At 38.0% G+C, this 71,380-nt stretch overlaps 5 protein-coding genes, 3 long non-coding RNA genes, 1 other non-coding gene and 1 pseudogene across 12 annotated transcripts in view; 3 read left to right on the top strand and 7 right to left on the bottom strand.

The window, feature by feature from the left end:
* Positions 1–3,947, top strand: part of LOC133724701 (pentatricopeptide repeat-containing protein DOT4, chloroplastic-like) — a 5,446-nt gene extending 1,499 nt beyond the window's left edge. Inside the window, exons 2-4 of one of the 2 annotated variants that reach the window (XM_062151517.1) lie at positions 1–1,281; positions 1,406–1,459; positions 2,893–3,947. The exon at positions 1–1,281 is cut by the window's left edge and continues 1,278 nt beyond it. In XM_062151517.1, the coding sequence (XP_062007501.1) occupies positions 1–1,015 (1,015 nt within the window). In that variant the 3' untranslated portion in view covers positions 1,016–1,281; positions 1,406–1,459; positions 2,893–3,947. Of the gene's footprint in view, positions 1,293–1,405; positions 1,460–2,892 lie in introns of both variants that reach the window. The other variant, XM_062151516.1, reaches the window with a different exon arrangement.
* Positions 3,948–4,089: 142 nt separating this feature from the next.
* Positions 4,090–11,491, bottom strand: LOC133724700 (N-acetylglucosaminyl-phosphatidylinositol biosynthetic protein gpi1). 2 transcript variants are annotated; one of them, XM_062151513.1, is made up of 9 exons: positions 11,239–11,491; positions 10,828–11,130; positions 10,569–10,709; positions 10,370–10,473; positions 10,050–10,271; positions 8,957–9,451; positions 5,105–5,520; positions 4,491–4,584; positions 4,090–4,404 (listed from the first exon to the last, which is right to left on the bottom strand). In XM_062151513.1, exons 1-9 carry the CDS (start codon positions 11,419–11,421, stop codon positions 4,293–4,295), a joined length of 2,070 nt encoding a protein of 689 aa, XP_062007497.1. In that variant the 5' UTR covers positions 11,422–11,491; the 3' UTR covers positions 4,090–4,292. The 2 variants fall into 2 exon arrangements, with proteins under 2 accessions (XP_062007497.1, XP_062007498.1); XM_062151514.1 differs by lacking the exon at positions 11,239–11,491 and having other exon boundaries at positions 10,824–10,970.
* A 21,075-nt stretch (positions 11,492–32,566) lies between these two features.
* LOC133726414 (pentatricopeptide repeat-containing protein At1g63330-like) lies at positions 32,567–39,732 on the top strand. The gene is made up of 2 exons (XM_062153963.1): positions 32,567–32,846; positions 39,431–39,732. Exons 1-2 carry the CDS (start codon positions 32,567–32,569, stop codon positions 39,730–39,732), a joined length of 582 nt encoding a protein of 193 aa, XP_062009947.1.
* Positions 39,733–40,450: 718 nt separating this feature from the next.
* On the bottom strand, positions 40,451–43,740 carry LOC133735627 (disease resistance protein RPM1-like; annotated as a pseudogene).
* A 1,719-nt stretch (positions 43,741–45,459) lies between these two features.
* LOC133726404 (NAC domain-containing protein 2-like) lies at positions 45,460–46,768 on the bottom strand. The gene is made up of 2 exons (XM_062153951.1): positions 45,764–46,768; positions 45,460–45,615 (listed from the first exon to the last, which is right to left on the bottom strand). The coding sequence occupies exons 1-2, from the start codon at positions 46,766–46,768 to the stop codon at positions 45,460–45,462; spliced, it is 1,161 nt and encodes a 386-aa protein (XP_062009935.1).
* Positions 46,769–54,317: 7,549 nt separating this feature from the next.
* LOC133724698 (uncharacterized) lies at positions 54,318–55,584 on the bottom strand. The gene is made up of 2 exons (XR_009853918.1): positions 54,800–55,584; positions 54,318–54,698 (listed from the first exon to the last, which is right to left on the bottom strand). It is a non-coding gene; the product is annotated as an uncharacterized LOC133724698 (long non-coding RNA).
* A 1,830-nt stretch (positions 55,585–57,414) lies between these two features.
* On the top strand, positions 57,415–58,640 carry LOC133724694 (auxin-induced protein 15A-like). The gene has a single exon (XM_062151512.1). The coding sequence runs from the start codon at positions 57,984–57,986 to the stop codon at positions 58,281–58,283; it is 300 nt and encodes a 99-aa protein (XP_062007496.1). The 5' UTR covers positions 57,415–57,983; the 3' UTR covers positions 58,284–58,640.
* A 6,031-nt stretch (positions 58,641–64,671) lies between these two features.
* LOC133727619 (U6 spliceosomal RNA) lies at positions 64,672–64,774 on the bottom strand. Its single transcript, XR_009855298.1, has one exon. It is a non-coding gene; the product is annotated as a U6 spliceosomal RNA (small nuclear RNA).
* Positions 64,775–65,555: 781 nt separating this feature from the next.
* LOC133724695 (uncharacterized) lies at positions 65,556–68,257 on the bottom strand. Of its 2 annotated transcripts, none has more exons than XR_009853916.1 (5): positions 67,880–68,257; positions 67,659–67,708; positions 67,414–67,535; positions 66,883–66,947; positions 65,556–65,772 (listed from the first exon to the last, which is right to left on the bottom strand). It is a non-coding gene; the product is annotated as an uncharacterized LOC133724695 (long non-coding RNA). The 2 variants fall into 2 exon arrangements; XR_009853915.1 differs by having other exon boundaries at positions 65,556–65,779; positions 67,880–68,252.
* Positions 68,258–69,559: 1,302 nt separating this feature from the next.
* On the bottom strand, positions 69,560–71,332 carry LOC133724696 (uncharacterized). Its single transcript, XR_009853917.1, has 2 exons — positions 70,226–71,332; positions 69,560–69,780 (listed from the first exon to the last, which is right to left on the bottom strand). It is a non-coding gene; the product is annotated as an uncharacterized LOC133724696 (long non-coding RNA).
* Positions 71,333–71,380: the final 48 nt, after the last annotated feature.

Raw genomic sequence — 71,380 nt, 5'->3', positions numbered from 1 at the left:
TGGAAAATTGGAAAGCTCGGATAAATTGTTTAGAGAACTCCCTGATAGAAACTGCATTACTTGCGGTGCAATGATGTTAGGACTCATTCATAATGGGTATTTCAATGAAGCGGTTGGAGTATTTAGACAAATGCAAGCTGCAGGTCTTGATCCAGGGGCAGAGATACTAAGAAACCTTATTGATGCATTTGCAAATTTAGGTGCTCTGAAGTTGGGAAAAGCAGTTCATGGCTACATAGTAAGGAAATCATTTTGCGGAACTGAGGAAGCCCATACTCATCTTGAAACCTCCATCTTAAACATGTACATAAGATGTGGTAGCATATCTACATCTAGAGTGTGTTTTAATAGAATGGTTTTCAAAGATGTGGTGGCATGGACATCAATGATTGAGGGTTATGGGAGCCATGGGCTTGGTTTTGAAGCCTCGAAACTCTTTGATCTAATGACAAGAGAAGGAATAAAGCCAAATAGTGTCACCTTCTTAAGCTTGTTATCTGCTTATAGCCACTCTGGTCTTGTGACTGAAGGCTGTGAAGCTTTTTATTACATGAAATGGAGGTTTGGAATTGAACCCGATATAGATCATTACACTTGTGTTGTTGATCTCTTGGGCAGATCTGGAAAGCTCAAAGAGGCCTTGGCTGTCATTTTGAAAATGTTGGCTTTTCCAGATAGTAGGATTTGGGGTGCTCTTCTTTCAGGATCTAGAATTTACGGCAACAGAGCGCTTGGGCAATATGCAGCCCAGAGGCTCTTGGAATTAGAACCTGGTAATGTTGGCTATTTTACTCTGTTGAGTAATACAGAAGCCAGTGTTGGACATTGGGATGAAGTAGAAGAGATAAGGAAAGTTATGAAGGAGAATGACCTAAAGAAGAAGCCAGGGTGGAGCTGCATTGAGGCCAATGGAGTGATTCATGGGTTTGTTTCTGGAGGTAATTTGCACCATCACATTGAGGAGATTTATGAAGTACTGGGGTGGTTAAGTAGGATGATGCAAGGGTTTATATGAATTGGGATCAATTGATTTGTTATGTTACCGGAGGCATTGACGACTTGCTGGAACATTTGTTTCTTTTCTTTGGTTGGCTGTATTTTGCTACATGTTGCACAGTGAAGGTCATAAGTGCTACCAAGAGACTGAATATCTTTTAAAAATTATTCCATTAACATATGGAAATCTAATTAGGAATCTATCAAGTATATGGTTTCTACGAAGATATGGCATTTATGGTATATGCCCTTATTGGTTTTAAAAAGGACTTCAAGCAATAGCAAGTGAGTTATAGGTCTGTGATGCTATAAATTGAAACTTTACATTGTTAACAAGTCTTAGTAGTCTATTTTTATGTCTCTAATGTTTGCTTATTGCGTGTTCTGTTGTTAATTTCTTTTTGGGCAGATGGTGATTTCCTTATATGACATTATGACCATAGCCTTCTTAATTGAACGAAAGGTATGACATTAATCAGATTAATTTTTTAATTAGAGGTATCATGTTGAATCTTCGTTTTTCATTTTTTTTTGTATCCCTATTCCATGATGTACAAGTTTCAATCACTAGATAATATCCTTTTTCTGTATATGTATATATATATATATATATATATAGAGGCCGGTTCTGAAGCGGACGTCCGCACTTCGCTAAAGTGCGGACGTCGATGCAGCAGGCGGCTTCCAGGCGGCGGCGGCGCGGGGCTGGTCAGAGGCCGGAGGCGTCTCAGACCTCTTCTGGGCGGCGTTCGAGGTCGGAGGAGGTCGGGCTTGCCGGTTTCTGGGCAGCCACCTCACCTGCAGTTGCAGGTTCTGTGCAGCACAGCAAAACCGTCGCCGGCGACTCCACCGGACCGCAGACCCCTCCGCACGACCCCCAGCGTCCCTCCGGCAAGCCGCGCCGCGCCGTCGCCGCTCGATCGAGGCCGGAGGAGCGACGTCCGCACTTTTTCTGGGTTGCGGACGTCCTCTTCAGAACATTTTCGTATATATATATATCAATAAGATATTAATACTCCTTCAGTCATATTGGTTATGGGTACTTTGTCTATTTTGCTCCCACCTGATTATAGAAGTGATAAAGTTTATCCAATAATTGCCTTCACGAGACCTTTTATGCGTCTAGTGCAAATCTGAACAGTAGCTTATAACTATATGGGATTTGTAGATGATTCTAAGTTTTTGAATACACAACTGAAGAATTATAGACAGAAGAGTGGTGCACAAACTGATTCTCCAAAATTCTCTAGTAGACCTGAGAACTTTCGTTCAGAGTCTTAGCAGAGTAAGGGCTTGTTCATCTCTGTTTCATCCGCTAATCTTTTCCATATCCGTTCTCATCTTTTTTTAGCTCCCTACTTCCTGGCATTTGTTTTTTCTCCAAATAAGGCTAAATTTGGTGCACACAGCAGTATTTGATATGGTTATCTAAATAAGGCTTCATTACCATAATGAACCAGAATTTGATGGCTTTACAATAAAATCAGCTGTAGGTAAGACCTCCATGCTTGGTTAAGTCTTGTAGTCCATATGGGGGATCTGGAATGAATAAGCTACAATGCCTAGCTAGATTATCAGTAGACAAGTTTCAAATCTTTTCCATTTCAATCTTTTTTTGCTTCTTAAAAGTCATATCAGTGGTGAGGATATGAAGGTTCAGAAAGAAAAAAAAAATAGAAGATTGACTATCTGATTGTGGATTGTGCTAGACGGTGAATTCTGTAGTTTGCAATTTTTCATTTATTCTTAGTCTCAGATCCTGAAATAGAAATTTTATGGATAAATGAGCATAAAATTTCATTTATTGAAGAGTATGTTTTATTTCAGCATAAAACTAGTTTCTGATATATCCCTCAAAATTATGTTCACTATAGATAATTCGATATTACTTGGCAGGAATTATCTCAGAGACCGTCTACTAGCAAATTCATTGGGATGAGTGTTTGTAATGGATTGCTGTGGCCTTGAATGGATCATCTTCATGGTATTCAGTACCTTGCTCAGATATTAACAGTCATGGTTTGATCTGTGCTTGTGATTGGTTAAGATAGTCTTTATAGCATCAAGTTCTGTAGCAGGCAAGAATTGAATCATACAACTTTGTAGGGGATTATCATCCCTGGAAAGTTGTAGCAGTATGCTGGAAAAGTAGGCGTGTACTAACCATGAAAAAACGCAGCAAATGAACAGGGATCCAGAAGCAATGGAGTCACCGGATATAAATGATATATATTCCTTATACTCTTTCCCTTTTTTTTTCCTTTTTTTAAGACTTAAAAATAAAAAGATTTGTAATCCTTGTAAATTTTAATATTTCATCCCATATGTTAGTCTTGTTCCATGTCATTTGTGCTATTGCTTTGCAGACGTTGCTTTGTAAGGCTACAAGAACTCGCAACAGGGTTACAAAGCCAAGTGGCTAGTAAGCAAGTAAGCAGTGCCTTTAATTGTTCTACTCCACTCCTATTACCTGAAATCCCACTATCAGGACTTTCAGACCGTGAAACAAGTCTGCTCTTATCCTTTCTCAGTCTGCTACTACAAGGTTAGATTTCAACCAAGGTAAGAACCCGACATCCAGGTATAAGGTTGGCATGGACATGCCTTCTCTATAACAATAAAAAGGCAGCTAGCTTTCAGATAACAACAGAGTTATGGATAACGAGGAAAGAAAGAAGGTAAAAATATTGAATTGTATCTTGTCTAAGGCCAGCTGGTCAACTCTGTTTATTGCAGATCAACAAAGAGTTGTATACAGGACTCTGAACCCTGAACTCTGAAGCAAGCCGAGTGGCTAGTGGCTAGTCAGCAGATCACAAGATATATGTAAGTAGGTTAGTAAGTCAGTAGGCAGATAGCAACTAGCTGGTTTGTTTAGAAAAGAGTCGGAAAAATCCATCGGTTCTGGCCAACTGGAAGCACACCCAAATAATAATTTTCATGTAATCCGATAGTGAAGTTGATACACGAATCCCTCCGTCATTATAAATGGAACATGTCCTGATTCTAATTGTCATCTACGTTTATCCAAATAATCATTGAATTGCCCAAGCTTTGTTAAGCAGGCATTTTTGATATACGTACCAGATAAAATTAAATTTAACAAGCACAAAAAGAACTTCTATAACTCTTTGCATGAAACTCATCCTACAAGCCTCAAAAATGAATCAGGTGTATGGCGCCTTCAAAAAATTGAATCAGGTGTATAGCCTGAAAGGTCTTTTAGCATGGACAATGGGCAAGTTAAGTAGGAGAAAAATTGCAAGTTAGGTTAAAGAACTTGAAAAAGCCATTAGTCACGTTCTGTAGCATTCAAGAATTGAATCGTAGCAGAGGCGCCAAAACTCTTTGCAGGGAATTATCATCCATGGAAATGTTGGGAGATCAGTTCCAATTGTTGATGGAATCCTGAAAACATACGTGCAGTTTATGAGAATTAAATAAACCTGAAAGAACTGAGGAAAGAACAGATTAAGCAAACAATCTCAGCTCACCTTCTGCCAGTGAGAACTCCATATGCTGCCGTAGCGACCAAGGTTCGAGGTTTCCCAGAAAGAACCTTAGTGTAGTGAGGCAAAATTATTTGTCCTGAAACAAATATATCCCATCATTACATTTACGACAAAGAAAACCATGTATTATCAGTACTTGGAGACCTACAGTTCCTTTTCATATAATTCAACAGTGGCATACACGTAATGTATAAGCAGATGTTTAGATACATTTATACAACATATCTTAGAGCTGTTAACAGACACTTAGCATTAAATCTTGCACTAGGAGTTAGATGGAATGGAAACCATTCAATCAGAGGTTAATACAACGGGGTAAAAAGAGGCTTGCAACTCGACACTTATAATTATCAAAGTATCAGACAACCAAAGTTATAATAACTTTACACGGTCATGACTCCTAATAGAACTTTTTAAATATATCAAATGGTTTCTCATCATTATCTTTTTTTCTACAATTGTTCAGCTTCCTGTAAAGAAAAATGAAATACCTCATTTGTGGATTATTAATAAGGCCAGAGTAGTTGACATGTGAAGCTTTTAGACTTGTATGCAGACATATCTCTCTATTCTATAAATAAAGAAATGTAGCTCACCTACAGTCAAGAAGTTGCTATGAAGAAACGAAACCACAACAGAAGGTTTTTCTTCGGTTCTGTCGTTTTTACTCTGCATATTAGCTACTGGTGAATCCATATCCTCACAAGAATCAAGGCCCTGACTCCAAACAGATTTGATTTCAAACCATATCCCAGAAGGGAATCTTCTTGGCCTGACCAACCACAGGAAAACTTTGATATATGGAGTCGCATGAATAACTGATATAGTGACTTCAATCAGTATACAGATTAAGCTGATGGTTGTGTTCATAATGGTAAAGAAGATATAGAAAACAGAAGTCGTGGGCAATAGAAGCAAGAGTGGTGTGAACAGAAGAGATCCAACTATGTGCTGCTTGACAGTGTAGTCATAACTATCTAATCTCTGACGAAGAGGATTCCACTTTCGACCCCTGGAAAAATTCAGCAATTTCATAAGCAGTTAGTTGTTATGAAACAACCAAACCCAATCACTTATAAAGGACATATTATTGGTCACTTTCTCAATTTATAAAGGACATATTATTGGTCACTTTCTCAACTATATATAATCAGAAATTCTGAATTTACACTTTAGGTAACTGTATATACTATCACTATAAGAGGGTGATGAAATGTAGCCAGGATCACAAGAAAAGGAGCTGATTTTCGGAAAATAGCAATTCACATCAATCAAACCTTATTAACTTTTTTAATAACATAAAAGAGAGCATGTTTAGCACAAGAGTACATGTATCGCATATACATACATATAATAACACATATACAATAGATAGAAAAGCTGCAGCTATCTTTTATGACAGGAAGTCACACCCATAAATCCTCTACTTATATGGTAATGCAAAAGGAAAAGGTAATACAAGAAATTAGCATATCCACAAATTATACACTCTTACAAGGAGATCATTCTGCATTAGAAATCAAGAAATGATATAACTAAAAAGACTGCAATTTTTATTTTTTATTTTTTTCTTAAAGAACAAACTTTTACAAAAAATAAGAATAAAAAGTAATAAAAAAGGGACAAGAAGTCTCCTCTGTAAAAACTGGAAAATTCTACAGGTGTGAGCTGTCTGAAACAAATGAAAAGGAGATCAAAACACTACAGAAAACCTGTTATAACAGATTAGATAAAAGGAGTATTTCCTATACTCAGAAGATACCGATGCCCAAAGGGAGGCCCAAAAACAGACTTTATATTCGACAAAGGATCCACCTCTTCATCCTTTTCTCCCTTACAAATCCAGCTATCACTCTCCATCCACACCAACCAAAAGATTGCCAACACAGCGCACTGGACCCCTATTTCATCCATCAAAGAACTTAAACCTATAGCTGAATAACACAACACAGGACTCATAGAATTTCTCATCTCACTTCGGTCTCCCTAAACAATCTTCTCCACAAGGATGCAGCAACAGGACAATGGAGCAGCAGGTGATCTGAACCTTTCAGCATCTCATTAACACGTCTGAGAGACGCACCAATATGGGTCGCCCTCTGAACCATGTCACAATTCACATACCTTGGAAGATACTGCCTTCCAAATTGCACGAGAGGTGCAAAACAGAAAGAACAGTTGTCTATTATTATTATTTTTTTTCTAAGAAAGCCGATGTTCCAAATGAAAAGAGAACAAGCATCAGCACACATGCTTGCCATACGAATATCATGAAAACGAGATAATCTGTATAAACGAGAAAATTGATTACAAAAGCAGTTCCTCCCACCCAACTCTTCCCAAAAGCTTACTGTCTCCATTCCACTCAAACCAATAGTAAGAAGCAAAGAAGGAATTCCTCCAAAGATCTTTCCAAGGAAACCGACTTGAACATCTAGTCACAACATTGGAATACCACCCTCTTTTGTGCAACCCATATTTACTTCTAATGACAGCAAACCAAAGAGCCTCACTCTCCTGATGAAATCTCCCTAGCCCTTTTCCTGGTCAAGCTTCGTTTCTCCTACCAAAAATCCAACACATAATCCCCCTTTTTCCTTCAATTGTGACACCAATTTCCAACTAACTGAGTTATCTCTTTTTCTCCCACCATTGCCTCCAACAGAAAGTCTTCATCAAGCTTTCAATTCATTTTGCCACAGATGGTAGTACAAAAAAGTGAGATAGTAAATGCGCATGCTGCTTAGAACTGAAGTACATACATTTTCTTTTTCGGAAACCAAAAGAGCAGACCAGAATCTTACTCTCATCAATCCCTCTAACCTTTTCACCACACTAACTGGGATTCCGAATGGAGAACTGCTCCGAGAACAATATGTGGGTAGGCTACCAAGAACTGCTAAAATCAAATTCAATCTCCTCCCTCCCCGGCCCAATAAAATTGCCTTCTTCCAACCTTCTAGTCTCTTCTCAACTCTCTATTCTATAATACAAGATGAGGCAGGCCTTAATATTGGCACCCAATGGGATCCCCCAAGTGTTTTAAAGGCCAAACTTCCTACCCACAGCATATGCCGACCAAGGAGCACTTAGTTTCATTCATATATGAGCTCTGATAACAAACAAAAGCTTTCTAAACCATAATTAGATTAGCCCAGTTATGTTATCATCCTAAAAGTAGAACGAATAAAATATAGAAAGGGATAGAAACTATCAGTTACACAATGCTAGGGTTCTAGGAATCTCTCCTATAGAGAAATTAGAAAAATTCCAGGTTCACAATGTTCCTTTGGCATCACACCAAAGGGGACTTGGAATTGTGCATGCTTCGCACGCAAGCAGAAAATCTAAAGAACTTTTTCACTATAAACTTATCTTTCAAAGCTGAAAAATAGCCCACTGTATAGAGCCATGAATCAAAAGACAATTCATGTAGGATGCAAGAATCATTAAAATCCCTCAAACTAATGCACTTAGGATTTCTAAGAGACAGAAATGATGACGCTTAAAACATTCAACATTATGATAAAAACAAAATCGAAAAGACATAATAACCTAACTGTGATTTGCATTATTAAACAAAGACAAACTCTTAATATGATGCTTATAGTAATTGGATGAAGTTACTGAATATAATTTGAACTTGGCTCCCACATTAACCGTTTGGTACAATCAGCGATATTTAGGGGAGTAATTTTGACTTCTTCCCTCCCTACAGACCGACCTTCACTAGTTTTGCATTCCTTTACCCTCACCCTTTAGCAGACCTTTAGTAGTCTAGTGAGACAAAATTTCCCTCTGGTCAAATTTCCTCAGTTCACACTAATGGCTAAAGGGACATGAAATTATGGACAGCTAAAAGATGATATTAAGTGGTGAACAGTCAGTGTAATAAAAATAACATAGCCGAGGGGACTGACTGAAACTGCATTATGATCGTAAATGCTACACAAGTACATGACCTAAATATCTCACAATTGAAAGGGACACTGTATTTAGTTTCCATTATCTAAGACTTTTATCCCCCCCTTGTTTTGGGCCTTCTTATTCGGATGACCAGATAGGCAGATATATAGGCTGCCTCTGGTGAGAGCCCCGAAACTAGATAACTATAGAATCTCATAATAAAGCACAAAGTCCCAAGGACTAGCTGGAGAAAGCAAAAGTTACAGTCAAACACAAGAGGAAGGCTCCACTATGACAGCAATCAAGGACAGCCAGATACTGGCAAAACTGTGGAAGACCTCACAGTCCAACCAACAGGCGCTGAATAAGCACATGTTGTAAGGGATATCATAGTTCTGAATTTAGAGAAATCACACTATCACATCTACAAAAGTATAAATAAGTTGTACAAGTTAATTTTTGAGGACCAAAGTATGGTTTACTGCGCTTTGAGTTGCACTGAAATAATATGAAAACCCTGAAAGAATGCCATAAAGTATTACCTGAAAAGGCGCCACAAAGCTGCTAATGCCTGTATCTGAGTTGAATACAAAAGAGATATCAACCAATGAAGAGTAGACACATGTAATGTTACTAGTGCAATCAAGTCTATAATCAAAGCAGCAGGTATAGTCAACCCAAAAATGATCCCGGATATGGCAAGTCCTCTAATGACATAAAGAAAGTGAAAACCCAAAAAGATCCAAATGGTAGACCAAATCTGGATAGCAGTTAGAGAAATCATCCCAAGAACTCCTGCTAATTCCGTGTTTAACTTGAAACCTGCAGGGACTCCCATCAACCACACACAACCAGAGCGCAACAACTCATTGGTAACGTCACTGGAAAATTTGAGAACCAATATGCAAGCAGATTCTGCATGATACAACAGTGCCAAACCAATCAAGTTTCCCAAAAGAACATCGACAGCTAAACTTGACCACATGGAATGCTTAAGCAATGCGGCTTTCTCTGCATATTCTACACTTGATTGAGACCTTGCAAATATAGAATTGCAGTTTATTCAGGAAAGACATAAACCTAGTCCAAAAATAAAGATAAGAGCAAAAGATATAAAAGGAGCCTAGTCCAAAAATAAAGATATAGCTAAAGAAACAAGGAGAACATAAGCCAGACTTGAGAACACCCAAGCTGAGGTAGATTCATCAGTGACTATCTATTGGATGCAGAAGCTTAAATTTAAGGTAGAAAATGGAAGGGGTGAGGTGAATGTCAATCATGGTAAACAAGTAAACCAACTCTTAAGCCTGCAACAACATGGATCAGAAAACCTTCACAATATTGAAATGCAGAAATTTTTATGTGAAAATTAATGATACACCAAAATGGTATTGCATTTTAAAACATGCTTGGATCCTAAATTTTATGTTTAAAAACAAAAAACAAAAAAAATAGCATCCTAAATGACACGCAACTTAGTAATGATAAGTACTCTTTATTCAACATACATTTCCATCTAAATTTAATCAAACATTTGAATTCTGCATGGAACTTATCAAAAGGAATGCAATTTGAAATGGCATTTAAAACATCAATCGAAACCTTCCTAGAATTCAGAATCAATCTTCTTATTACCTCATGCTATTATCTTGAAGAAAGATTGGCCAATACAACATCTGAGAAAAACGGATTCTCATATTTATCCTTGCACTGCTGAATACCTTTACTAATATAATGTATGTCCAAGAGTCTGATGCATAATTCAGAAGCGTATACAGAAACTGAAGAATGACGTAGAATAAAGTGGATAATGAAGCTACAAGCAGAGAAAATAGCTTCCATATGAAGCCAAGAAACCTGAAAAGGCACCAATTAAGCCATTTTAAGTACTACAGAGCAGAGCAGGACATAAAACGCAAAGAATGTGGGAAGGCAAAATGTGTCAAGAGAATTACATGTAAACAATGGAAAAGCGAACAAAAGATTTCTTGGCACCCAAGCATCTTTTGAAAGAATTGTCAGCAGCAGAGGCGCTATTAATTGCCAGAATGACTGTATCCTGAATTTAAAGAAAGTAAAAAAAAAAAAAATGTTAATACAGTTACTCAACTAGATAGGTCCGAGTCACAAAAGATGCTTGACAGACTCCATTACCAAATCAAGAAGTGGCTGCTTTTGGTTGAGTTCATGAACCCACTTGGGTTTTCTCAAAGGAGCCTTGGCTTGGTCCAAAGAATTCCAAAGCCGTAATGAGAAATGGTGAGCTCCGTAGGTGGGAGTCTCATAGAATATCAGCTAAATTTGATCACACAAAAGACAGCGTATTATTCACCAACACAAGTCCTCTAATTCAAACAGCAAAAAACAAGATTAAGCCGAGGCAAACCACCAAAACATTCTATGACTTACATACGTGGACATGACATCGAGACACTATCTCCCCATTCCAATGAATGTGCTGCATTCTAGGAATCCAAGTAATGCCTTTCCCAAATTGTTGTCGATCCTCACGTAACATGTGGATCCAAAAACTGTTTCCCACAAAAGATTGCCTGCATTGTTCTAACGACCCACTGAGCTTGTGGCATCCACAAGAAGATGACTGATCATGATCATCTTGTTCAGTTCCAACTGAAGCAAACTGACCCAGAACACACAACTTTGACCTATCCTGAAGCAATACGGGCATCTTTCCATTTGTTTCATGAAGAATTCCCTGAAAACAGTGCTCAATTTTACTGTAACGATTTCCAAATCCACGAAAAAATGAAATGAATGCGAACCAAAACCAGTGCTTGAGTGAAGGCGGATCATGGTTTCTTACCTGGAGGCTTTTTGTGGGATCGGAAAACGCGAGTTGGGTGCAGGCGAAAGCTATGACGACGTCGAGAGAAGAAGATGAAGAAGAAGAGGAGGAGGAGGAAACAAACCAGCCGAGCAAGAAATTAGAGTCTGATTTGGGGAATGAGAGCTGCTTCGGCCACCAAATCCTACATCTCCTTCCCATTTTTTATGACTTTGATTTTGCCAATTTCTTAGACAATCGAGGCAAAGACGTGGGTGGGAACTGGAGATCAATACTGTGCGTTTCCACTTTTTTTTTTTAATTTTTTTTTATCTTCTTTTCATTATGTTTACCCAAAAAAAAAAAAAAAAAAATTCACACACTTGAAGTGATTTTCCTCCCCTTTTCAAGTATACTAGCAACCTCTCCCACGCGATGCTGCGGGTTTGGTTTTATTTCAAGAGCCAGTTGTGTGCATATTTATATATTTTAGAAATCGAAACTGTAAGTAAAATCTAGTGTACTAACCATGTTTGTCTATTTATATTTTTTCAAAAAATTGCTATTCTAACCAATGTCTTAATAAAAATGTATTACATTTCTATTCTGATTCAACAATTTTTACATTAGCTCCTTGGAGCTGTCCTTGGTCGTCCGCTGCTAAGATTGGCTAGAACTGGTTGTCACTGTAAATCATAGCACAATAGGATTAATAGTAAGTCATCACAAAAATTAAACTAATAGAGACATAAAAGAGTAAAAAATGGTTCCTAAATGTAAAGGCAGATTAGGATAGTTTTTTAGTTGAGAACAAAGGGGAAATGTGATTTATAGCTACAATCATTGAGATAAAGAGAAAGTGGAAAGATTTCATGATGGCTAATGGTCTTAATCACTACACCAAAAGGTGTTGCTAGGATCATCACTACACCAAAATGGCAGTTACTTAATGATTACCTAAACAAAATCATATTATTTAATGAATACCAACTACGCCAAGGGCTCAAATTTTTCTTCGACAATGATCTTCTCTTAATCCTTATCTAAAACTTTCGCCCAAATAACCATCCCATCTCAAGAAAGAAGCAAACCTAGCGAGATTTTCTCTCGAAACCTAGCGGCTCTCTCCCTAAACCCTAGCTATCTAGTCGGCGACTTTTGCCGCCTTCACTTCTTCGCTTCCTCAATGGCTTCAATCGACACCGTCACTGCCAGTTTTGCGGCCTCTCTGGCTCTTGCTGAAGGGGGTAACGCCCCGGATCTGGGGAATATTGGAGGAGAATCTGTTCGTCGATCTTCTCAATCTTTTCTTCTGGGGAAACCTCTCACCTGTATACCTATTGACTCTAATACTTTCAAATTGCATCTCTTCCAGACGTGGATGGTGGAGAAGGATTTCAGGATTCAAGAGAAGACTGGCAACCTATTCCTGTTCTCCTTGATTCGGTCCGGGATCAGAACAAGGTGCTTTGGGGCGGTGTGTGGTGCTTTGACAAAGCCCCAATATGTCTGGAGGAGTATGATGGTGTTCTTCCCATCACTGAAGTCCCTCTGAAGCATGTTAGGATGTGGGTTAGGGTTGTTGACATCCCTCCTCTCTACGAGGAACCTGACAATTTCCTCCTCATTGGAAACCTGCTGGGTGGTTATCTGGACAACGATAAGTGACATGACCCACCCCGAATTTCACCCTGAAATCCGAAGTGGCCCTACAGGGCCCACTTTAGAAGAAATTCTACTAAAATTTGGCGGAAATTCTCCTAAAAATGAACTACTCAAAACCTGTAGAAAGACATTTACACTTCTAAACCATCCATCCTTATTCTCCTAGAGCCACCATGCTCCCCAAATCTCAACATCTCCCATTTCACAAGTACAAATCTCAACCTAATAGCATTCATCCCACAGGTTATCAAAGCAATTCTAATATAAAAAGTAAACAAGGAAAACATGGATAAAATGGATACGCGGAAGCTGTGCTGTTGGCTATGCCTCAACTCCATGTACGCCCGACCTCAACTAATCTAGCCTGCAAACTGGGCATTTGAAACCGAACAGCCCAGGGGAAAGTAATTTAAAAACACGTTTGTGTGAGTGGACAAAAATAAATAATCAAGATCATTTAAATGAAGCAAACTTGAATACTCTCCCACTTATTTAAATTTATAAAACCTCGATGCATGCAACGTTTATAAAACATATTTCTTTAAACTCAAAATCCCGTGAAAACATATCTGCCCCGCTTGTTAAGAGAAATCGGACTAGCCCCGCTAGTCAAGTAATAATAGGATATGGTGAAGAAATATCACCAGACGGGTAAAGGAGCCCCTTAGGCTCTACCCTCGACTGCCACTCACACATAGATTGTGTGAGGAGGAGAACTAATAACCTCGACCACCACTCACGTGAGGAGGAGAATAAATCACCTCGACTGCCACTCACAAACACAAAGTATGTGAGGAGGAGACACTATAGAACGACCCCAATATGGTGAAGAAAATAATCGAAAACCAGTAAATCCATAAATCCATAAAGCTTCCCCAATATCTCATGAGAAAAATCAGTATATTCCAATGACGTGACTCCGCACTCCAAAATATTCTTAAATTCATAACAAATAGGCGAGAATAATCGATAACTATAATTCCTTTAAAAATCCCATCTCCGATAATATTTCAGAATCTCAAAATCAACGAATAAAAATATAATATTAAATTCCGGAAATCACTTCGGAAAATAATTCGTCGAAAATCATATAAATCATAATTTCAAATAATAATCATATATCAGAGATAAACATCGAAAGCTCAATATCCAAAAATAATATCACGAATCCATTTCCCAAATCATAATCGAGATAAATCATAATTAATCTCCGAAAAATCAATTCATATTCCCGAAAACAATTCATAAGTCCAAATCCGAGTATAAAAATTCATATCCGAAATTCATATGGAAAACAATACCAAAATTATATTCCAAAGCAAAGTATTATGCTCGATAAATAAAATGATAAACAAATAAATCAATCAATCATCATTTCGGAAAAATAATTGCATGCATCATTATTTAAAACAAAATTCCACTCACAGTAATATTTCTGCGACCAGCATACGGGTTTCTTTGTCGAGCGGTAGCTTGATACGTCGCCCTGTACAAAATTATTTGCAAATTAAATACGATTCTAAAATCAAACCCTCGTAAAATCACTGCTCCATTTCTTCTCGGATTCAAGCCAAACTCCACCACTAATATCAATCCGTCAATTAAAGTATTCCATAGTGGAAACAAGGGAAATCTGAAGGTCGGATTCCCCTAAATCGACCTCCAAAACTCCAAACTTCAGAAATTCACAATCAATGTCAAACTTCTCCAAAATTCACGAAAATCACATATTCAACCTCTACAACAATTATAGGATTTAACTAGCTAAAAATCGAAGCCAGAAACCTGCTTTATGCGTCCCTACGCGCCACCCACAGTGGCGACATGTGGGCCCCACGCGCCGCAGGCCACTGATACGCTCAAAGCAAGCGCATAATTTAACCCTGAAAAGATCGTTAGTAGTATAAGCAAATAGGGATCGTTCTATTCCGGGGATTGAGGGTACACCTGTCATTGTCAAACAATTAAACAATTAAAATTAAAACAAAGTATAATATTCACAAATGTATTCACAAAATATAAACATTTTACACGAAAAGGGGGGATTTTGTTTTTGGTTTTTTCGAAAATGAAACTAAGTTAACAAAAACAATTAAAATGCAAAAACATAAAAATACGAATGGAATGAAGGAACAAAGATCAAAACCGAAACTTATGATTAAAATTGATTCAAACCCTAATATTGTTCATCTAAGTCATGAGAAAGGAGTTGATCATGTGAAACATTCGAAAGCAAATGAATTCCCATTTTTTACTTTTCAATGCTAATTAACCTAAGCGAAAGCACCTAGATTAATCCTATCAAACATGCAATCAAACCCTAGAAAGCTAGTCAATCATGTCATGTTTAACGCATTACACATAGAGAAAGGCTATCAACTCAAGTGTACAACTTAGTATGGAAAAGTCCACCTAATTGCAATTCTCTTTAATTAAATTCGATCTTTGTACAAAACCTTTACTACTTTGATTCAAGTTTACACAAAACGAAAAGTCGATTTCATGTTCTTAAACCTAGCACCATTCATATCGAAACCCTAAGTGTTTGCAACCACATAAGATTAAAATACAAAAGTTATCTATAACGCAAATTTAATTAAACAAACCCACATAAGCAACTCTCGAATCACAATATATGAATCTGAAAATTCTCAATTAATCATAAAAATTCCAGAAATAATACTTTGTTCAAACATATATGTCAACTAGTTCATAACCAACGAAATTCAAAGCAAAGGTTACAAAGGAGAATCGAATTACACCGTGGATGAAGATGAGATGGATGATTCACGTTGTGGATTCTTGAAACTCGAAAGCAAGCTTCAAGGATGGCTATGGATGGAAGTGCTCACGGCTTCTCTTCTTCTTCTTTGGCCTTGCTTGAACTCGTGGAGATGACTAAACTTGAAACTAGAGGATGGAAAGGAAAATGGAAAGGAAATGGAGAGACAAAGAAAATGGAATGGATGAAGGAATGTCCTTTCTTCTTTGTTGTAGCCTCTATTTATAGGCTACCAAGCAAAACTATTTGGATTTAAACAAATGATGATATGTTAGGTTTGAGCATTTAAACATTAATGGAATTTATTAGGTTTGAATATTTAAACACTAATGGAATTTGTTAGGTTTGAATATTTAAACACTAATGGAATTTGTTAGGTTTGAGTCACTTTCTACTCATTTTTCCTTCAATTAATTCTCCACCAAGACTTTAGATTTTGCCCGTGACTTCTTCATATGAAATGATCCATCATGAGTGTAGATCATTCTGTAAAATTTTCAGAATTTATCTCCATGTGTTTGGGCCGGAATTTCTGCTGGACTCCTTACAGGTCCAGTTTTCCAGTTTTGCTTCTGCAGAAAATTGGGCTGACTGTTTGAAGGCCTTCCACTTCTTTTTGGCTCTTGCACTCTTCATAAGAAATGTTTCTTAGGATGTCTAGAATGGATCTGGAAGGTTTCAGCTCATTTGAAGTTCATTTGGTCAGGTGGTCGCTCCTTCTTCCTTGCTTGGCTTGGTTTCTCCTAGCCGGAGTAGGAAAATGTGTAAAGTTGACCTTTTTAGTGCATTTCCATTTTTCTCCATCATTTTATGGACCTAACACTTATTTCATCATCATCTACTCCAATGTACCTAAAAATAAAAATTGAATTAAAAATCGATTCGTTAAGGAATTAACTAAGCAAAATGTGAGGAATTAACTATTAAAATACCACATTAAAATGCTCCTATCAAATTCCCCCACACTTAGCTTTTGCTAGTCCCTTAGCAAAATCAAAAACTAACAAACCAAAAAGACTATGACACAAAACAAAGAAACCAACGAAAAAATTGACTAAGTATGGAAACAAAAACACAAAGACTCAAAGAAACCAAAAACGTAAAACACAAAGCAAAACACAAGGAAAAAAAAAAAAAAAAAAAAAAAAAAAAAACGTCACACATAAAAGAGTAAATTCAAAGACAAAGACCATGATGTTGACATCACAAAGACCTCTATTGCCCTTTAACATATTGTCTCAGAAATCTCATACTTTCAAGACACCAAGATTAGCACTTAACCAAGAATCACATCATCAAGATATTCAAGAGGTAATTACAAAATATAATCCACATATAAGCATGTAAGACTTGGGAGTAAACAATGGTGGTGAGTGGAGCTCAACATATTTCAAACAAGTCATGATTCAAACCTCACATGGATATATCACTCTTTCTTCTCTAAGATTCAAGGCTCATGCTTAAAAGCTTATAATCACTCAATTATATGTGAGAGAAAATATTTTGAGGCAATCAAATAGCTCACATATATAAGAAACAAAAAGCACTTTGTGAATATAATTTTTTTTTTTTTTTTTAAAAGATCTCATGAAAGATATCAACTACTTGCACGAATGGACCCAAGCCATATGTTCAACTCTTGTAACTCATCTCCACATCAAAGGCTGTCCCATCTTAAGGATCAAGAAGGTCTTCTCAAAGGTTGTAATGGGGCTAAGGCTCAAGGTTTTAAGAAATGAAAGGGTAAGGAATTTTAACAAAGTATCCTAAAAACCTAGCAGAGCTCATGTTGATGTAGAGAGACTTCTAGAAATCCACCAAGGCATAACGTCATACTCATGAGGCTTTATAAAAGGGCTTAATGTCTTCATCTTCATTCTAAACTCCCTTTGATTCTAGTGAATTGGACAAAGACCAAATTTTTCGATAGTGGGCCTTCAATTCAAAACAATCTCCAAACTCACCAAGTATGGGGGACTAAAATCCATAAACATTCTTTTTTTTTTTATATTTTTTTATTTTTATTTTTTTTTATTTTTTTATGGACAAGTCTACCCCCACACTTGAATTTTCACCTCTTCTTAATCCTTGTCACCATCATGTAGTAAGTCTCAAAAGATAGCTCCACTAAGTTTTTAGAACAAAGGGTAGGATTATAACTATACTAAGGTTCAGGGGTTAAGGATTTTTAGGGTGATGAAAGAAAAGGCTTAATGTAGGCTCAAAGGGGTTTATCTAAGGGGGTCCCACGACGGGCACAAATAGGGACACAGGCTTATTTGGCAATGGTGGTAGTTCCTAGGTGCCTCTATCCTTTCCAGAATCAGGGCCATGTATTGACAAAACGTCTTAACAAGCACAAGAGCGAATTCTAGCATTCTCTAGTCCATTAAACTTAATCTATGGCATGTAATCAATCAAGATGAAAGAATAATGAGATCAACAGAATCATCACCAAGAAAATAAGAGTATAATTCATTTTTTTTTTCCATTAATCACTCAACAAAGAAAGGGCACATGGCTCAAATTCTCACAAGGGTTATTATGAATCATAACTTATCATCCACATGTTCATATTCTGTACCAAAGTTACGCATGCACCATATCTACTACACATTCATATGCTTTTCATAAATCATAATTAACCAAAGAATATCATCAAATATTATCCCAATCTTGTGATCCTCTTTTAGCCTTAATTTCAGAGATATAAGCTCATCCTAGACAGTTAAAAGGGCATCCTATGACTCAAAAATAAAAACAAAGGACTAAGACTCAATAAATAAAATCAACGAAATTTTTTTAATTTTTGACATTTTTCGATTTTTTTGTATTTTCCAATATATCTGACTCAAAATAAAAGACTCAAATATAAATCCCTTATAATAAATCATAATTAACCAAAGAATATCATCAAATATTATCCCAATCTTGTGATCCTCTTTTAGCCTTAATTTCAGAGATATAAGCTCATCCTAGACAGTTAAAAGGGCATCCTATGACTCAAAAATAAAAACAAAGGACTAAGACTCAATAAATAAAATCAACGAAATTTTTTTAATTTTTGACATTTTTCGATTTTTTTGTATTTTCCAATATATCTGACTCAAAATAAAAGACTCAAATATAAATCTCTTCCCCCACACTTAAATATTGCATTGTCCTCAATGTAATCAATCATAAGCATGCAATGAAACAAATAAGCATAGATAGAAGACATTTATGAAAATAAATCCTAAAATAAAAACAAAAGAGAAAAAATTAAAAAATAAAAAGAGATAGGGAAAGAGAAAGCAAATCTGTGTAGGTAGACTCCTTCACAGCTACTTCTGAATTGGGTTGCCTCCCAAGCAGCGCTTGAGTTTAACGTCTTTCAGCCAGACAGAATAGAAATTAGAAAGTTAGTAACTATAATTAACTAAGAAATACAAAATATACAATTTGGGAGATATTTTTTTTTTTTTTTTTTATTTTATTATTATTTTTTTATTTATTTATTTTTGTTTTTTTTTTTTTGTAAAAAGCTGAATTTAATAAGACTGAATGAATGCATTTTATTTTATTATTTTTTTATTTTTTATTTTTTATTTTTTTTATTTTTTATTTTTTATTATTATTATTATTATTTTTTAAAATATAGGACTCAAAATGAAAGACAAAAATATTTATAGGATTCAAAATGAAAGACAAAAATATAAATCCCTTCCCCCACACTTAAATATTGCATTATCCTCAATGTAATCAATTAAAAGCATGCAATGAAATAAGTAAGCATATAGGGATGGAATTTACGAAAATAACTACTAAAACAAAAAGAAAATGGAGGAGTAAAAGGGGAAGAGAAAGCAAATCTGATTATATTCTGAATTGGGTTGCCTCCCAAGCAGCGCTTGTATTTTACGTCTTGCAGCCAGACGGTACCTACATTAAATAAAGTTAGTAACTTAATATTAACAAAGAAATACAAAAAAAAAAAAAATAATAATAAACAAGTAACTATGAATTACAAACTACAAGTATAATTAACAAGTATTTTGTACATAAGACACAAGTTAAGTACACAAGTGAGTATAAAACGTAAAAAGTATTTTTACAAGTATAAAGTGTGAAACAACAAAATAATTTACACGTAAAGAGTATGCACAAGTATTTCTTTTGTTATAAACATTATTGATATCAAATCTAATTCCAAGCGGTAAATCAAGTGGACATGCGGCCCAAGTATAGTCGCCTAGACACAAAGTCCCTCCTACATCCGTTGGGCAACCTTACTGAAATGGCCAGGTAGGGGAGGACGAACACGAGAGGAAAAATCCATTTTGGCATGAGCTAGGCCCATTTGTAAGCACTTCTGGATTCAAAAACCCGTCATGAACGTTGTCCCCTTCCTAGACACCATTCCACATAGGCTATACTTACTAAGATGAAAAAGTTCATAAGTGTGAAGACAGTTCAACAAGTGTTAATAAAGGCCGCCCTCAACCTTAATGGACCTGAACTAGGTACCAATAAGGGGTTTAGGCCAATATTAACAAAAGAGACTTCACCTATTCCGTTCAATTTACAACTTACAATTAAAACTCGTATTCAACAATATAAAAAAAAAACAACCTAGTTAATTTAAACTAAGTTTCAAACAGTTTATATACAATAATTATAAACAAAAACAAGTGATTTTTCAAGTCCCCGGCAACGGCGCCAAAAATTGATACGCTCAAAGCAAGCGCATAATTTAACCCTGAAAAGATCGTTAGTAGTATAAGCAAATAGGGATCGTTCTATTCCGGGGATTGAGGGTACACCTGTCATTGTCAAACAATTAAACAATTAAAATTAAAACAAAGTATAATATTCACAAATGTATTCACAAAATATAAACATTTTACACGAAAAGGGGGGATTTTGTTTTTGGTTTTTTCGAAAATGAAACTAAGTTAACAAAAACAATTAAAATGCAAAAACATAAAAATACGAATGGAATGAAGGAACAAAGATCAAAACCGAAACTTATGATTAAAATTGATTCAAACCCTAATATTGTTCATCTAAGTCATGAGAAAGGAGTTGATCATGTGAAACATTCGAAAGCAAATGAATTCCCATTTTTTACTTTTCAATGCTAATTAACCTAAGCGAAAGCACCTAGATTAATCCTATCAAACATGCAATCAAACCCTAGAAAGCTAGTCAATCATGTCATGTTTAACGCATTACACATAGAGAAAGGCTATCAACTCAAGTGTACAACTTAGTATGGAAAAGTCCACCTAATTGCAATTCTCTTTAATTAAATTCGATCTTTGTACAAAACCTTTACTACTTTGATTCAAGTTTACACAAAACGAAAAGTCGATTTCATGTTCTTAAACCTAGCACCATTCATATCGAAACCCTAAGTGTTTGCAACCACATAAGATTAAAATACAAAAGTTATCTATAACGCAAATTTAATTAAACAAACCCACATAAGCAACTCTCGAATCACAATATATGAATCTGAAAATTCTCAATTAATCATAAAAATTCCAGAAATAATACTTTGTTCAAACATATATGTCAACTAGTTCATAACCAACGAAATTCAAAGCAAAGGTTACAAAGGAGAATCGAATTACACCGTGGATGAAGATGAGATGGATGATTCACGTTGTGGATTCTTGAAACTCGAAAGCAAGCTTCAAGGATGGCTATGGATGGAAGTGCTCACGGCTTCTCTTCTTCTTCTTTGGCCTTGCTTGAACTCGTGGAGATGACTAAACTTGAAACTAGAGGATGGAAAGGAAAATGGAAAGGAAATGGAGAGACAAAGAAAATGGAATGGATGAAGGAATGTCCTTTCTTCTTTGTTGTAGCCTCTATTTATAGGCTACCAAGCAAAACTATTTGGATTTAAACAAATGATGATATGTTAGGTTTGAGCATTTAAACATTAATGGAATTTATTAGGTTTGAATATTTAAACACTAATGGAATTTGTTAGGTTTGAATATTTAAACACTAATGGAATTTGTTAGGTTTGAGTCACTTTCTACTCATTTTTCCTTCAATTAATTCTCCACCAAGACTTTAGATTTTGCCCGTGACTTCTTCATATGAAATGATCCATCATGAGTGTAGATCATTCTGTAAAATTTTCAGAATTTATCTCCATGTGTTTGGGCCGGAATTTCTGCTGGACTCCTTACAGGTCCAGTTTTCCAGTTTTGCTTCTGCAGAAAATTGGGCTGACTGTTTGAAGGCCTTCCACTTCTTTTTGGCTCTTGCACTCTTCATAAGAAATGTTTCTTAGGATGTCTAGAATGGATCTGGAAGGTTTCAGCTCATTTGAAGTTCATTTGGTCAGGTGGTCGCTCCTTCTTCCTTGCTTGGCTTGGTTTCTCCTAGCCGGAGTAGGAAAATGTGTAAAGTTGACCTTTTTAGTGCATTTCCATTTTTCTCCATCATTTTATGGACCTAACACTTATTTCATCATCATCTACTCCAATGTACCTAAAAATAAAAATTGAATTAAAAATCGATTCGTTAAGGAATTAACTAAGCAAAATGTGAGGAATTAACTATTAAAATACCACATTAAAATGCTCCTATCAGCCACCACCTCCGATGGCCACCAAATTTCAGCAGCAACACCTACTCAACAAGCCTAACAACTTTCTCAACTGTGACAAAGTCAAAAAAATACCTCTAAGTGACCGAACAATTAAGCAACCCGATTGTACAATGAAATTTTCCAATTATGCTTTCTTCCTCCACGCTTCAAATCGCTGCAAAAGGTTTGGAGAGCATGAAGAGTGGCTCAAGGTGCTTCTAATGGACCTGAGTTTGTGGCCGGAGGTGGCCGGATTTGAGAGAAATCTGCGTTGACCACATCTGCTACAGTAACCGCATGTTTCTGGATGTTGGTTCTTCATTTTCCGGCCATGATGCCCTGAAATACCACCGTAGGCGTTGAGAGGAGGAGGAGATGAAGCCAACGACGCCAGTTGCATGCCTTTAGGTGCTGTTTGGCTCCAATTTTGTTGCAGCTGGTCAACAGTCTCTTTTCTTGCGCGGGCGTGCCAGCACCGTTCGGGTGCGGTCGTCGGGGGTGTCCCTTGACCTGACTTCTATCAAGCGATTGTAGACGAGGAGAGCACCAACCTCGTCGCAGGATTCTTTGTGCCTCGTGGTGAGGACTTTGCTGTAGTTTCTTCTTGTTCACAAGTCGATACTCAATATTGCAGATTGAGCAGAGCGAAATCACCGGGAAGTATTGAGATCTTGCTAAAGCGTGACTTTAGTTTGGCTGGGTTGCTAGGGCGTTACCCTTGCTTGGCTGGTTCTGTAACCGTTGTGGTCGCGGCACTACCGTCGGCTCCCAAGGAGACTAGGACTGAAGTACGTTGACAGAGGGTTTGGTGGCACTAAAAGTCGGCTTCTGAGAAGACTAGGACTAGGAGTGTGATCACCGGTAAGAGAAAGAGAAGGAGAGGAGTTGCTCTTAGAGAGGTTTGCTCTAGAGAGAACTTAGATCATCTTAGAGATGTTGTTGTTGAATGTGAATGTGTGTTTTAGAATGAGAGGAGAAGGTGTTTATATAGGGAAGAAAAAGAAGAGTGAAATGATGAGTGGAAGAAAAATAATGAAAGTGGAGTATGAAAGTGATTTGTAAAATATGGAAAAGATAGAGAAATGATGAAATGAAAGGAAGGCATGAAAGTGCAAAAACATGGAAGTGATGATGATCTATTAAAGAGATTGTAGTAGAAAAATATATCCAAGGAAAAAAAGAAAAGCATCTAGCTTTCTTCATGTGGGTAGGAAACATGAACATGTGAATATTGAGCTGGTTTTAGGTCAGTTTCTGCCCCTTTATTCCTTCAATTATTTCTCCAACAAACCTTCAGAATGAGTCTTCGACTTCTTCATAAAAAATGTTCCCCTATGAGTGTAGATCATCCTGACAAATTTTCAGAGCTTTATTCCATGCGGTTGGACTGGAAATGCTGCTGGACCTCTTACAGGTCCAGTTTTCCAGTTTTGCTTCTGTAGAAAATTGGACCGATTCTTTGAAGGCCTTCCACTCAAATCTAGCTCTGGCACTCTTCATAAGAAATGATCCTTGGGCTTTCTAGAATTAATCTAGAAAGTTTTAGCTCATTTAGATTTCATTTAGTTAGTCTGCCGCCCCTCCTTCCTTGTTTAGCTCGGTTTCTCCTAGCCGAAGTAGGAAAATGTGCTAAAGTTAACTTTTCATGCTTCCATAGTAGGCTTTATTTAGCCTCTAAATATATATTTCGAGCTTGTCGACAATATATAGCTTGAGCCACTGACATTGGCTCAATTTCTCCAACACATGCCTTGTCAGGCCAAAATGTTCATTTTGGGTCCAAACAGGTGCCCTGGAGGCGGAGAAAGAGAGAGTTGCAGAAGAGGGAGGGAGAGAGGGAGGGGGAGAGAGAGAGAGAGGGGGGGGGGAGAGAGAGAGTTGCAAAAGAGAGAGAGAGAGCACGGGGGAGAGAGAGAGAGTGTTTTACCCGGCCACAGTAAAAATTCAAATATATCCTATCTACCATGAACAGTAGCTTTGGTATTTTACTTATAACTTTCGCATACGAACTCCGATTTTTAAGTACCACATATGCACGCGCTCGGTTTAACGTCCTCTACAACTTTCATGAAGAACACTTTCTCAAATTTTGACCCAAACAAAAAAGTCAACTTTTAGGGCCACTAAAAGTATCGAAACAGAGTAAAAAGTGAAAGTAATTGTCGTTTACCGTCCAAATGACTAGTTAACAGATAAATTAGGTTTGGGAAATAACAATAAGAGAGAGTTTCGAAAAGGTATCATTTGAATTTTGTTCTCTCATGACATCTCCAAACCGGATATTCTTGAGCGAAGGGTTTTTCTGGCCCCAGGCATAGAGCCTATTCTGCAGTTCCAAATTGAACATCTCAAAGGGAGATGTCCTCAATGTGGATTGATTACACATTCTGGGGCTAAATGTGTGGAGCGCAATGCGGCTGTTTCTGCTCCTAGGGTTTTGAAGTTTGGTGGTGGCCCCTCTACCTCTGGCGGCTCCTTCTCCTTCTCTGCTCAGACTATTCGAGACCTACCGATGCCTTCTTCTTCCTTGCTGAAAAAGAAGAAGCTAGTTATTCATTGACTAGAGGTAGCGTTCAACTTTTGGAATTGTTGCTCCTCAGGATACCGTGCACACCACGTCAGAGATGGAAGGTATGGATCCAGAGGTTGTGTTGCAGGAAAAGACCACTGGGCTGTCCTCGGTGGAACCTTCTGAAACGGGTTCACAAGATCTTACTACTACTCCTGCCATGCAAGCTAGGTAGAAGCAAGCCTTGACCTATAAGAAAAGAGGTCGACAAGAGGCAACTGTCCCTTCTCCTAAGAAATTCAAAACCATTATGGGTGGTAAGCTTCTCACACTCCATACGGAAGCTCTTGGTTTGGCTGAAGTTGGGGATGATGTTGCACTGGTGACAGTGAAGAAGAGGTTGGGTAGATCGCTTGGAAGCAAGAACGAGGGTTCCCGGTCTCAAAAGAAGGTGGGATTGACCCTTTGTGTCTCACCTATCCTTCTGCTACTACTCCTCAGGAGGTTGGCCCTAAAGCTAAGGGCAAGGGGAAACTCTAGGATTCCTGCTTCTATGCCTACCTTTTGATTTAGAGTCTGGTGCTATGTAAGTTAGCTCATCTAGTCGTACACCAATTTAGGTCTCCATGCGAGTAGAGTTGCTAAGGAAAGAACTTAGATAGTTTTGGGTTTTACTCATTTGGTTAGGCACTTTAGTAAGTGTGTATTTTACAATGAGGGTCACTTGTCATTTGTTTGGCGGTTTGTGCCATCTAGAACGGTTGGTCTGAAACAACATGTAATGTACATGCCTTCTGACCATGGATAAGTTTAATGAAGTTGTCTATTTCTATAAAAAAAAAAAATAATAAAAAAAAAAAAATTAAAAAATTAAAAAATTAAAAAATTAAAAAATTAAAAAATTAAAAAATTAAAAAATTAAAAAATTAAAAAATTAAAAAATTAAAAAATTAAAAAATTAAAAAAGTAAAAAATTAAAAAATTAAAAAATTAAAAAATTAAAAAATTAAAAAATTAAAAAATTAAAAAATTAAAAAATTTAAAAATTAAAAAAATTAAAAAATTAAAAAACCATCCCATCTCAAGTTCATTAAGTATTGAAAATATATTAAGCACATCTACTATTGTGAGTATTGGAAACAAAAGTCATAAGGAATGCAGAGAGTAAAAACAAATTTGATACACCCTTACACAAACAAAGTCCAAATCTTTCATCACTCAATCTATTAATCTGAACAAAATACTAAAAATAGTCCTACAGTCTATTTTTGTCTAACAACCAAAGTTCGAATCTTTTTACAACAAAACCTTCTAAACTCGACAAAATTGCTCATAAATTCATTCTACACAATACGGAAAGTTCAATAATGTAGAAGCAAACAAACATGAATTAGAATTCAGACATCCAACTTAATGATCAAAGGATAGTAACCTTTCCTTTATGAGTAGATTTTTATTCATCAATGTTCTTTGTTCATTGTAAGTTTGTAACGAATAATATTTCATGATCAGCAGAATTCTGGCATTGGAATTAAAAGAAGAAACTAAAAGTATTGATGATTACTTGTGATCCATCCTAAAGCTACCCTGGTAAACATTTCCAAATCCTCCTTCTCCAAGTTTTTGTAAAAATTAAAGTTGTTTGTTGCGGCATGCAGTTTCTTCAAAGAAAAGATTCTCCATCTTGGCTGCTTCTTTTCTCTTTGTTTCATGTACATTAGATTCCATTCAATCATAGCATGAGGTACATAAATGCTAGACATAGATTATCACGCCCAAATTTCAATCATAAAAATAATAAAATTAAATCAAATACAAATACAAATGTTCCAGGCGTGATGGTTCGAACATCAATACTAAATAGATGTGAAAATTTTCCTTTAACAAAGGCAACCAATGATGTCATGAACCCACAATATGAATACAGGCTCGTTCTTTAAATTCATATAGTACATTATATGAAGTTTACAAATTAAACTGAAACATCAATTCAATAAGTAAATGCACACACTACACTCATTACACATCGGAAGACTAACAAGTGCATAACACTGCTAGGTGATATACCTACCATTGCAACGGCAAGGACCATTGCAACGGCAAGGAAGTTCTACTGCTTCAACCACGCTCACCCTAACCTACAGGATAAACCCTTACACTATGGAATAATGCACCGGGTTGCAACAACAAATCCGGTAAGCTTTTGCAAGCTTGTTTGAGTAAACTCAACAACCAAAAACATAACACATGTTTAAGTCATCTCAACCTAACAGTAAATAATCATATATCACAGCATCAACTATCAATGTTGCATGTGTTATGTTTGGTTGGGTCTACTGCTCCGAGTCTTGCGAAGGTTTTGGCTCAGTCCATAACACCTAATCTCTTTACTTCCGTGGCTAAGTCGACCTCAGGTTCACTCCAGGGTTTCTCGGCTTCAGCTATAGCGGCCCAATTGGCCAAAATCCTATCTCCGGTTCAGGGGGCTAGTGCGCCCATGCAAGCTGCTGTAGTTGTCCCATCTCTCAGTGGGAAGAAGAGAACGGCCTCTACGACCCTCATGCAATATTCTAAACGTAAGAAGACAGTTAAGGAGGTACCTCAAGTGGAGGCCGTTGATCTTGGATTTGAACCTGAATTGGCCCTGAAGAGCAAGAACAAGGTTATCTTAGTTTCCCCGGCAAAGAAGGTTATATTGGGACGTCCTCCTGGATGCAAGAATAATCGGAAACCCGTGGGTCTGAAACCTAAGAAGCTGATTTCTGAGGATCCAAAACCTTGGAGGAAGAAGAGTTTTAAGGTAGTGGAATATCCTTCCTCTGGTGAAGGCAGCTCGAGTTTGGCTGCAGGAACATCAACCCTTACTGGTAGGGAGGTTCACATGTCTTCTGGCAAAGGTCCTGAGTCTGAGGAATGCACTCCCATGGGTGCCCTCGAATAGGGGACGTCGCAGGGAACATGAATAAATTGGGATGGTCTTTTGTCTTTGGTCGGGGACCATCCTAGTAGTGTCGAACTATGTTTCTACAGCACTTGAGCTTCATCTCATGGATTCATTATGTTTGATTAGTCTAGGTTTGTCTTAGATTTTTCATTCATGACTCTTTTTGTCGTTGCCCAGAGTCCGGGTGAGTCATCTCTTGTAATGTTTCCTACTTTACTTCAATGGACTGACACCCCCCCTCTCCCCCGCGTTCAAAAAAAAAAAACTATCAATTTCGCATCATTTGATAGCATGCATCAGCAAGTCCACTCGTAACAAAATCTATATTCTCAGACATCGCATCAGCATTCAATTTCACAATCATAGTTCAAAACAAAACCAGTTCAAATACTATTTGAATCATTTTCATTCCTGAAGGCGAATTACACAATCCACGAGAAATCCACTCAAATCAACTTGAGGAAGCAACTCACATAAATCGCGATAAATCCACCCAAATCAACTTGAGGAAGGAACTCACGCAGTGTTTTCTTTTCCAAAACTCAACATCATTTTCTCAAAAGGGAACACATGTCACTCCATGACAAACAAATCATATTGATTGAAAACTCAACAATTCAAATATGAAAGTCAAAGTCCCTCATGGACAGTAAAAGAAAGACCACTCTCAAGACTCTCCTTTAAAACACGTACTCATCAGTCTCCGGTAACCTCAACTATTACCCCCATTTGATTTTTAGACCTATCTGGTCTTCAAACCGCGATCTCCAAAGATCAAAACATTTAAAGAAATCGCGCTAGACTTAAGATGTTACACCAATTGCGGTCACCATCTGTGACCCAATCCCAGTCACCGTCTGTGACCTAATCTCGGTCACCATCCATGACAAAGATGAAAACATTAAGCGAGTCGCACTGGACCCAAAATGTTACACAAATCTAGTAGAAGATTCCTCCAATCTCACTTACCGTGTATGACAAGACTAATTCATTAAGTGAGTCACACTGGACCCAAGTTACACCAATCTCAATACTTTTCAAAACAATAGGAATCATCATTTCAAAAATATATTATTTTCTGAAAAGTCACATCTCAAAACAATAATGTTAACATAATCATGCATATTATTTTCATCGTACAACAAATCCACAAGGAGATATATATATTTTATGTAAATATACACACACACACACGTAGTCATTCACTCAGGAATGCCATTATTACGAACGATAGTCACATTTAAATAAATAACTCTAAGATGATAAGGTAACTTTGTTCGTGTTGGTATGCACATACCTCCTAGGCACAAGTATCAGAAGCACAAGACTCGTATCGCCAATACACAAGCGAGGTAAACTCCCAGCAGAGGGTCCCGATATCCCTCGGGGCGATATCGAGAACCTTGAATGTCCCACACCGAAAGAAACGGAACCAAGCTCCCACAAATTTGCTACATTAAGGTCATCTCTAACAACCCAAAGAGGTAACTGTTTTACTATCACTTTCTATTATCATTATCTTATACGATACTGGCTTAGGCATCGGAGCGTTGAAGGTCGGCACACCCGGTCTTCCCTCTGACCTTCATCTGTTTTGCAGATAAGCGAGACCGAGAGTGATAGTAGCAGACTGATATACCTCGTGTTTAGCTGGATCAGACCCCTTGCGAGACAGTTGAAACATTTGGCACTAGAAGGTGGCACTAGAACCCCTCACCCAGACACCTCCCCAACTGAAACCTCTCGTATATCGGGAGCCTACACAGGCGATAGAACCCCCTCGCTCCCCTGGGAAACGCACCCATCACCCTCTCCACACACTTCCGCTCCAGGGTGGTTAGGTTAACCTCCTGCCTCACTATGATACAAAGACATGTATTAGCACACACCAAAGGCAAAAATCCAATCACCATACTCACATATCATAAACGGGTCGGAACCCGATGCACCATGTCCGGGTTCTGCCAGCGGCCCCCAACCATATGAGCGAAAGAAATGGAAAAAGAGAGCAGCTAGTCATTCCCTTTCCATATGGTTTGATTAATTGTTTTCATGCTAGAAGGCTCTAGGCCAGGGTCTTTTCAGTTTCAGTTTGGGAGTTCCAAAGTTTCTTTATTGTTTCAGTTTAGGAGTTTAAATTCCTTTATTAGGTCTTTTATGCTTCAGTTTTGTGAAGTGTAACAGCTCTAGCTATGAATGAGTCTTTAATGCTAGTTAATATGAGCTATCTGCTCAAATATAAGTAAGTGTATGTGCCAAGTGGTCATATATGTCTTGATGAATAAAAATTTCAGAGTGTTTCTGAGTTTTCATGAGATTGGAGTGTTGGTGTGAAGCCTTATGTATGAGTGACCAGCTGGGAGGGAATCCTAGTTCTTAGTTTTCACTTTCTACCCTACAAAACCTGTGTGTTAAAGCCCTAAACCTTAGAGTTTGTTGATCCTGGTGTCTAGGCAGTGAATTAACTGCATCATATAGCTTAATAGGTCATAATTCTCTCCCTGAATTCATGCCACGGCTAATGGTTGGTATTGTAGAGGATGAACTTCTCTCTGCATAAGTGCTTTTTTCACTTCAATGTGAATAGACGAAGCACCAATGTGGTATATGTCATGAAGGACATGAGCTTCTTACTTAAATTCTCACATTCCAACCTCTAGAACATATCTACCTGAAGACAATGTAAATATGAAAAATGTAAACGCTGGATTACTTAATAGTTTGTATAAGCAAATAAATGAGAGTAGAAATTAAAACAAAAACTAGAGTACCTGGAGATGTAAATTATAGAAGACCCTCCCGCCAGAGGACTCAAAGGAAGAAGCATTCAGTATTTCAAGCCCATCCTCCTCCAGACTTTGCAAAATCCGAGATATGAAATTGTGGGTGGAATTAATTGTGGATATTTGAATGGCAACTTCACTATCACTAAGATGAGTTGTTGAAACAGCAGAAAATGAGCTCCGACTCCTCCAAGCTGTGCTTTGATCCTGTTTCTGGAAAATTGTTTTCTGTCATTGTATGTGTCTAACCTCTGTCGTACCATCAGTGTTTTGTCTTAATTATTACACACTTAAGTAATGCTTTTGTGCAGTCTTTCTTCTAGCATTAATTGCTTTAGTAGTTATAATTTAGAGATGCCAGTAGGACTTGATATAAATTTTAACCGATATATGTGATGGTTTGCTAGATAGTATAGTTGATTTGCATTCTGGGAAGGGAATTCTTTTATAACAGTATTTCATTTCCCCAAGTCCTTCATCAGAACTAAAATGATTTAGAATGTTGTTTGGGTAAAAATTATTATAATTTGTTAAAGCATTTTCAGCACCAAAGCAAGAGTGAGCATTTTCAGCACTACAAGTAGCCATTTCTTTCTTCTTTTCCCTTTTAAGTTGTGCTGCAGCATCGAGTTTGATGGGAAAATTTAAGCTGATGTAGAATGGGACTAAACTGGAAGTCATTATTTCTCGGGGGAAACTTATAAATTAGGTCATTGGTGCACTACTCATTCGATTTCCTGCAAGTTCAAATTTTGGTATACCTACAAGCACACTACTGATTCTGTGAATGCTTTGTGTATTGCAGATGGCCTTGTATGGAGGTGGCCAAGTGGTGGAAGGATTCGTCCAAAGTTTTGTTAGATTTTAACTCAATATTAGGCGTGCAAGTAGGGAGTGAGAAATTTTGTATTCAACATGAAAATGAATTGATTTGAGATACATTGAGGGCAATCTTATAATCATTATTGAGCTTAACATTATTGTGTGACATATTTTTTACTGAATACATGTAATGATGCTAATATAAAAAAGATGTCACTTTAGTCACTTTCTGCAAATGTTTTTAGATCTCAATGTAAAATGGAATTGCTGAACTTTTTCATCATTGTGGATTAGCAGTCAATAGAAATCCTGGAGGAGAACACTGGTGGAAAGAGTAGTGATGACCCTGAAGAAGTATAAGAAGGCTAAGCTAATGGGTGAACATAGTATAGATATTTGACTTCAATTCATCTCTTGAATATGAATAATTCATCTCTTGAAACTGTCATCAATAAAGTAAAGCTAACCTGTTCCATGATTGTCTGAACTTAACTCACATTTTTGGTTGGTGGTGAAACTGGTTGGGACATTTGTACTTCATTAGCTTAGAATTAAGCTAGAATAGGAGTTCGCTAGAGTGGAGATTCGATTTTCTTCCAATGTAATGCAAAAAAAGACTTGGCAACGAATGATATGAAAAATCGGCGATCACAATTTCTTCTTGTAACTTTTTTTCTCAAATTTAGTTTTAATTCTAAATGTTTGAAAGATCGATAGACAATGCTGTATTCACATCATAAATTAAAATTAAACGATGTCTTACTTTTGTATTCTAAATATAAAAAAAATAAAAAAATCACCTCTATGCATAAACCCCCTTTCCTGCACATCTCCTCAATCAAATCCTCATTACTCTACTCTCCCGTTCACAAAATCTTACAAACTCCAAAACCCTCAGACCCTTAAACCCCAAAATCTCACACCCATTTTCCTCACAACCCAATCTATTTCTTCACTCACCGAACCAGACTCTGACTCTCCACCCATCACCCACCACTCTCTCCTCAACTCCATCCAAACTTCTCACTTCAATCTCCACCAAATCCCTCACCTTGTCCATCAATTCACATCCCACATCGACTTTGCCCGCCTCGAAATCCAAACCCAATGCCTCGGCAGCGGCATTGCTCCGATCTGAGACGTTTTCGACTCGCTGGCTCGTGCCCGATTGCGCAAAGCGGTGTCGTTTTGGGGATTAAGCCAGCCTACTGTTGTTACTTATAATACTATCATTCATGGGTTTTGTTTGAGAGGCAGAGTTGGAGGGGCTCAGATGATTTTTGGTGCTATGAAAGGGAGAGGAGTTCAGCCGGATTCTTACACGTATGGATTGCTTATTAGTGGGATGTGTAAGGAGAGAAGGCTTGATGAAGCGTCTGGTCTTTTTGATAAAATGCTGGAAATTGGGCTGCTTCCGAGTGTTGTTATTGATGGTTATTGCAATAAGGGTGACCTGGACAGGGCTTTCGGTTATAGAGATGAGATGGTGAAGAAGGGTATAATGCCGACGGTGTCAACGTACAATTTGTTGTTTCATGGATTGTTTATGGAAGGTAGCCATTTTTTAGTTAAATTTTAGCTAAAATAGCTAGAAAGTCATTTTGGCTAGCCACTTTAGAAATACGTCTGTATCAATGCTCTCTATTTTAGCTAATTTTGAATTTATATTATTTTTTAAATGATGATTAAAGAGTTTAAATGTATTTATAAATTACATAAAATGAATGTTTTAAATTATAGAGAGTCTCATCTCGCTCTCTATATTTAGGAGCGAGATAGCTAAAAGTTATAATAGAGAGCCACTTAGGAGTCTGGTGCAGCTGTTAAAATAGATAAAAAGCTAAACATGCTCTCCAAAATAGCTAAAGAGCTAAAATAAAGAGTCTGCTAAAGATGTTCTAACATCATTTAAATACAATTTATTTAAGAAAAAATTAAATTAGATAGTTTCTAACTTTATTCTTGTACTAAATTAGGAGGTTATGTATAGAAACTTGTTGTTTTATACATAAATTATTCTATATAAGGAAAATATGACTATTTTTTATTTCTTTCTAATGCATAGATGTCTGTTTTGGTCATTTAACCGACCTACAAAATCTAATTTGAAATATAAAATAATAGAGATGTGTATTAAGTGATTAGGGAGGTGTATTTAAAATTTCTCAAAGTTTTCACCTCAAAAAGTATTTCGACGTTTCCGCTACGCGATTTACGAAAAGTGATTTAACTAAAATGCCTTGCGGGTTTTTAGGATGTAAACTGAACATAGTTTATGTCTTAGAGACACGCGGCACTGTGACGTGCTCAAGCTGATGAGGTGCAGTTTGGGGCATTACAATTACAATATATTCTATTCCTTGTTGTAGGATAATAGAATTGTGTGTTTATTATTGATAATAGGAGCCCTTATATAGGGAGTTACAATGTATACAAAAGGTAAGAGAATCTGAATACAATTGAATACCTATAATACTTTCCTATTACAATCTTAAACCCTAGTTTGTAGAGGCACACTATGTCGACATCCTTCAACACTCCCCCTTGTGCCGCTCAAACTTGGTGGTGACGCTTTGATTGTTGCCTCGTTAAAAACCTTGCCAGGTAACAAAAACCCTGTGGGACAAAAATAACCCTGGTCGAATGACAAAAAGAGTACAACACGTCCTTCACTCTTTGAGATCGAACATGTAGACATCATGCCTCCTCCTGATGTCAATATCTCCCCCCTGATTGCTACAATCATGGGAGTTCGGATAACTTTCTCAATTCGATGCTCTTCACATGTTTCTCGAAGGTGGATTTAGGTAACGACTTAGTAAATAAGTCTGTTACATTATCCTCTGATCGGATCTGGTTCACTTCAATATTTAGAAGTGCCTGTTGTTGCTGATTGTAAAAGAACTTTAGCGATATATGCTTGGTGTTGTCGCCCTTGATGAAACCTAATTTCATTTGCTCAATACAAGCTGCATTATCTTCATAAATGCATGTAGGTTCATCTGTGGTAGACTTCAAACCACAAGTTACTCGTATGTGTCTAACTACAGACCTTAGCCATATGCATTCTCGCACGGCTTCATGTAGAGCAATAATCTCTGCATGATTTGAGGAAGTAGCAACAAGGGTCTGCTTTGTAGACCTCTAAGATATCGCAGTGCTTCCCATGGTAAAGACATAACCCGTTTGGGAGCGACCTTTGTGAGGGTCAGAGAGATACCCTGCATCAGCAAAACCCATCAAGACATCGTTGTTATTTTGATGGAGGGGAGGAGGAGCACGAAAGGTGGTGTTTTGCCTTGTGGAGTCCGATCTCACACTTCAGTTATTTCTCTTCTCTCTATAGGGATAAAACAAACGCATATCAATCGTACCTCTCAGGTATCGAAAGATTGTCTTTATGCCAATCCAATGGCGGCGTGTTGGCGCAGAACTATGTCGAGCTAACAAGTTCACTGCGAATGAGATGTCCGGTCTTGTGCATTGAGCTAAGTACAACAATGTGCCTATTGCACTTAGATAGGGCACTTCAGCCTCTAATAAGTTTTCGTCCTCATCCCTTGGACAAAACAGATCTTTTTCAGGCTCAAGACTACGACCGATCATGGGAGTACTCACAGGCTTTGCTTTATCTTCATTAAAGCGCCTTAATAATTTTTGAGTATACGCTGACTGGTGGATTATAATCCCATCACTACGGTGCTAGATTTCCAGTCCGAGACAAAACCGTGTTTTCCGAAGATCTTTCATCTCAAATTCAGATTTCAAGTACTTAGCAGTTTCCTTTAACTCATCTAGAGTTCCAATTAGGTTCATGTCATCGACATAAACTGCTATAATTGCAAATCCGGAACGTTTCCTCTTTATAAACACGCATGGGCATATTTCATCATTGACATATCCCTTCCCAATCAAGTAGTCACTTAGACGGTTATACCACATTTGTCCGGATTGTTTCAACCCATATAGTGAGCGTCTCAATCTTATTGAAAACGCGCTCTGTGGTTTAGAGCCACTTGATTTGGGTAATTGAAGTCCATCTGGAACCTTCATATATATCTCTGAATCTAGATCCCCATAGAGATATGCTGTAACCACATCCATAAGCTGCATGTTAAGTTTTTCGGAAACTACCAAACTGACAAGGTAGCGGAACGTTATAACGTCCATTACGGGAGAGTATGTCTCCTCGTAGTCGATTCCAGGGCGTTGTGAGAAACCTTGCGCCACAAGGCGGGCTTTGTATCTAACAACCTCATTTTTCTCATTACGCTTTCATCATGTTCTATAATTCCTTGAGCGATAGAATATGCAAACACGTCATCAAGGATAATAGAGTCTCGACTCAACGTCTCATGTACACTAGTGTAATTCATGGAGATCTCTCTATTATCTGGAATTGGTTCTGACATTGGAGCGTCCCCTAATGATGTCTCTTGGACATAACCATAATCCGGAATATCTTTATGAGACGGGTTATTTATGTCGATGATTAATAGATCTCTTTGTGCCAAACTCGCTTTCTTTCTCGGGCGAGAATCTATCGAACCTTTGGGCCTCCCACGTTTCCTTGCTGGGAGCCCGGCCTGAGCCACGTTGCCATCACCATTAGTGGTGGCAGTGCCATGCTCAATACCCCTAGAGGTGGTGCCATGTCCACTATTTTTAGGGACATCAATCCTTGCAGGCACGTTTACAGCAGGTATATGTGATCTTGTCACTTTAGCGATATCAGAAAACGCGTCAGGCATAGAGTCTGCTACGTTCTGAAGATCGAGAATTCTTCGCACTTCAATTTCGGACTGTGCGGTTCGGGGATCAAGATGAGACAAAGTGGGGACAGACCACGACAATTCCAGTCGTTCCTGTTGAACATTATTGTTCTTATCTCCCCCTAACGACGGGAAGACTGTCTCATCAAAGTGACAATCCGCAAATCTTGCCGTAAATTGATCGCCTGTCAAGGGTTCCAAATAGCGGATAATGGTTGGAGAGTCATATCCAACATAAATACCCAATCGTCTTTGAGGACCCATTTTGGTGCGCTGTGGCGGCTCAATTGGCACATAAACTGCACACCCAAATATGCGTAAGTGTGAGACATTAGGCTCATACCCAGTAACCATCTGGGATGCAGAAAAGGGTTGAGTGGCAGTAGGCCTCAGACGAATAAGCATAGCTGCATGCAATATGACATAGTCCCAAGCAGAAACAGGGAGATTGGTGCGCATAACCAATGCTCTAACAACCATATGAAGTCTTTTAATGGTGGCTTCTGCGAGACCATTTTGGGTGTGAATGTGAGGAACATGGTGTTCAATCTCAATCCCAATGGACATGCAATAGTCATCAAAAGTTTTTGATGTAAACTCTCCAGCATTGTCAAGACAAATTGACTTAATGAGATGATCAGAGTGGTGAGCCCTTAACTTAATGATTTGTGCTAGGAGTTTAGCAAATGCAGCATTTCTGGTGGACAAAAGCATGACATGTGACCAACGTGTCGATGCATCAACCAACACCATAAAATATCTAAATGGTCCTCAAGTTGGTTGGATAGGTCCACAAATATCACCTTGGATTCGTTGCAAGAATGGAATATTTTGTTTAGTGTCCTTTGCATAGGATGGTCTCGATCCTAATTTTGCTAAAGAGCAGGCTTTGCAAAACGAAAGATGGGCTTTAGAAGCAACCATGGAAGAATTTGGTTGAGCCACGAAGTCACAATTGACTTTAGAAGTAGAGAAAGGAACCAAGGAGACATTAGTAGTGTCAATACCACTGTTGGGCCGTAGGGGGTAGGCGGTTCTGGCCCTACCTTGGACCGAATCTTTGTTCTGACTTCTTTTCGTTTTGAAAAATGAATGTCCATGTGAAGTCTTTAGTATACAAATCATCATATCACGACCTGGGTGTCCCAGACGATCGTGCCAAAGCCTATATGTGTCAGAATCCCATAAGTCATCTCTCATGATATGGTTGGATTCAATGACTCGAATAGTGGTTGCATACAACCCACTAGAGCGACACATAAGTTTCTCCAATACTCGTTTATGTCCGTAGTCATTAGAGGTGATGCAAAGGAACTCTTGTCCATTCTCACAATGTGTTTCCACATGAAAACCATTGGCTCTTATATCTTTAAAACTTAATAGGGTCCTTCCAGCCCTAGGAGCATATAGAGCTTCGGTGACATTAATACTTGTGCCATTTGGCAACATAAATTGAGCTGGTCCTCGACCATGAATCAATTGTGATGGTTCAGCCATCATAGTCATAGAAGATCGACTAGGCGTCATGCATAGAAATAGTTTACCTATGTCGCAATATAGTATGTGTGGTGCCACTATCAACAAGGCATTCCAACTCTCCAGGAAACATACTGAGAAATAATAAAGTTCGAAATTAAAAACATGTCCATGACATTGAATAATACGATACTTTATTAATAAATGTAGCCAATGATTACATCAAATGGTCCAAAAAGGTCTAATCCAAAATAAAGAAAATCAAACTGAGACACATTGTAGTCACTCTATTCGTTTGGCAACTCCAATCAAATATGACCAGGAAAGTGGAGAGAGAGGTTGGTGGAGCGAGGCTCGCTTAAGTACCAATTATCTCAATGACTTTCCTTAACATCATATTTTATTGGGTACACCACATAAGAAAGAGCTAATAAAATTGTCATTTATTGACTATTACATGATTCTTGAAAAATAAAGAGGACTATTTCTAATCAAAGTTTGCAGCATCCTTGTGCACTTCATCTTCAGCTTTGAAGTCCTCCATGGTGAGATTAACGTCTCCACCATTTTCTTCTTCTTCTTCTGCAAGGTACACTTCTTGCTCCCTCAGGTCCCTGTATGCCCTGTATCTTGAAGCTAGTTGCTCGCTTGCCTTGCATTGCTTGAACCAATGCTCACTAGATCCACATCGATGACACATATCATTGTGGTTGCCTCCCTTCAATTGAGGTGCACGTTGTGGGTGTTCCCTAGGAGGATTGGCGCCTCCACCACGACCCATGGCGCCACCACCACGAGCTATGGATCCATTACCACGGATAGGGTTGCCACGACCCCCTCTCCCACGTGTGGCATTGCCACCACGTGTATCCGCTCCAAACTTGCGGTTTCCTTCCTGATTAGGGCGGTTATATGAACCCATACGTCCCTCATGTCCTTTATTCCTAGGGTTCCGCTCCTTGCGCCCTCTTTTGGGTGCATTATAATTCGCCTCATGAACGCTCTTAGTTCCAATAGGCCTTGAATTATAATTCCTCACGAGTATGTTATCATGTTTCTCAGCTACAGATATGATATTGATAAGCTGATGAAACCTCGTGATCCGTCAAGCATTGACTTCAGTATGGTATTGTTTTGATACCACAATGGCTGAAACGGGGAAGGTGGAGAGAGTCTTCTCAATTAGCTCTTGCTCTGTGACAGGTTGTCCACAGAATCTCAACATGGATTGTAAGCGAAGAGCCTCTGAATTATATTCAGCAACAGACTTGAAGTCAGCAAAGCGCAGATTGTTCCATTGAACCTTCAAGTCAGGGAGGAGGGAATCTTGGACATTGCCAAAGCGCTCTTCTAGCGCTACCCATAGCTCTCTTGCATCCTTGATCGACATATACTCCAATCTGAGTGCCTTGTTCATATGGCGTCGCATCAAGATAATTGCTTGAGCATGCTTTGTAGATGTTCGGTTGAACACAAGATCCGGGTTAGGTGCCTGGATTATGGGTAATATTCCCTTGGAAGTGAGATGATTCTCAACATCGGTTACCCAACTGTGGTAATCCAAGCCTGTTGAGTCAAGCATGGGAAAGTCGAGTCTAGGTTCATTCGACATCGTGATTGTTCTTGGCTTGAGGACACGCGCGTGTTGGAGCAGGCGTGTTTTTTTTTTTTTTTTTTTTTTTTTCTGGGCTGTGGTTCTTTGGGCCTTCCTCTCTTTTTTTCTTTTCTTTCTCCCCTTTTTTTTCTTGGGCCAGCCGGGTCCCCTTTTCTTTTCTTCCTCTTTTTTTCTTTCTTTTTTCTTCCTTTTCCTTCGGTCTTCTTCTTCTTTCTTTCTTTGCGTCTTCTTCTTCTTCCCTCTGTTTTCTGAGTTTTTTTTTTTTTCGCTGCAGGGGCTGCAGCTAGCGGTGTGGCTAGGCAAGCTGGCTACGGCTGCTGGGCTACTGGGCTGCTCGGCTGCAGGTCTGCGAGGCTGATGGGCTGCGCGGCAAAAGGTGCGGCAGCAGCAAGGTTCGGCAGCAGGGGCTGGTGGGCTAGCAGGTGCGTGCGGGCTTGTGCGTGGACTGATGAGCAGGTGTGCAGGGAGCAGCAGCGTGGTGTGCAGCAGGTTGCAGGAAGATGCAGCACGAGGCTGCAGGGGAGGGTTGCAGGCTCGGCAGGAAAGCTGTGGCAGGGAGGCTGCGGCAGATTTTGATGTTTAGGGTTTTTAGGGTTTTTTCTTTTTTTTTTCGGCTAGGGTTAGAACTCGTGCTGATAACGTATTGTAGGAGAATAGAATTGTGTGTTTATTATTGATAATAGGAGCCCTTATATAGGGAGTTACAAGGTATACAAAAGGTAAGAGAATCCGAATACAATTGAATACCTATAATACTTTCCTATTACAATCTTAAACCCTAGTTTGTAGAGGCACACTATGTCGACATCCTTCAACATTCCTAACATTAAGCCACGACTCACGCTAACACAGAACCTGACTTAGTCCACGCCGCCAGTCACCGTATCTTGCATTGATACCCATGACCGCCCCTGCCTCCTAGGAGCTTTGAACCAGATATTGATGTCGACCACCGCTGTTCCTCTAAGCCAATCGATCCTAAAGACCAGAGAAAAAGAAAATAATACCCGTATGACAACAACACAACAACAACGAGGTAGAGCCAGTGCTTCCGTTGTCCGCCGTCGGACGACAACTCGATCGATGCGTAGATCCCTCTCTGGCTGCTAGGGCTTGGGAGATACAGACAAGAGTCGATTATTAACTAAAGTAAAACCAAATATCATGGTTGATAATATAAGTCTTAAAAACGCACTCACGACTAATTAATTTGCTAAGTATTATTTCCAATAAAAAAGTAACAGTGAAGTCTCTCCTCTCGAGTATAACCTCATATCTCTTCTTACCTCTAGAAACTTGAAATGTGCAAGTCAGAGAGCACAAGGCATTGACTTTATCTGACGAGCACAAATTGCCAACACTGCTTCATACATGAATAACCTTCATCACTAATAATTACAGGGTATAAAATGTACAAACTAGATCGATCTGTCAAATTAATTACAAGGGTCTTTTCATAAAACATTACATTACTACTTGCACTATTAAACATAATTACTAACATCATGACTTTCAGGTCAAGCTCATGAATTATTACTTCCAACCGGTTCCAATGCTCTTCATGACAGAACTGGGTTGAGAAGAGATCTGTGTCTCACTCAAGCCCTCTAATGAGAATACTTCCCACCCAAACTCTCTCAAGTAGGTGACATAAACTTCTGGGACATGCGCAACTTTCCAATAATCATTGCCATGCTCATGTGGAAGTAGAGTCTTGATTAGTTTTTCTGGCATATAAAAAAACTTAAGCAACTTTAGTTTGATGAGATGTTCAATGCCTGATGGGACTTTCTCCAGTGATTTACAGCGCCGGATGATTAGATTTTCAATACAAAGCATTGTTCCCACCTCCATCTCTATGCATCGAAGTTCATCAGATTTATCGAGGCATAAATGCTTGAACTTCTTAAATCCGCCGGCTCCAAAACATAGTGTGTCTCCTTCAAAAACCTGACACAACTCAAGATGTACTAGATTGGGCAAATACTGAAGGAATGCAAGTGGATCATCCCTTAACCTGCTCCATTTCAAATACAACTTGACGAGGCTATGGAGAGAAGGTATCCAGTGAGGTAATGCTTCCAGTCTGCCTCGCAAGTACAAATGCTGAAGCAATAGAGGAGGAGAACGCAGGTGCTACAAATCAATGATCTCGTCTTCTTCCACTGAAGTTATGGACAATGCATAAAGTTTGGACAACTTTTCAATGGATGAAGAAAGAGCCTTGCCATCTTTTTTCCTCATCTTAACAATGCCTAACCTTCTCAACTGAACTAGTTTCCCCAGCTCTCTCAATAATGCGCTGCCACCTTGGTTCACCTCAATGAAACATAGCTTTTGAAGGGATTTCAAAGCTCCTATTTTTGCAAGGACCTTAAAACCATATGTTGAGTGAAAATCTTCGTAAGGAACAAACTCATAATGATATACCAAGAGATAGCGCAGATGTTGGAGTTTCAGAATTTCAACTGTAACTTGAGAATGCTTAAGATCCAAAGTTTCCAGGTTCTGAAGCTTCCCTATAAATCTTGGAATGGTTTTTACCCTGGTATCTCTCAAGCTCAGATACTTTAAAAAGTAAAGATTCACAACTTCAACTGGGAAAACATTTAAAGGTGTACTTTGCAAATCTAACACATTAAACAGCACAAAGCCGGCTGGGAATAGTCTTTGTAGTGATGGCTTCTCAGCAACTGTGAACATAAAAAAAGAACGTAGTTGAGAAGCACACCTGTTTGTCTGAACATATTGCAGTGTGTTATGTATTGACAGGCGACGGATTTTTTCTGGCAATGTTACATTCTGCTCTTTGGCTTTTGTGGCAAAGTTCTGACTTCTTGTCCTGGAGGTGATAATTTCGCGGAAGAGATCATGGATACGAAATTTTGTGACCCTTCCATCAGTTGTTGTCTCTGCTGCTTGAATCATGCTCCTATTCAATAGTTCATTGAGGTAATCCTCTGCAACCTCTTCCAATGTCTTTCCTTGTTTTTCTTCAATGAAGCCCTCTACCATGCATCCATAATCGAATAAGCCTCATATGCTTAATTAGATGGTCCTCTGGAAAGATGCTCAGGGACAAGAAGCACGATTTTAGATAGTATGGTAAATCATTGAAACTGAGTGAAAGTACTTTCTTCAAGTCCTGCAGTTTGTCATTACCCTCAATTTCAGCCCCGAGACTGTGGCCAACCATTTCCCACTCATCAATTCTGCGCTTATCTTTAGCAGCCAGAACTCCACTAATTGCCACAATAGCAAGGGGTAGCCCCTCACACTTTCTCAGAACATAGTTACAGATTTTCTCTAAATGAGGAGGGCAGGAATTCCCTTGGAATGTCTTCTTGCACAGGAGCTCCCATGACTCCACTAGGGGCAAGGGCTTCAAAGTATAGACTTCACCTCCAGATTCCGTGCTTGTTGTGGAGGCTATATCTGCGTTTCGAGTAGTTAGTATCACTCTGCTGCCGTAAATATAATTAGGCAGTGCATACTTCAAGGCATCCCATCCATATAAGTGCCACACATCATCCAAGACAATGAGATACCTCCTCTTCTGTAGGAAGTCTTTAATTATTGTTTTCAGCTGGTTGGTATTCATGCTATTGATTTCTTGTGGAACTGGACTTCGGATTGCTTGGTGGAGCTGTTGAACGATGTCTTTGAGAAGTTCCGCTAGCCTGAAAGACTGAGTAAAAGTGATCCAAGCACGTAATTTGAAATGTTTCTTCACTTCTGCTGCATCATAGACTTGCTTCGCCAGGGTAGTTTTCCCCATTCCTCCCATTCCTGCCACAGAAACTACCTCACGTCCACAACCACCATTGACCAGCCTCCCAACCATCTGCTTAATAGGCTCGTCTATGCCCACTATATCAATTTTCTCTAGAAGTAAAGCATCACCTCGATGGTCCTCCAACAGGTAACCTGCACTTTTGGAGCTTGAGCCTTGTTCAGCCATATTGAATTTGTGGCGGAGTCGCTTATGAACCTCAGAGATTTTTTTGATCCTGGAGTTTATGGCTTGTAACTCCGAAGCAATTCGATATCGAGCTTTTGTATTCTTGATGCAGCAAGAAAGCTTATGGATTGAACCATATAATCCCTCCCCATGATCATGTGCTTGCAGAAGGGTAAATTCATCAAGAACATCTTCACTTTCGTGAGCAATGTCTCTTAGTTGTTTAACCCATACTTTGAGCTCCGCATCACTCTCTTCATATGCATCAGCAACCCTCAGGAAAGCCATCATGCGCTCCAGTTCCTCTTAGATGCAAAATTTCTTCCCTAACCCCCCTCAAAAGTTGCAACTCATTTTCGAAAAGAGGTGCAAGCTTGTCAAGTAGAAACTTTACTGCACTCTCCGCCATTATATTTTGTATCGATCTTTACTCTCTTTGATTTCCCTTTCTCCTTCAACTGATACTTTTGAGTTCAAAAAGTCTGATTATATAGGCGAATTGAAACTCACAAAATATACAAGAACAATTGCAGATACCTTTCTGTGTATGTAACCAATTAAGTGGAAGAAGTAACAGCAATTGACTTTTCATGTCCTTATGCATGCAAAGCAGTGAGATTGTAGAAATTTCTGAATCATTGCTCCATGCAGTTAGATGATGTGAAGGAATCTTCCCACAAAATTAAACAATTTTCATAAGTCCAGTTTTGTGGACCTTGTAAGGTTCACGGTCTTTCCCTTGGTGATCAACTCATCCACCAGATCATTTCCTCTCTGCAATTGCCTATAAAGAATAGCATGACTGCGATGCTTCAGACAACATGTAATATCTAAATCTTACGCAATGAAATTAATTTAAGGGTTGATTTGATCAACACAAAAGATGTAAGATGAAAGTGATCTCTCTCATCTCATCACCTAAATAAATGATGACTCGGAACAAGTTGATCAACACATATTTGTATTTACAATATTTGGATTCACTTGACAACTTGTTTCCAAATGAATACAAAAGGTAACCAATTGCTGGGATAATTTCACTTGACTAACTGCCTCTTTGTATATTAGAAACTCTAAAGTCCAAGTCAAAACACACAATTAGCCTTCCCTGGAAAGCCTCATGAAAGTGAATGCAAATTGTACGTATATAAATAAGTATTTTTACATCTTGTCTGGAAACATATATAAATAATGAATTGATTTCTTTTTTCAGTAGAATATGTTTCAAAAGTCAAACTCTTACTAGCTAGATAGGTAATATGAGTTGCTTCGTCTACTGCACCTGTTAATAAAACATCCAAGCTAGCATGAAAGATATACCCTCTGGACTAATATAGCTAGGTGGGTATTTTAACCTCAACATTGTCAAACACTCACTAATTAAGAAGTAAAAATCAACTCTGAAAAATTACCAAGTTGTTTTACGATACTTATATAGGAAAATGTTGGCACCCAATCAATTAAGGAATAAATAAAGATATCGTTTGTGGCAGTTTAATAACTTCTATCAGTTCTTTACAAGCAACAAGGTACAATAACCAGAATGAGGAGAAGTACTAGTTTTCTTGACATACTCACCTGAGATGTAAACAAGAGGGATTATGTGCCAGAAGTACAAACATACATACACTAAAGTCAATCATTTGTGCATTACAGTTTACTTTTGGGGCCGATCAATGAATACATTACAGTTATTAAATGACAAAACATATCAGATTATCTATCTTCCTTTTACCCAAAACAAAAGTATTCAAAAGGTTCAGTGCAGCAAGGTTACAGTGACATACGCGTGTATCAGATTCTTTTTTTTGTTTCCTTTAATAGTTGAGGGGTTAGAAGTTGGTAGTCCTTCATCAAAAGTAGTCTAATACAAATACAAGGTGATGTAAGTTTTGAATAATCTTTTTAAGGCTAGCTGCATAAATCTTGAGATTAGTTACCATGCCATCTGCTAACTTCTTGCGGTCACATCAAGGGATCGAACAAAACATTTCCTCGAAAATAATATTGCACCGTTCACAAATTTAACCAATTGCAAGTAATATGATTTGGAGTCTAATCAAGGTTTTATCCATTTAGTTGAATATGAAATGTAGACTCTTTATTCATATTTCATGAAAGTCTGAAGATTTTATTAATTTAAGACTTTCTTACAAAAGTGAGAGAACATAAAATATATGTGGCCTCGTTAAAACCTTTTCCGGGTAAAACCCAATTGGGACAAAATGCCGGACAAAGAAAAGAGTACCACACGTTGATATACACAAAAAATTAAAACAAAATTGACTGACATTGTTGTCAATTAATCTTAACGTACAGCGAGCTTTTCATGCCAATACCAGCTACGAACACCATTGCATTTCACTCCAAAGGAAGTTGTTCTCCTCAGGACTAAAATTGATCATTGACTCCAACCAATCTGAACAATCTTCATCAGCTGTCTTCTGTTGCTCATCAGTTGGGACCTCTACCAAAGACTCAAGCCAGTACGCAGCATCCTGCAAGCCAATCGATCCACCACAAACATTATTAATTGCTTCCAGATGGATCAATGCAACAATTTTCCGACAAATATGGCATATCAGTGCAACCATCAGAGGCCACAGACATGGATGATGTGGGAGCATAAAGAAGGGTGCTGTTTACCGCGTTATCTTCAGCCACATCTATATTACTACTTACACAATTAAGAACTGGTTCTTCCTTCTCTACCGTACCCATTTCTTCTACCATTTCCTCCCAGAGAAAATCTTCCTCCAGCAGCGGATTAAATATTCCATAATAGTCTACAAATGAAGGCCCTGATGATTGCCCCTCGGATGCTAATTTTTGGAGTCCACCATTCTCCTCACCTTGAAGGCCAACTGCTTCAGCTTCTGATGAGGGTGCATTATCATCTTCAGAGCATTCCAATGACTCTTCTAGTTCAGCTGCAAATGCAGCATCATCTTCTGATGGCATTGTTGGTGGTGCATTATCAATGGATGGCACGGTTCGTTGTCGCTTCGCTTGCGGCTCAAGCAACACTTCTTGCTCCCTATTCGAGTTTTCTCCATCATCACAGGCATAATTGTTTTCAAGAAACTGTTCCTCTTCACGTTGCTTTCTCTTCTTTTCAATCTTGGTTTTGGGTTCATCATTCTTTCGTAGTCGACAAAGAACACAGTCTTTCACCTTTTGTTTCTTGTCTCTGAGTGATCGATCAAGGTAGAACTCGTACAAGATCCAACAGCCGTTGTGCACCGAGTCTTCATTCTTGTAAGTATATCTTTTCTTTAAGCCAACAACACAACCAGAATCAACATATCGTACTGGCTTGCCGGAGTCGTCCCCCTTCCAGGTGCCACTTCCAACATTCCGGCGTATGCGCTTGTCTGTGGAACTCATCTTCTTGTGTTGGGTGAAGAAGTAAATGTCCTTATTGAGCCTCAAGTCGTGTGGTCTTCTGGCCTTGAAGGTCTCCCATATCTCCCAAGGTTCTTGCTGACCGTAGAGGTCGCAGTCGAACACCACGCGGTTTCTGCCGGGCACGTTCTGTCCGCTCAACATCGGCTTGAGGTAAAAGAGAACTAGTTCATCGTCCATGGGGCAGAACCTCTGGCCAGGAAGTTGATTGCCTCTGCTCTCCTCCATTAGAAACTCTTGCTGCATGTTTCTCTTGCTTTTCTTGCTTTTGGAAAGAATTGTTTATGGAAAGAAGACGAATAGCTAGGTTTTGATGGATAGAATTGTTTCTGGTTAGGGTATTGATGAGTTAGTTTATAGAAAGTTATGGCTAGGGCTTTAGATGAGTTTTGCTTCAAAGAAGATGCGAGTAGCTAGGGTTTCGATGGATCAATTTATAGAAAGCAATGACTAGGGCTTCAGATCTACTTAGAAAATATGAGAAGGTTTCATAATTCAGATGGTCCAATTTATAGAAACTGATGACTTGGAGGCTAAGGAACCTCCTTGAAAGTAGGGTTTCCTTCATATATTACGTGGAGCAATTGGATTTCCAAATCATAGACGGTTTCTATTTTTCTTTCCGTGCATGCGAACTCTTGCTGCACGTTTCTTTCTTTTCTTGATTTGATAGCCAATGGTACATCTCAACTAGAATCGTTTCTTTTGATTTGGCAGAGGAAAAATTTGAGAAATTATGCCATATTTTGTACTTGAGTAATGATTAGTTAGTCGGAATTGGAACTATCAAAATTGTCAGTACAATCAAATCTATGCCAATAACGATATGGGTAATGAATAAATATGGGATCGATGAACCTTGGATTAAGCTCATGAACATTCCTACCAATATTATACCTTACAAGATCTCTCTAACGGACTGTTAAACTCATTGTGGAGAATTGTGAAGTTTTGATGATTTTGGATGGAAAGGACTTTGTAATCAAGGGCGAAGGCACTAAGGGGCACATGTAATATATAATCCCACAGAAAATATATATAGGACTATACGATTTTCAGTCTCACAGTATTTTGTGGAGTGCAGAAGTATTCAGTAGCGGAAACATCTTAAAACCAAGATTTATTATCAGTCTTTTGTCATCTGTTAAAGTTCTGAGTACAATAGCTTTGACTATTGTAGTTTCTGAGTTATGATGGAATCAAGTTGTGCATAACAATTTTCTTCTTGTTGCATGCTGTACGTTTCTTTTGGGAATTCAAGCAAAAGAAGTTCATGAGCTCTCTTATATTTATATTGTTCTGGTTAGAATTATATTGAGTTTTGGACAGAAATAAAAGACATATGGCAATGACTACCAACTTGAGGAATGTTAGAAATGAATAATTTTATCTTCAGCGATTTCTATCACTAGTTCAATGAAATTTCCTTTTCTCAAAAAAAAAAATAAAAAAAATAAAAAAAAATCAACTTGAGGAATGTTAGAAATGAATAATTTAATCTTCATATATCGTCAAGAGAACTGATGTTGAGTCGATCTCCACCTTATTAGCTGGGAGGCTGTCTCTAGACCTAGAAGTATGGGGGGTTTAGGGGTTAACAAACGGCAAGTATGAACCAACCCATGCTTGCCAACAGAAGCTGGAGATTAATGCAGAAAGATCAAGGTTTATGGGGCAGAATTTATACTTTTATATATAGAGATATGTTCATATATGATACTTCTTTATATTATAACTATTTTTTTGATTAAATATGGACTTCATTAATACTAGCTTTGAGGTAATAACACTCATAATAAGAGCGCTGCCCCTTCAAGCTCTTGCATCAAAGTTTACATCACATAATTAGCCAAGATGGACCAAGCTCTTGGCAATACATCGATTGACTAAGCTTAAAGCTCTCCCAGCTAAGGCATGAGCATTAATCTGGTTCTTTTTCTTCCGAACATGCTTCCAAGACACTACCACTAGTCTCCCTCCAACTTTCTAACTTCAACCCTGACTGCACTAAGATCCAAACCTTCATAATCCAATGGATTAATCACATTCAAAGCATCTCCAATTACTTTAAACTTCTTTATTATCTTCTAATTAAAAAAGAAAAAAGAAAAAAAAGTGCTCCAGTACATGCTCTGGGCCTAGCCTCTGGGGTGGTGTTTGGGGCTGAACTGTTAAGACAGGGTTCGCAACAGAGAATTTGGAATGGTGCTCTAGTAAATTTTTGGAATGATAAATGTTCTGACCTTGGAGCTCTGAGACAATTTGCTATAGATGCGAAGTATATATGTTAATGAGTAATGACAGTGCTTCTGTTCAGGATTTTCAGCAAAATGGTACGGTAAATGGATTAATGGAATGTTGATCTTTTAAGAAATTATCTTCCTCGCCAGGTTATAAGTCATATTACATGCACAACTGATTCCTTGGATCATTCTAATGACAAACTCATACGGGGAAGTACATCTTCTGGTAATTATATCAAGGCCAAAATCATTGTGACTTTAGATGGCAGGAAATACGGTCCTTTGCAATACCAGCTCCTAAACTGAAGACATTTCTTTGGATTATTGTTTTAATGCTCACAGGTTAAGGATACATATTGCAAACTCTACTAACTGTAGTCTTTGTCTTTAGCACATGGAAAAGTTAGGACGCTGCTGTTATTGTAGAAATGCTCAACAAGTCTGGCATGCTGTTACCATCCCTATTACAATGCAGAATACTTTTTCCCTGGGTTAGAAGGAGTGGATTATTGCTAATTTGAAGCAACATAGGTGCTTTTTAGAAATATGCAGTGGAATACTTTCTTTGTCTTGTGCCGCTGGTTATTTGGACATGAAGGTGCAAGAGGATCTTTGACCCTACTTTTCATGTTCCTCATAATATTTTCTGAAGTCATTATGAATTATGCAACTGAATGGTGGAACTAAAATTGTAAACCTGTAGTGCAAAAGAGTTTGCCGATTAAATTGAAATGTTGGAGTAAGCCTGGGGTGGGAAAGGTTTAAGCTGAATGTTGATGGCTGTAAGTCTTGCTGGTTTAATTGGTGCAGGAGGCATCATTAGAGATGAAACAGGAGAGTGGACTAATGGTTTTATGGCCAATGTTGGTACTAGCTAGGGAAGTTATACAGGCTGAAGCTTGGGGCCTTTACAACTTGCTCTAAGTCTGCATATCCAACGTACAATCCAACATCTTGAGGTGGAGTCTGACTCTGCAAAATTGATTACATTTTGCAAAATGAAGATGTCAAGCTGCATCCTCTAGGTACCTTGCTCCTTAACTGTAAGCAGTCGATGGAACAGTTTGCTACACTGCTGCTCAGGCACATTCATAGAGAGGGAAATGTGGTGGCTGATTTTCTCGCTCAGGAAAGTGTGTGTGACGCTGTGGGTGTATGTACTTGTAGTACCCCTCTGACTCTGGTGATTGAAACTATTCTGGATAACAATTTAGGTGTAATATCCTGTTTTCCTTCATTTTGGCACCTTGTAGTGGAAATTCTTTTAATAAAAAAAAAGGGTGAGACAGGTTCCATGTTTTGAGCAGCAAAGTGAGGCACTATGTTCTGTTTTACTTGTATGAGTTTTGGTGGAGGGTGTAGGAAAAGCCAGAAACAGTTTCTCTCTCTCTCAATCTCTCTCTCTCTGCCGAAACCAGCAACCAAAACAGAGCATTCCTTCTCCAAGCTGGTTCTCGCTCCACAGGACATCAATTGACCCCAGACCACGTCCCACGCCTTCACCTCTTCCTTGCCCAGCTGACGGTGGTAGCCTTTTGCAGGCTCTTGAGCCGTACACGGCGGTGGAACACGAGGCCAGTTTGAGCTCGTTTTGGTTCCAAGCTTGATATCTCAAGCTACCGGCCATCAATCCTCACCAAAATTCATCCTCGAGTTCGCCTCAACCTCCAGAATCTTCCAGAAGTGCCCTTTCACTGCCGCGCTGCGCGTGGTGGCTGCTGGAAGCCAGACCCGATCAAAATCGAAACCGAGGTATCGACCTGGATATCTCGAGCTACAGACCACCATTTCTTGTGATTATTGAATTGAGGGGATAGGCTTGAGTTTCTGAAAAAATCTACAGAAGGAATCGAAGCCATTGGTGTAATTTTTTAAGTCGAACTCAAGCTCGCCGGATTCCGGAAATTTTCCGGCCACCGTGACTATTTTGGTACTTTTCGACCTCTTCCCGTTATTTTCTGATCTTGAGCTAGTTATGAAACATGATCAGCATGTTAAAATGAAGAAGTTTGTAGTTGACTACTTTTGCATCTGAGGTGATTGACCGTCGTTGACCGCCGCGTTGGCCACCGTCTGACCTCCGCTTGTGGCGGCGCGTCGGACCTTTTTTTGAGTTTATATTATCTGGACGATGGTTATTTTAGAAAAAGTGGATAAATAGTGGATTTACGTTTTGACGTTACTATTTAACATTTTTACTTTTTTATTCGGTTTAAGATCTGCGAAGATCAGACCATCGGTTTTACTTCAAATTTTAATATGTTGATCGTAAGACTGGCCCGATGACTTTGTGAGGTCACGGGCAAAGATCCGACCGTTGGATCTTCGTATAATTGTGAAATAGTGATTTGGAATGCGATTCGTGAGAATCCGACCGTCGGATTTTCATAAAATTTTGTGGAGATGTTTGTAAGGACGATTCAGGAAGATCTGACAGTTGGATCTTCATGATAATTTGGGAGGATGATCCTAAGGGCGATCTGTGAGGATCCGATCGTTGGATCATCGTTTAATTACGATCCGACCGTTGGATCATCGTTTAATTTCGATCCGACCGTTGGATCCTCGTTTAATTACGATCCAACCGTTGGATCATCATTAATTTAGAATCCGACCGTTGGATTGTAGTATTTGTGTGGTTTATGAATGATTTGCTAAGTTAAGATCGTAACTGATTAGGTGACTGACGGTTTGAGTTGGTGGACGATTGTGAATCGTATTTTGAGCTGCTAAGAAGACGCAGCAGGAATATCGAGGTGAGTAAATCGCACATGGTTCATTTACGAACCGAAATTCGGTGATTTAATTTAATTGTGAAATTGTGGAAATTGTTTTATGAAAATAAATATTTGTTTTAAATTATATGGACTTGCTCAACTACGGTCCATAGGTAAGTAAAATGTATTTAAACTATAAAAATGAATTTCTTGATTTTAATGCATGTGAATTATAGTGAGTATTAGTAATCATTCCTGAGGGAATGATTTTGTATATAAATATTTACGAGGAATAAATATTGGATGGTGTGACATTGAGTGAAGTATTGATATGGTTAAATGAGTTATTATTCGAGCATTACTCTTTAGAAGATATAATTTATCTTATATGTTGAGTTGATTATGATAAAGAGTAATTGAGTAAAGTGCGATAGTTGAGTCGTTGAGATGAATTAAATGAGGAGCCGAGTGAATTGAGGTTTATCTTATAGGTTGAGTTGATTATGATAAAGAGTAATTGAGTAAAATGCGATAGTTGAGTCGTTGAGATGAATTAAATGAGGAGTCGAGTGAATTGAGGCTTATCTTATATGTTGAGTTGATTATGATAAAGAGTAATTGAGTAAAGTGCGATAGTTGAGTCGTTGAGATGAATTAAATGAGGAGTCGAGTGAATTGAGGAAAGCAGTTATTCGTAAGCGTGAACCTTGGCCCAGGTGACACATTACGATTCAGTTAGAGCTCTAGTCTGTCTGCCTTTGTACTGCTTGGGGAATAACCTTGAGTTATTGTATGCCCTTGAGTACACTATACTGCTAGGGGGATAATGTGAGTTATCGTATGCCTTAGAGTATAATATACTGCATGGGGGATTAAAATAAGAATCGTATGCCCATGAGTATATCTTTGTATATTGGAGAGAGAACGTGTAGTTGTGTTGTAGTGGTCATTGTGAGATGTGAGTTGATTGATGCTTGAAGTGACGTTGTACACTTCAATTATTATGCAAAAAGAAAATGCTTGAGTTGATTTGATTACTATAAATCGTGCAATCCTTTCATTTACTCATACGAGCTTTGCAAAAAGCTTACCGGGTTTTGTGTTGTTGCAATTCCCGGTACACTATTCAAGCGGTGTAGCGGGTAATCCTACAGGTCAGAAGAATCGGGAAGGTGATCGGGCTGCTTAGAGTAGTGGTATTTGAGTTTCAGCATTATTGTGAGGTTGTTATGCTCATTTGAGCTTACATTTAAATTTGGAGAGAGTGTGCTGTAATAATAAACTCTTGAGGATTTGGTTTATGTATTATTGAGTGATGTGAGGTGTGTTTATTTCTGAGAAAAAAATTCAGAACGTTATTTGATTAACTTGTTTAATTCATGTTTCGGATTTGAATTTACTATTCAAAATTCGGGGTGTGACATTAGGTGTTGCCAGGCCTGGCAAGGGGGGATTAGCAATAACCACCCTGGTTACTTTTTTCTTTTTCCTCTTTGTTCTGGGATTTTTTCCCCTATTGAACCAAAAAAATAAAATAATAACTGATGTTGATGATTACAAACTTGCATTTCCACAAGTATGATTCAAAGATTAGAGGAACTGTTTTGTTGCTCTTGATGTCACCGCAAGAAGTTAGCAGATGTTAACCAATCTCAAGATGACATTTTTAACATACATTATTCAAAGCTTAACACCTTGACACCTAGTAAGTTTTGAATAATAATTGTTTTCGATCATAGTTGTTTTTCAGCAAGGTTTGCTCGCTCTACTTTCTTCAAGTTCTTTTTCATTCTCATTCTTGACTAAGTATGGATGGTAAGTAAATTTTCAATGAAAAAAAAAATTAGATGTCAATTGTACTAGAAGGCAATAGTGAAGCACCTAAACATCTGTAATTCTGGTTGACAAGGCATCCACTATAGCCAATTAATTAAGTTTTCCTGTAGAAGATGAGAATGATATGATGCAGAATTGCAGGCATCTAATTTCCAATTCTAGTGTAAGAATTGCATGGTCCAACTACTTCAATATTCGGTATACAACACATGATAAAAATTTTGTGAGATTGCTAAGATCATCTGGAATCTGAAGAACACTAACCTAAGCATTGCGTTTGCAATGCTACATGAAGTAATGGCCTCTTCCAAATGAGTGAACCACTAATTGTATCCCATTAGAGTTTGACAGCATAAGGTGTCAGGATATTATTACCAGAGATGACAAAAAAAGGTTATATGTAAACCAAAAGAGAAAAACAAATCTGAATCCTTTCTAAGGTTGTATACTGCCCTTGTGAAACCGAAATTCATCATTCGCCAGTTGCAATAATAGGATAGTGAGACATTTATCTGCGTGACAGACCAACTATGGTATACAATTGCACTATAATGTACTCAGGCGACACCTATTTCTACCACAAACTGAGTGGCATGTTCATAATGTAGCACACTCATAGTGCACACTCTAGTGATGTGACTGAGTCGTGAGTGCTTTAAAACAATGAGAAAGAAAGGAACAATTTGTTCGAGTAAATGGCTACTTTATTTGTATCGATAAATGCTGTCCTTTATTTTCCTTCAGCTTCTCCAGTAATTGTGAAAACAGTTTGTAGGATTAAAGGGATATATGTATCGATAAACACTGTCCTTTATTTTCCTTCAACTTCTCCAGTTATAGTTCATTGTTTATACTACCCCCAACAACTCAAAACTGGACGGCAAGAGCAGCAAAGTAGCTAATTGACTTCCTAGCTAAAGGCGGGGAAAACACTTTATTATGTAAATATCAAGAAAAACAATGTAAATAACTAAATATAGAACAGTTAGCATCTTATCATGATACTTGGAATCAAAGTCAACACCAATTCAAACTGTTGCTGTTTCAATTTCCACATAAAAAGTATCCATACATTACAGGGTACCAAAGAACTACACTTGCTAATCCAAAACAAAAAGTTAGGTATAAGAAGGCAATTTTCCATACAAGCAACTAAATTTTATGAAGTTAAGAAAAGAACGGAACAATTGCCACATTAGGGATATTTAGAAGCCAATCACAGACATCATAGAGCCTTACCAAGAGGGTTCATCAACTTTCTTTTCTTATTTTCCAGTAGACCATTTGCCATTATTTACTAAACCATGAGCTGCCTAGTACCATTTTTGATGTCCAGACATCAAAAATTAATAACGCCGATCCTTTCCCAGAAAAATTTATCTGCATAAAGAGATTTTAAGTTGTTAGCCTGATTGCTACTGCAGCATTCAAGACCAAAATTTTTTACATTGTGAATACTCATTTTTAAGTACTTGGTATACCTTGTGACATATTCGGAACCATGTAAGGAGGACTGCTGAGTCAGGAGGAGATGATTGATTATTCACTGGATTGACACATCTTTCAAGCAGCTTAGCTGAGGAGAGAGAAATGAATTTAAGGCATACGGAGAGCATAACATTAGAATAACTCAGGCGGAGCGAATCCGGAAAGATTGCCTCAGTTCGGATTGTTCTCTGCAACTCGGGAACATGAAGTTGGAATCGCTAGTAATCGCGGATCAGCATGCCGCGGTGAATATGTACCCGGGCCCTGTACACACCGCCCGTCACACCCTGGGAATTGGTTTCGCCCGAAGCATCAAACAGCTGGTGCTCACAATTGATTCATATCAACTTTATCATAGCATGTAACAGGTGATTGCAGCCTCTTATCATAGCACAGCCTCATCTTTCAACATTGTTTTTAAGATGGATTGAAACCTGTTGTAGTCCTCTTCTTGTCTGCTATATATCAAATAAAGGATGTAGGGAACATTGTTTGTGTCCAAGTATACAGGTTGGTACTATTTACATGTGCTTTTGAGTAGGAAGACAAACCCATGTGGTTTCTCACAAGCTAGTGTTCCTACTTGGATCCCATCTCAGTTCCTCTTCACCAATCATTTCATGTAGCTGATGGTTTTCCACATACCATTTCTTCATCTATATATACACACATGATCGGGTTTATTAGCAAAATCAACTCCTCTCCTTGCAAGCATCAAATTAAGCTTTCTCTGCTTCCCAAGTCCTTTGAATTCTTTTCTTCCTTTTTTAATCATTTATCTAGAAACCATGGGTTTCCAATTGCCACGAATCGCTAGCACAAAGACATCAGCTATCCCGAAAGGCTGCTTTGCAGTCTATGTTGGAAAGAACCAGAAGAAACGATTTGTGGTTCCATTATCATATTTGAACCAACCTTTGTTTCAGGATTTGCTGAGTCAAGCTGAAGAAGAATTTGGATACCATCATCCAATGGGCGGTATCACAATTCCTTGTAGTCAAGACACCTTCCTTGATCTCACTTCCCGCTTAAGTGTGTGAAGGAAGACTAAGGAAGTGGATCTTGGATCCAAAACCTCCTCATTTCGAAACTCGCTGCTGAATCAAGATAAAGACGAGTCTATGCTTGATCATCCAACTGAATGGACTCGCACCTGTTCAAAGAAAACTTCAGCAATGCTGAAGTTGCCATTGAGCTGAGCAGGAAGATACAAAATTTGTGAAGCGGACAAGTGGCGACATCATCTGAGCTCTCTATATCAAGGATCCAATTTTGTATTCACAGTTAAAATTCTGTGTTTCAATTCCTTGTAAACTTCTTTATTGCTATCAAGAAAAGTTAGGGAATACATTTCAAATCCTCATCAACTTCCTTTATTTATTTATTTTTTTCATTATTTTCTAGCCCCTTCTGGCCTGATTACCTCTGCAACATCAAAAACCAAACATGTGACTGTGATGGTTAAATGGATACCTAGTTTACCTACTTATATGGTAATATGACATGGCTATACTTCTGGCAAATAGAACTGATGATTTCATTGAAGTTTCTCACTACACCTTGCCATTCCTAACTCAGCTAAGACCAGCTCCATCATTTAAACTGCATACAAGTAAAGAGGACTTTCTAATAAAATAATAATAAATAAATAAATAAATAAATAAGTAAATAAAAATGATTTCTTGCTAAGGGGAAACGCAAGAATAACAATAGCAAGTCTGTAAACTTTCTAAAGTACCTGACCAAAGTCGGAGGTGCAGCACTCCATAAATTCATAGTTTGCAAAGAATATGAAAATCAAGGACAACAATCACTTGAGTAATTATATTTTCAAAGGAACATCCATGTATAATCATGATGAATCTGCAACATGAAAGGTAGAGGCAGTGAATAAGGCATTAAGGAACAGCTGAACCACAGAGATAATAGGAATAAATAGAAAGTAGAGGATCAAATGACAGAGCCAAAATTGTTGCATATATTTTTCACTTGTTGCATTTTACAGCAAGAAATCTTTCAATTGCATTTTATCTACTTCTATTTATTCCTATTATCTCTGTGGTTTAGCTGTCAGGAAGTGGATCTTGGATCCAAAACCATCCGCAAAATAACAGAGCCAAAATTGTTGCATATATTTTGCACTTGTGTGAGTAAACCGGTTTCAAAACCATTTCAATAAGAGCATAATATCAAAAAATATAGAAACTGAAAAACAAAAAAAACTCAGATGCCACTTCCATGAAGAAAAGAACGAGAGAAAACAAATAGTAGACAATGGTATCTTGTTTCTCAGGTGTAAAGAGTGGCAGGTCAACTGAAACTGTAGACAACTACCTCAAAGATCTACGGGCCGGGGGGGGGGGGGGGGATTGGCGATGAGAAATAGTAGATAAATGCAATAGAAAGATTTCTTGCTGTAAAAAGGATAGAAAACTGAATTCTGGAGTGCATGAAAAGAGTTATAATCTTCCCTTGAAAATTAAGTACTAGCAGGGCAATGACACTACAAATTCCATGATTCATGAATGCATAATTTCTCATCACTGGTATTACGTACAGTGAATAGCTTGAACTGCTCTTCAAATATCTAAATCATTACCTGTGCTGTTTTCTTGTCATGGTCGACCATCAATTGACTTTTCTTGATTGACTACAAATGAGAAACTTCCTCAGCATGAACCAGCAAAACCACATGCTAGGCTCGCTTGGTGAGCCAACAAATTCTTGTCTGTAAAGAAACATTATTCACCAGTGCTAGGTAGAAGTGCAAGTCTGAATCATGGCTCTTATGAGTCTTTATCTAATATGTTTTATTAGACAGATACCTCACTTCTGGTGGCACCTGTATTGTCTGTCAACTCAAGGAGGTAGGGAAAGATGTTTTTAAAAAGGAACAGCAAGCTTATGCATATGCTGGGGATGAGTTACATGAACGGCAGGACAAACCCATGTGATTTCTTGATTTGAAACAAGCTAGTGTCCCTCATTGGTGCCAATGCTAACCACTCATTTCATATAGCAGAGATCTTCCACACACCCTTTCATCATTTATATATAGACATATGACTTCAGGATCAGTAACTCAACTCTTCTCCTTCATTAAACATCAAAGCTTCCTATCTTTCCCAGATCCTTTCAACTCTTTTTATTGTTTATACACTTGGGAATATAGAAGCCATGGGTTTCCGGCTACCTGTAATTGTTAGCTCCAAGAGAAGTCTTGCCCGATCTTCATCTAATGCGAACAAGACAGCTTCAAAGACCTTAGATATCCCAAAAGGCTACTTTGCGGTCTATGTTGGAGAGAGCCAGAAGAAGCGATTTTTGATTCCAATATCATACTTGAACCAACCTTCATTTATGGTTTTGCTGAGTCAAGCTGAAGAAGAATTTGGATATGATCATCCCATGGGCGGTATCACAATCCCCTGCAGTGAAGACATCTTCCTTGATCTCACTTCCCGCTTAAGTGTGTGACTGAAAGATGAAATGAAAATGGGATCCAACTTCAAATTCAAAAGGCATCAGAGTTTCAGAACATGCTGCTGAGTCAAGATGAAGAAGAGACAAGACTATGATGGGTCGTCAACTGAATTGACTCACCTCTTTACTGAAGGGAAGGATTTCTAACTCTGAAGCTGCTACAGAGCTGAAAGAAACAAAATTTATGAAGCAGACCAACGGCAACGCCATATGAATTCTCAAAAACAATTCGTCCGAATATCACAACTCCATTTTTGAGTGCAAAGATAGTGAAATTTTGTCTTAGTCCCATTTAAAACTTCTCCGAGGATCACATCCTGGGAATATATAATACAGTCCAATCCTCATCAACTGTCTTGTCTTATTTTGTATTAAACCATTGCCAGCATATACTAAATCGAAGCATAGTTTTACAACAAATAAACCAACTGTCTAGTTCTAACCATGACTTACCTCACACCATTTTGACATCCAGTTAAAATCCTTTCTCGCTAAAATATATCTCCAGAATCAGAGATTTTAAGCTGTTAGCATGATTGCCACAGCAGTATTGAAGACAACTTTTGTGTAATATGGATAACTCATAAGTTGAATTACTGGTCCAAAAAGAAGACTCCATAAGGAGTCTTCAGACGCACAAGCAAAGATGGGTTGTCTGATTTTCGTTATTCGAAACAAGAACTAAACTAAATGTAAAGAATACTCCATAAGTTCAAATAATCATAATAACTCATCAAACAACAAGTGCTCTGAGCTCACAATTAATTTATATCCACTTTATCTCGAATGATCGAAGTCCAACACTCAATTCAAGCACTCAAACCTAAGTCGCCTACGTGCATGGCAGACCTTGTGACGTATTCGGAACCATGTAAGCAGGACTGCTGATTGGACGTAATATGTCCATTCTTCACATTCCTCGTCTTTGTATACATATTCCTCCTCTTAGGTCCAACTTTTTGCTCAAGCTTGGTGATAACAAGCCCAAAGCATTTTGAATGAACTAATTTCTTTTTTTGACTAATCATATTCACCATTAATTTTTCCTCCCCTTCAGTTCCCAGGGTATGTCAAAGGACAACAGATGAGCAGGTAGTGGTAACAGCAAATCCAGATAACTAAACGATAAGCAAGCAATACTTATTTGAACATTCGCTTTCATTAGTTATTAGGGGATTCTTTTCTAATAGATGGAGTTCATTCTAATCATTATAGAATCAATGTTCCTTATCTCCACTTCTGATTCTGAAGTATTCTAATCAGTACCGGCCTGTCTGATTTTCTCCTCATGCTGGACCATCAAAATGAACTTTCTAGACTGATAAAACAAAACCAATACTTCCTCAGGTTGTTGAAACAAGAGAGATCGGAGATTGTACAATAAACAAAGAACGTAATGCTAGGCCGGCATCATGCTCCCATTCAAGATATATAGCAAGACTATAATTCAGCACCACCAATTCTAGTTGTGGCTTGTGAGCAGCATTAATCATCAATGTTGGACAGAACTGTATGTCTAAAGCCTGCTGCATCTTTTCATGGATAGAAATTTCACTTCCGCTAGTCGCTTTCTTGTATTTTCTGTATGGGGTGTTGGGAAGGCATGTTTTTACAATATTGGACAGAGTTTCTTCTGTAGCATAGTTATGTGAAATTGATGGGAGGATGCTACCTTACGAGAATGGCAAGACAAACCCATGTGATATCGTGATTTCTCACAAGCTAGTGACCCTCATTCGAGCACTAATTTAATGTACCTTCTTCACTACTTACATGCTTCATGAATGTAGCTGATGACTGCAACCTCTTATCATAGCCCAGGCTTATCTTTCAAAATAGATTGGTAGATCACTTGAAATCTGTGGTAGCCCTCTTCTTGTCTGCTATATATCTAAAGGAGGTAGGGAACAATGGTTATATCCAACTATGTAGGTTGGTACCATTTATATGTGATTTGAGTAGGAAGACAAACCCATGTGGTTTCTCACAAGCTAGTGTTCCTACCTGGAGCCCATATCAATGCCTCTTAACCACTAATTTCATGTAGCAGATGATTTTCCACATACCATTCTCTATATATACACACATGATCAGGTTCATAAGCAAACTCGTCAACTCCTCTCCTTGCAAGCATCAAATTAAGCTTTCTCTGTTTCTCAAGTTCTTTGAATTCTTTTTATCCTTCTTTGATCACTTCAGTATACAGATACCATGGGTTTCCGATTGCCTCGAATTGCTAGCACAAAGACATCAGATATCCCAAAAGGCTACTTTGTGGTCTATGTTGGAGAGAGCCAGAAGAAACGATTTGTGGTTCCAGTATCATATTTGAACCAACCTTTGTTTCAGGATTTGCTGAGTCAAGCTAAAGAAGAATTTGGATACCATCATCCAATGGGTGGTATCACAATTCCTTGCAGTGAAGACACCTTCATGAATCTCACTTCCCGCTTAGGTGTGTAAGTAAACACTGATGAAGCGGATCTTGGATCCAAAACATCCTCATTTTGAAACTCGCTGCTGAGTCAAGATGAAGAAGAGGCTTCGGTTGATAATTTGATCATCTACTGAATCAAATCACTCGTGTGGAGGGGAAACCGGCCTGATGTATTCTTAAAGCTGCTGAAGAAAGATTTCCAAATTTTGAAGAACCAAATCGCATCTTATGAAGCAGGCAAATGTGAACATTGTATATACTCTCTAAGAAATTAGTTAAAAGTTCATGAGACTCCAAATTCTGAACTCAATGACAGTCAAGTTCCATCTTTTTACTCCTCTATAAAACTTACTTGTTCCCTAGAAAATATGGGAATGAAAAAGAATATATATCAATTCCTGATAAACTTTCGTGTCTAATTTTTCATTATATCATTATCTTCTTCTAGCGATATAATTACCAAATCACAGCATAAGTTGAGAAGGAAATAATACTTGATGATATAATGGCTCATCTGATTTTTCATAATGGCATCCTAATAGAAGATGGTGTCTTCGATTAGACACATCAATATTAACATTACCATTAAAATATCTGCAGATACAGCCAGAAACTGTCAATATAGTAAAGGAAAATATTGTAGGAGATGAGAAAATAAGAAAAGAAAAGTAAGAATACAATAGCTTTCTGTTTTGATCAAGGGTAACGAAAGAGAGAAAACCAAACCTGGAAATAAATAAAGAAGTGCATATAAAGCTCTTTCCGTTGATGAAGTTGGGCAATTCATCTGTGGTGGCATTTTCAAGTACAGATCAGCTGCATCCTGCTTGACAATAGAATTAAAAACTAGTAAGCAGGTAATGGTACTACAATTTACATTGATGATGTAAACTAAAGAAAATCAATGCAGCAAGTATCCACATTGATATATTGCAATGTAATAGATAAGAGTATTGGTAAATTTTTAGATACCAGGCTAACAGCTCAGAAATGACTGGCTGAGCTACTTTACTAGAATTTCACATCTCAGTTGGAAAGAAGAAAAGAAAAAAAACTACAGTAATTTCTAGACAGACATAATAAGTTGAATTTCAGTATTACTTGACTAATTTGAAGTCTTTTCTGGAATTTTGGACTTTAATACATGGCTGGGAAGCCCAGTCTTTCCTTTTGGTTGAGATTATTAACATCTTCAAAGTTTATGATACAAGTAAAAGGAGTTCACATTCTCCCAAAGAAACACACATAGACTAGGCTCAGTTTACAAAGATGAATACTATGTAAACAATACGAGCAGCTCAGAAGGACTGGTTGGGGAAAGTTGGTTATGAACTTGGTTGGTAACAAAATGTATAAAAAGTACAGAAAAACATCTAAAAATAAGGGAAGTCATCTGAGTTGCATTCTTGAAACCTAAGTAATCAACATTTAGAGAATTTCCAGTTCAAACAAGGAAACAGCATTAATAATATATATATATATATATGTATAATATATATTATATATTTGTGTGTGCATATCTGGATATGTACCTGTAATTGTCCAAATTTCTTAATGGCAGGTAAAAAGAGTTGAGTAAATAGCTTGAAACTCATTGTAAATCAATACTTGGGATGTTTTCTCGTCATGGTTGACCATCAACTGACTTTTGTTGCTTGACTAAACAAAATGAAATAATTCCTCAGCTTGTTGGAAGTGGAGATCAGAGATATCATACATGAAGCAGCAAAACCACATGTTAGGTTGGCTTGGTCATCCACCAATTCTTGTCTGCAAAGAAACCCTACACACCAGCTTAGAGTAGAACTGCGAGTCTGAAGCCGGGAAGATATCTCACTTCGAGTGGTCCCTGTCCTGTCTGTCAACTCAAGGAAGTAGCAGAACGACAGTTGCATATGTATCTGCTGGGGGATGAGTTATGTGAAGGACAAGACAATCCCATGTGATTTCTTGATTTGAAACAAGTTGGTGTCTCTCATCAGTGTGCCAACTTAACCACTCATTTTGTGTAGCAGATGATCTTCCACACACCCTTTCATCATCTATATATACACACACAAATTAATCGATCAGGAACCAAGTCTTCTCCTTCATAAACATCAAAGCTTACTCTTGTTTCCTCATCCTTACAAGATTTTTCATTGTTCTTCCTCTCAAGAATATAGAAACTATGGGTTTCCGGCTCCCTAGAATTTCAAACACCAAGAGAAGCCTTATTCGATCACTTTCTAATGGAAACCAGACAGCTTCAAAGACCTTAGAAATCCCGAAAGGCTATTTTGCAGTCTATGTTGGAGAGAGCCAGAAGAAGCGATTTGTGATTCCAATATCATACTTGAACCAACCTTCATTTATGGATTTGCTGAGTCAAGCTGAAGAAGAATTTGGATACGATCATCCCATGGGCGGCATCACAATTCCTTGCAGTGAGGACACCTTCCTTGATCTCACTTCCAGCTTTAGTGTGTGACTGAATGATGTAATGAATATTTGATCCAATTTCATATTCAAAAAGCATCAGAATTTTGGAACACATGCTGCTGAGTCAAGATGAAGAAGAGGCTATGATTGGTCGTCAACTGAATCGATTCACCTCTTGCCTGAAGGGAAGCCTTTTACTCTGAAGCTGCTATGGAGCTGAAAGACACAAAATTCCTGAAACAGACAAATAGCGACTCCATATGAATTCATAAAAACAATTCATCCGAATATTTCAATTCCATTGGAACTCAAAGACAGTAAAATTTTGTCTTCAATCCTATGTAAACTTATTTCTCCCAGCATCATATCCTGGGAATATATAATACAGTCCAATCCTTAACAACTGCATTATCTTATTTTGTATTCGACCATTGCCAGTATATGCTAAATGAAAGCATACTTTTACAACATATAAAGTAACATTCTATGGTTTTAAACCATGACTTACTTCACGCCATTTTGACATCCAGTCATCCAAAATTAATCTGTTAGTATCCTTTCTCGCTAAAATATACCTGCAGAAAGAGATTTCAAGCTGTTATCCTGATTGCTTACACTCATGATTTATATTACATGGCTTACCTTCTTCAAAATCAAGTATATAGGACTGCTTACAGGTATGAGTGAGCTTGATTTAGAATGATGAATACAAAGAAGATAAATGCAACAAGATGACTGCCTGGAAGGAAGCAGGGGACAAAGATACTGTGGAAAATTTTTAAAAGGTATAATGAAATCTCCTATTGTTCTTAACTTGCAGCTTTGATGAAACTGATACTTGAAGTTTCTTTGTAGAAAATTTTCAAATGGCAGAGAAAAACATGGAGCACATCAAAATCAGGATTCAACAATGTTCCTAATCTACGGTTTTTTGAATGAATAGCTTCATATTGATGTCCAGAATTCGAAAAAGATTGAACAGTCGACTAAGTGAACTTCAGCTACTTCTCCTTACATTTTAATGAACATGAATACTAAAAAGGATGAGCAAAGAAAACAAGAGTTCAGGGTCAACATGCTTTGAAGCATTCGTGCTACCCCACCAGACAAAAGCAAAAAAACAGACTTACAATTATAAGCTAAAACTTGGCAAATTGTAATAAGCACTAGAAAAGGGCATAAACAAATTCCAGAATGTCAAAAAATATCAACCATCATAAACTAATAACAAAGTCGATGTAGTTAAGGCAGAAACAAAGAATCAAACAGCTGGTGAACTTCGAATCAATGAAGGAATGAAAAAAAATAAAGTAACAATGTCTCGGAGGCATTTCATCAAACAGGTGGTGGACAATGTCTCAATTTTTCATGTGCATTCATAAATACTGGATGATTTGAGTCAATGATTGTTCAACAAATCCCAGAACTCAAACAGAAAGGAAGAAAAACGAAGACCTAGAACGCAAAAACCGGAATCAAAAGAGAAGGAGATGCAGAAAGAGGAGGTGGATGGATTTGGGAAAAAAAAATTTGGACCATTTCTCGATTTATGCGTGTCATCCTTGCGCAGGGGCCATGCTAATCTTCTCTGTATCGTTCCAATTTTATCGGATGTCCCCGAAGGGACACGCTCTGTTGATAGATCAGCCTATATGAACAGGCTCATCCCTTCACTGTTTCTCGATGTGGGACTTGTAAAACAAATATTTTAAAAGCACACGCGCCTCACGTGTCCTCTCTCAGTTGGTTTTAAACTTTTAACCAAGATTTAAAAACTAACAAAGTTGGACTGCTTATGGCACCCATCTAAGTTAACATTTTTTGAATAATCTTTACACGAACTTGAAGAACATGTTACAAGGTTTTATTCCATGTAATAGGATGTATTTTAATTCAACTTTTATGAAATAAAAATCAAGCTTAAAGAGCCTTGGCTGGTTAGCTTTTCTTTGTTTTTGTTGCTGGGCCTTTGGGCCCCCTTTACACCAAAAAAAAAAAAATCAAGCTTAAAGAGAGGTAGTTAAGGTGGATGTACTTCATGAATAATGCAGCTCGATCTCGTGTCTTGCAATCTTTTCATTCACTGGCACACACAAGCTTAGATTTCATTCATTGATTGGTTTTAGTTTTTGGGTCCAAGTATCTTGATGGAAAACCAAACGGCTTTTGACTTTTTTTATTTTCATGATTTTCTTATCAGGAGTCAATATTCCGAGAGAAACTTGCGTGGGGCACCCGCACCACGTGTGACAGGACCCGCCCCGGATTTCACCTTGAAATCCGAAGTGGCCCTGCGGGGCCCACCTTAGAAGAAATTCTACCAAAAATTTGGCGGAACTCCCTCTAAAAGTGGACTACCCAAAAACCTGTAGAAAGACATTTACACTTCTAAAATAATCCACCCTTAATCTTCTGGAGCCACCATGCTCCTTAAATCACAACACTTCCCAATTTCACAAACAATTCTGAACTTAAGAATATTAATCTCAAGAGTTATCAGAGCAATCTATTGTACAGGCGTACAAGAAGGTAGAATACAAGATAAAGGGCCGATACTTTTATAATGCGGAAGCTATGACAGCTATGCCTCAACCCCATGTACGCTCGACCTCAAGCTAAACTGGCCTGCAACCTGGGCATTTGAAACCGAAGGGCCCAGGGGAAAACATTTAAAAACCGTTAGAGTGAGTGGACGAAAAATAAGTAATTTCGAATGAATATGTAAAACTTAATGCTTTCCCAAGTTATTCTCTAAAATCTCGCATGCAGTAACAATCTTGAAAAATATTTTTAATCATCATCTTTACTGCAATCTTAATCGCGTAGAAATAAAACATCTTGAAATCTCTTAAAATCTCATCCTCAATCCTTATAAAAACATCATTTTCAAGAGGCTTGCTTGATGACTAGAAAGGACTGCTGTCTAGTCATCTCATGCCATCTGGGAGGGACTGCCACCCAGATGACGCATCGGAAGGGACTGCCAACCGGAATAGGAGGCGGTGGTAGAAGGGACTGCCAACTAACCACAGGTAGTAGACGGGACTGCCGACTAACTACCTCATGTCATCTGGAAGGGACTGCCACCCAGATGACGCATCGGAAGGGACTGCCAATCGGAATAGGAGGCGGTGGATAGAAGGGACTGCCAACTAACCATCTCATGCCATCTGGGAGGGACTGCCACCCAGATGACGCATCGGAAGGGACTGCCAACCGGAATATAATCTGGAAGGGACTGCCAACCAGATTATTACCTAGAAGGGACTGCCAACTAGGTAATATGCGCATGCGCCGTAAATAGCCTCCTCAATAAACTGAATAGCCTCCTCAATAAACTGGAAACAACCTCTTTCAGTTACTTGCTTTCGGAAAGAAACTCGCTGTTACTTCAATAAAACATTAATAATTCACCGAAAGCATAACTCAGGATTATCTCGCTAACTCAAATCTCAATATCTCAATAAATCCTCGAAAGCATAAGTCAAATACTCTGTAAATCAATAAATGCTTTCGGAAAGAAATCTCAATCTAACTTCAAGGCTGATAAGTGCGGAGTTCAAAACTCAATAACTCATAAATAAAATAGCTTGAAAAAATCTATTGAAAGCCCTCGGGAATGAAATCCAGCTCATAAAATCATAATACTCAATAATTCAAATAATAAATTAAACCTCGATCGGAAAATGATAATATACTGCATGCACATTTAATTTAAAATAAATGTCCACTCACAGGTGAATCTCGTAGCTAATCCTGCTGCCTGCTCGGCTCCTTTTCACTCGAGGGTTCAGTACGTCCTGAAATAATTGGCAGGATATAATTAACCTCAAATCTTCAAGGAATTATACTCCTTCCTTTGAAATTTTACGATTGTTACTCAAAAAGAATTCTTCCAAAAGTCCCTCACTTCAATTTGGGATTTAACTTCTTGCATACCGAAATTCTATTATAAAACAACACCTTAATTTAATCTTCAAAATGATTTTTCACTAACTTAGTCCATAAATTTAAATTCCTTAACCACCAAAAATAAGATAATTCTCTTTCCCAAATTCCAAATTCTATCTCTTATTTCCCTTTTTCAATTCAAAATCAATTCTCAACACAATTTCTCAACCCCAAATATCCATAACACTAATCAAGAGAATTTAACAACCAACATCAATTTTCCATGAACTTGACAACCAAAAACTCTTAAAACTCATAATAAGCCACCAAAATTTACCCACACATTCTCCACAACACACCCAACACTTCATATACCTGCAACAACAACCAAAAGCGAGTGGAAGTGGCCGGGATTTCAACCCAAATACATGAAATCCAGCCAGTTACTGTTCATCATCACCCTCACCTTCAATTCTTCTTCCTTGGGTCAAAATGAGCTGCAAGAGTTCATGGAAATCATCAACAACACCCTAGGAACCTTAAACCCCGAAGAAAATCAACCAAATTCAAGTAGGAGTATCCAGAAAAATCAAACAAGAACCCAAGAATTCGACAGTTACTGTTCACAGTCTCAAACAGCTTCAAATCTTCCTCCACCAATCAAAACAAGCTGCAAGAGGTTAGGGATGAAGGTTAGCATCGTCCCAGCCACCAAAAACCCAAAGAAATCCGGCCGGAACTGCCGGAAAACCGAAGATCAAGGCAAAAACCCAATTTTTCCATTTCCGAAAATTCCTCTTCAAAACTCAAGAATTCATGGTACCCAAGAGGAAAAACTTACATGACTAGGTAGAGAAGGAGGAGAGGATCACGCCATGCCAAACGATTCGTCCTGTGGTGGCCGGACGGCGATGAATTTTGTGGGAGAAGGCCGGCGGCGAAAGAAAAAGAAAGGGGGAGGGAGAGCTCGGGCTTGTCCCGATTTTTCCTTGATCTGTCACTTTTCTCTCTCTTCCCAAAATGGAAATCACTTAAATAAAACCCAAACTAAATATGGTAACTCTTATTTTTAAGTCATAACTTTCCCGTCAAAATTTGGATTTAAACAAACTACGTGTCCACGAACTCGATTTAACGTCCTCTACGACTTTCATGAAGAACATTTTCTCAAATTTTGATCCGAACAAAAAGCCAACTTTTAGGGCCCCCCAAAATATCGAAACGGAGCCAAAAGTAAATGTAAATGTCGTTTACCCAACGAAAGACTCGTAAACTGGTAAATTTAGGTTCGGGACGTTACAACGTGTCCCTACGGCAGACCAATCACCTCCCAGCAGGGGGGTGTTTTGGGTATTGTATATTTAAGGAGCAGGGGTATTTTCGGAAAAGACAAAAAAATTTCTTCCTCCTGATTGGCCTGCCGTAGGGACACGTGGTGGGGAAACCCCCACCTAAGTATTTGCCCAATATTCCTAGTCTCCAGCTCAAATTTCTAGATTAAAATAAAATCTATCTACTTTTCTCTTTGCTTCTTGAGTCTGGAGATCATATACGAAACTCACACAAGCTGCATATTCTTTAGGGTTGTTGGGTCCTAATTATATAAGCGACACATTCTTTAGGGTTGCTGGGTCCTAATTATATAAGCGACACACTAATTAATTATCAAACAAGGCCACAAGCTACCGACTTAGTTGAATCAGTGTTGGTGGATTGATATATATTTCACTTGCTGTGTCGTTTTCGTATCTGTTAAATATTGAGAATGGTTCAGAAAACATACTTGATACTTCTATACAATCAAAAACCTAAATTTGAACTAACACTACTACAAAAACTGCATCACACAACGGTGGAAATCTGTTGTGTGATGTGGACCATGTCTGTCGTCTATCTCGATGTTGTGTGATGAGCACACTCACACAACGGTGAAACACCGTTATCTGAATATCATAGACACAACGCATTGCTTATAACCGTTGCACCAATTCTGCGCATGCCAATGCCAGAAATTGGATGCGGCGCATTCAATTGTTGTTTCGATGGTGGTCAGACAACAGAAGTAAGTAGGGACCGTTGTTGGTTAACTTCTCACACAACAAAAAAATGATACTCAGACAACGAAAGTAATACCATACTATTGTTGGTTAACTTATCATACGACAGAAAAATATAGGAACTGTTGTGTGAGTACTAATGAGATAACAAAATTTTATAGGAACCGTTGTGTGATTTAATATTGGACAACTGAATTCTATTTGTTCTGTTGTGTGAGTATTAATGAGACGACAAAATTTTATAGGTACCGTTGTGTGAATAAAATTAATTTGTTGTGTGATTAACGATATATGTGTATTCATACAACGTAATGTAATTGACTGTTGTTTGATTATTTTCGGTTCTTTACCTAAAATATTTGCACAAAAATAATGCACAATATAAGATTTAGGTATTGAAATACTCTTTGCTACCTCTTTTGGTACATTAAATGGTTGAATTTCATGTATCCATCCACACCATAAAACCAAAAAAGAAGGCATTCTAGCTAATTACACTGAAAGATAGCAAAAGCTGATACAATATCATTGTTCCAAAAACATGCACGTATGCTGCATGTGAATGATGCTAGGACAAGAAAAATTACTGATACTCCTGCACAAGAAAAATTACTGATACTCCTGCACATACTTCTTGTGTAATGATGCTCTTCCAAACTTGTTTGACAAGAACAAGTTAATAACACTGCAAAGTAACACCACAGAGAGATGGGAGAGTGAGAGTTAGCTATGTGTCCATTGTTGATATTCAGTAACCACTTAGAAATAATTGTAAATGGGTAAATTTCCCACTTTATGTTCTAGTCCATAAACAAAAAAGCACAGGGAGTACTTGTTTCAGAAACAAAAGCACCATCACAATCAACACAGACAGCAATAACATCAAGAATCAAAAAGAATTATCACAGCAAAATCAACAATATTTTACATGTGGTTTAATTGTTTGTCCTAATCACTAGTCCAAAAAAACATGCTTTACAGTTTCATTTTACTTGCCATCAGATACGGCAAATGCAGCAAAGGAAAAAACACCACTGGGAAAAGCCAAAAGCACATAGGCATAAGTCATAATCCAAAGGTAAGAATTAGAGAGATATTACAAAGGGCGGCAGGGGAAAAGGAAGGGTTACCTCTTCAAACATGCTTTTATTATTTCAAATCCTTACACACGATTGTACCACTAGCATTGTCCAGCAAATGCAATTTGTCCCCCAAATCCTTACATACTTGGTGTGCGTAGTGGCAATTTTCTGTCAGCTTGAAGTCTAACTTTTACAAGATCAGTTGGATTTGCCACTGTTATTGCTGGAGAACCTATCCATAAGAAAATTACCCACTGACATTAAATCAACCAGCAAAGAACACATCATAAGTGCAAATATTACTGCCTATCTTTCCATCTTGGAAATGAAGGGGAAAAAGTCCAACTTCCAGCCAAATCAATGATAAGCCACCACTAATATAGTTCAGAGGACAACTTTCTTCTTTCACTAATCATTGACATCTAAAATCATTAGATCACTGCAATACTCTTCCATATAAAATAAAATCATCCGCATATAAAGACGTTCAATAAGTAACGATCACAAAAATCAATCAAGGCATACCTTACCTTAACACCAGCCCACTTATCAATGAGGCCTAGCAGAACCCACCAATCCAATTCTTTAACCACGCTGTTTATCCTTGCTCATAATATAGTGACTACATTGATATAGAAAAGACAGAGAGATAGATAAAGAGACTAACTTACTTTTTCACTTACAGAGAAAAACATTAGAAATTGATACCAGCTGTGACGCTTAAAGATATGTAGTGCCCATCTCTCCAACTGCTGTTCCACTTATAATTACTTTGCCACCTGATCTGCAACTGCTTTGATGAGCTCCTCAATATCAGCCTCTTCATTTTTTGCATCATTTTCTGCTATAGGATGCCAAAATAACATGAATGAAGACCCTACAATATCAGATACTTCAATGGTCTATAGGCAGAAAAATTCTAAACAAAAAAACTCAGCAAAGGAAAAACCAGAAACAGGAACCACACATCGATCTCTTAATCATTTCTGGACGAATTGACTGACGAAGAACACAGAGCGAACCATTCTTTCCATGACCCGAACAGCACACCTAAAATTTATCCCCCAAAAAAAAAAAATTACAGTTATTTATTTATAAAACAATACCAACATTCATAATGTCAAATTTCCCAATTTACAAATAACAGATAAAGACAAGTAAGGCTGTGTAAGGCTGGATTATTCTAATGTTTTGATCCTTATA

The sequence above is a fragment of the Rosa rugosa genome, chromosome 1, assembly GCF_958449725.1.
Source record: "Rosa rugosa chromosome 1, drRosRugo1.1, whole genome shotgun sequence".
Classification (NCBI taxonomy): Eukaryota; Viridiplantae; Streptophyta; class Magnoliopsida; order Rosales; family Rosaceae; genus Rosa; species Rosa rugosa.
The sequence above is the reverse complement of the archived record's forward strand: the minus strand, read 5'-3'. Positions and strand labels throughout refer to the sequence as shown.

What these genes read in the sequence shown, in the direction of transcription:
- LOC133724700 (XM_062151513.1), bottom strand. Translation starts at nt 11,421, where the DNA reads ATGGGAAGGAGATGTAGGATTTGGTGGCCGAAGCAGCTCTCATTCCCC. An exon ending in ATCCCACAAAAAGCCTCCAG is followed by an intron (nt 11,131 to 11,238) that starts GTAAGAAACCAT and finishes CACTGTTTTCAG; the next exon opens with GGAATTCTTCATGAAACAAA. An exon ending in CGCTTTTCCATTGTTTACAT is followed by an intron (nt 10,272 to 10,369) that starts GTAATTCTCTTG and finishes GTGCCTTTTCAG; the next exon opens with GTTTCTTGGCTTCATATGGA.
- LOC133726414 (XM_062153963.1), top strand. Translation starts at nt 32,567, where the DNA reads ATGATTTTTGGTGCTATGAAAGGGAGAGGAGTTCAGCCGGATTCTTAC. An exon ending in TCATGGATTGTTTATGGAAG is followed by an intron (nt 32,847 to 39,430) that starts GTAGCCATTTTT and finishes TTTTCGCTGCAG; the next exon opens with GGGCTGCAGCTAGCGGTGTG.
- LOC133726404 (XM_062153951.1), bottom strand. Translation starts at nt 46,768, where the DNA reads ATGCAGCAAGAGTTTCTAATGGAGGAGAGCAGAGGCAATCAACTTCCT. An exon ending in ATGTGGCTGAAGATAACGCG is followed by an intron (nt 45,616 to 45,763) that starts GTAAACAGCACC and finishes ATTGGCTTGCAG; the next exon opens with GATGCTGCGTACTGGCTTGA.
- LOC133724694 (XM_062151512.1), top strand. Translation starts at nt 57,984, where the DNA reads ATGGGTTTCCGGCTACCTGTAATTGTTAGCTCCAAGAGAAGTCTTGCC.